This window comes from Mesoplodon bidens (assembly GCF_964165515.1).
Source record: "Mesoplodon bidens genome assembly, chromosome: 3".
NCBI classification, from domain to species: domain Eukaryota; kingdom Metazoa; phylum Chordata; class Mammalia; order Artiodactyla; family Ziphiidae; genus Mesoplodon; species Mesoplodon bidens.
Window position 1 is genome coordinate 59,915,320 of NC_138178.1, and position 60,948 is coordinate 59,976,267.

The window sequence follows — 60,948 nt, forward strand, 5'->3', positions numbered from 1 at the left end:
AAAAGCTCAGACAAGAACAGACAGACACACAGACACACACAAGCACTACCAAACACGTCCCTAGGAGAAATAATAATATACAAGTGGGGAACACAGTCTCTCCAAATTTAGAGGGAGCAGTTTTCTTTAACTCCATAGGGAAGCAGTTGGGTCCCTTATACCCAAGCAGAGTACAAAACAGAACACTTAATACCAGCTTGAAACATCCTGTGATCGGGGCTTCCAGCAGAATGCTGAGTGCCGGTGCTCTTGGCTTTCAGCAGCCCCTCCCAGACTCCACCGTAGGAGACAACCACTTAGAGCCTGTAAAGTGGTGGTTCTTCTAGCTCGGAAGAGTTTCCATGCACTTCCCATTGGTCACCTTGTAATAGAAGGTAAAGGTACTGAGTCTCAAAAAACGTGGAATAACCAAAACATCAAACACCAAAAGCAGGGCTGCGATTCAAACTCGTTCTCTCAACCAGTGGGCATTCGGCCTTCCTGGTGAAGTGCTGACTGGCACACGGTGAGTTGTTGAACATTGAAGATGACCTTGATCTTGGGCGAGCGAGACATGTGAGATGCTCAATCAGTAATGAGATTACACAGGTAGAAACATGTTTCTGCCTCATACTTGGGACTTGGTGTCTAAGTCTTTCAGATTCAGTATGTGGTCAACATTGGGTCTTGCAGCAGCTGGGCCTGGCTCCCTTGACCTTGTATGAGCCAGCCCAAATGAAACAGGCAAGCTTATTCAGGGTTGAGTGCCAACTCCACTGTGATGACCAGCATCAGAGATCCATATTAGCTCTCTCAAGCGTATTTCCCTTGGCTTTATGTTGGAGGGAAATTCAGAACTGAGATCTTGAGTAGAAATGTGATTCCCCCTCACCATCTCAAAAAAAAAATTGTGGGAGAAAAGAGAAGCAATCGTTTTTCATTTCATTTTCTCTGGTTATGGAGAAAGTGGGAGGGGAGGAGTCTGTGGACAAGAAAGGCCGGTTGATTGGCAGGATAGTTTGTTTCATTTCCAGGCTATAAACTCACTGGGGCCCAGATAGGTCAAGTGACTTGTCCAAGGTCACACAATTTGTGGGACCAGAATCCTGCTGCCTGACACTCAATAAATGATTTTTGCCTCCTTTCCACTTCCTGCATCATTATCTTGAAGACCACACATGCACACGCACACGCGCGCACACACACACACACACACACAGCCTCCAAGAACAAATTAAGTAGACTCTGGGGTGACTTGTCATAGCATCAGTCACATCATCACAGGTGGGGTGTTCTTGAAAGGTTGTTAGCAAACTAATGAATTCTGTAATGGCTGCTCAATAATTCCCAGGGTTAAGGTGAGCTCCCGGAACACACATTTTTCGCTTGAAGAAGATTGAATTAAAACCATGTGTGTGGTGCCCTTGACAAGCTGTGAGCACTGCCCTTTTTTCTGAGAACATTTTCATTAGGAAGAACTCATGGAGATGGAAGGCCAAGGTTACCTGGGGAAGCAGACCTGGGAAAAACACCTGAATCAGGTGATTAAAGGGTGAGCGCCATCTCCAATTAGGCACTAAGTCCCCACCATCGCCAGGCCCACCACCGTGGTCCTAGGCAGTCAATAACAAGCTCTGAGTATCCACTGTGTGCAGGGCTCAGTCTTGCATACTGAGAGAGAAAACAAAATTAGAAATATGATGCCTGGACACAAGAAGCTCTTGCTTTGGTTGGGCGACATGGTCCCTGTTTTGGGACACCTCCCGGGGAAGACAACATTCCCTACCTTGGGAAGCTCTCAAATTCATTGAAGACATATGAACTTTTGAAGCTCCCGGTTGGGTGGAGAAGACAAGGACTGTGCTCTTGGGAAAGACCAACCCATGTGTTTGGAATGGAGGAAAGGGAAAAAGACAGCGCTTGCCCTTGGGGACCCTCCAGACTGATGGGAAGGATAGAGTTTCTGCTCTGATCAGGGAGAGGAGTGGCCCTTGGTCTCAGGGGGAGATAACATCACTGGCGTCCCCTTCTCTAATAGGGAGCTGGGTCCCACAAAGTGATGCCCACACGTGTGCATCTGCCTGGTAGCATCTTGCCTGGAATAATCTCTTATATGGATGGCTATTACTATTAACGATTTTCTTCAAAATTCATAACCCAACTCAGAATACCACATTTAGCCTGGTCTCCACCTGTACGTGGCAACTGATTTATCCCAGCCCCATGAAGCCTTCATCCATCAGTCCATGGAGAAGCCAGCCTCTGGAGGGCAGGGTGCTGGGGCCTCATTCTCAGACACGCCACAAACTCTTTCATCCAAGGCAAGTGGCCCTAGTGCCTGGCAAGTCCAGGAGAGGATGGGCCACGATGAATTTTTCAGAGGCAGCAATGGAGATGGTTGTCCAGCCCTAGTCTCAAGAGGCCCAGAGCAGACAGGGGGAGAAGTCAAGGGGACTGTTAAAATTCACTTCTGTATTTTCACACTTTTTCTCTTGTGACTCTTGCTTCCCAGGTCCTATCAGCCTTGGGAACCAGCGGTGATTTGAGTGAGAATCGTAGAGGTTTCTGGATTTGAGCTCCACCCAGTTCCCTTCCTGGGCTCCAGGTCCCAGGTCCTGCCTTCCCCATAGGCCCAGGGGCCTGTTGCCACCGTGACATGACATATTTCTGTTTCTCCAGCTCACAGCTCCTCTGCTACTGCCCTCACAAGTAGATGTGCCTCTTTCCACCAACCTTGACTGGTTGCTTCTACTGACTACAGCTCATTTCCAGGGCCCATGCTCAGCTTCCCAGGCCACTTTCCCTAGGAACTTAGAACAAGGCCCTCAAGGGGACTCAAAGGGCCCTTTGAGAAACACACTCACTGGCCAGTGTCAAACCTGAACTGGGCACCCACCCAGGGTGTCATGGACTTTGATTTTCTCCTATTTCAAGTTCAAGTCCCAGCTTTCAGGGGACCTGGTAACCTCCTCCTGGCCCCCAGGACATAGTGGAAAATTTCCCTTTTGTTTGAAAGTCTCAGTTCCATGTAGACACAGCTGCTCCTGTGTTCCAGCATTTCTGAGAGGAGGTTTGCCAGTTATACCCCGCATCATGATCACACTAGTTTATTTACTTTATTAAGAAATTTACTTTATTAAGAACTACCACCTGGAAAAAAAATCAATAAACAATTCAATAAGTCAGACAATGTAGCCTAACCACTGTGAGTTAAGGTTTATTGGGGGAAGAAAGGCGTTCTGACTTGTTGGATAATCTAAATTCTGGAACAGTTTTAAGTAAATACTGATTGGTAGCTCATGAGCAAATCCCACCCATCTCTGCTAACACGACAACACACCAGGGTCTTCCTGGGCCAGCTTCCACGGAGAGCACACAGTTTCATTTTGCCCTTTTGGACTCAAATGCACAGCGACCACTGATTTGAACTGGACTTTCTGAGTAGTGGGAGCAGGTTAAAGGTCTCTGGGATTTCAGAAAGATGGAAGAGGAAAAAAAGACTGAACTGGGAGTCGGAGGATTTGATGTCAAGCTGTGCATCTCCAAGGAAGTCATTTAATCTCTCGGTTTCTTCATCGATAAAACGAGGGAAATGATAATCATCTTGTGGATTATTCTAAGGTTTATGAAAAGAGACATAAAAGGGTCAAACCAAAAGAGATGTCAGATGGAGCGTAGCCACGTCTTTCTCCTCCTGACAAAGTGTCTGTGATCACTGAAGTGATACATTTGGGGGAAGAAGAAGGAGGAGAAGGAATGGAAGAGGAGATAAAGAGGAGGCAGAGGGGGCTTCCCTGGTGGCGCAGTGGTTGAGAGTCCACCTGCTGATGCAGGGGACACGGGTTCGTGCCCCAGTCCGGGAAGATCCCACATGCCGCGGAGCGGCTGGGCCCGTGAGCCATGGCCGCTGAACCTGCACGTCTGGAGCCTGTGCTCCGCAACGGGAGAGGCCACAACAGTGAGAGGCCCGCGTACTGCAAAAAAAAAAAAAAAAGAGGAGGCAGAGGAGGTCTATCTCTACCAACACTGAAAATATGACGGAAGGAGAGGAGGGAGGGAGAGAAGGAAGGAAGGAGGGAGGGAGGGAGGGAGGGTGGGTGGGGCTGGCAGACCAGAAATGTTGAGGAATTCCTGGAAAAGAGTAAGCAGAAGGGACTAAGTTAACAGAGGAACGAGTGCAGAGAAAAATCACAGTCCAAGAGATGAGGAGTCTCTTAAGAAACAAACAGAGATTCTTACGTGCAAATGTGAAGAGACAGCCAAGAACCACTGAACATCTGAGGAAAACCCACACTATAAAATAGAGGCCCTGAGCTCACAAAGAGGGAATTGCATCTACAGAAGAAACAGAAGACAAATTTAGAATAATAACTAATATGTTCAGAAAGAGTCAAGATGATGACACTCATATACAGAATAAAAAGTTAAAAAAAAAATCCTTCCATTAGGGGCTTCCCTGGTGGCGCAGTGGTTGAGAGTCCGCCTGCCGATGCAGGGGACACGGGTTCGTGCCCCGGTCCGGGAAGATCCCACATGCCGCAGAGCGGCTGGGCCTGTGAGCCATGGCCGCTGAGCCTGTGCGCCCGGAGCCTGTGCTCCGCAACTGGAGAGGCCACAACAGTGAGAGGCCCGTGTACAGGAAAAAAAAAAAAAAAAGTTGCAATGCAAAGCAGCAATTCTTGAACATGAAAAACATGAATATAAAAATTAAAATCAATTAATAATTCCAATTAATAAGTTGGATGGTGGAGTTGGAGAAGTCTCCCAGACACAAAGGGAATGGCCTGAGATGACTGGGGGCAGCGGGGTCCTTGGGGAGGGGTGTTCTGTCAATGCTGGTGGAACCTGAGAGGTGTTGTGGGAGGGGCACCCTGGCATTATGGAAATGATTCTTCCATCATCACACCAACACTACTTGTGAGAAGTCAAGCCCATTTCTGTGTGAATTATGCAAGTGTAGCCTTCAGCCTAGTCCAAGTCAAAAAAATTACATGTTCAGAGTCAATGCGATCTGAGTTAGCCACGTCTGAGTGCACAGAGCTCTCCAAGGACACACACACACACACACACACACACACACACACACACTCGGCCAAACTCCTGAGCTTGCTGAGTGGAAGGCTTTCTTTCTGTGGATCCTAGAGCCCAATGCTCTCTTTGCACAGATGAGGAAACTGAGGCTCAGAGGGGCAGAACTGGCCTCTCCTGGCTCCCTCTCCACCCTCATACCTCAGTCCGTCCTTTCAGAAGGCTCCTTGGAGTCCAAGTTCACAGGGCTGTGCGCGTGCATTTCCCTGGAGTCTGCCCTGCCACCACTTCTCCTTCCCTTTGGGTTGGGGCAAGCCCTGGGACCTCAGGCAGCAGTCTGGCCCAGTCGGCAGCTCTGGAGAGGAGGAGTCCTGAGAGCTGCCTTTACGTTTGGGCAGCAAAGGAAGATGGAGACCAGCTGCTCCTCGTGTCAACTCTTCTCACGGGCCCCAGATAAGGGCTCTGCTTGTCTGTCAGGTGGCATCTGGACCCAGCTGGCTCTTTTCATCCCTGACCCTGACTTCTTCAGTAGGTACACTTGCCCTTCAGATTCTAGTCCCCCTAGAGCATCATCCAAGGCCCACTGTCTGATTGCTCCTCCCTTATTCTGTGGGTTCTTCCAAAGGAAGGAAGGAATCTAACATCTATAAACCCCTCCTATGTGCCAGACCCTCTGCGGGGCATTTGACATACACCTTTTATTTTCTTCTTCTTTTTATTGTGGTAAAATATATATAACAAAAGTTACCATCCTAACCAGTTTTAAGTGCACCACTCATTGGTATTAAATATACTCACATTGTTAGGCAACCATCACCACCATCCATCCCCATGACTCTTCATCTTGTAAAACTGAAACTCTAGACCTATGAAACAGTAACTCCCCATTCTCTACTTCCCTCAGACCCTGGCAACCACCATGACACTTTCCGTCTTTTTTATTTTAGCTGCTTTACATACCTCATGCAACTGGAATCATACGGTATTTGTCTTTTTATGATCTGCTTATTTCACTTAATATAATGTCCTCAAGGTTCATCCATGTTGTAGCATATTGCAGAATTTCCTTCCTTTTTAAGACTGAATAATATTCCATTGCATGGATGTACCACATTTTGTTTATCCATTCATCCATTGTTGGACAATGAGATTGTTTCCACCTTTTGCCTATTGTGGATAATGCTGCTATGAACATGGGTGTACAAATATCTCTGAGACTCTGCTTCCAGTTCCTTTGGGTATATATCTAGAAGTGGAATTGCTGAATCATAGGGTAATTTTATCTTTAATTTTTCGGAGGAAACATCATACTCTTTTCCACAGTGGCTGTACAATTTTACAATCCCATCAACAGTGCACAAGGGTTTCCTTTTCTCTACATCCTCACCAACACTTGTTTTTGATCATACTCAGAGCAACTATGTGATATAAGCATTCTTCCTCATTTTTATACATGAGAGAATGAGTTCAGAGAGGTTAAGTAAGAGATAGAAAGCCACACAGCCAACAGATGGGGAAGCCAGGATTAAAACCATGCCTCTCTGACTCCTTGTTCCTCCTGTCCTCAGGCCAGGGGTCTTCCAGTGAACTTTGAGTCTCATATGACTTTTCTGGGAAAGAGCATTTTAATTGAGGTGACAAGTCACACAAATTTGGGACTTGGATTATCTAACTCCAGGTAGCAGGTAACTAATGGCCAAGTGGGGGCCTTGCCATGAGATTCAAAGCCACTTGATCAGGGAAGCTTCATGGAGAAGGCAGACTCAGCTTATTCCTAAAGGGCAGGCAGGCAGAATTTGGAGAGCCAGAGAGAAGGAAGGAAGACTATTCCAGGCTTCCCAGGCAAGATTTTAAATTGCTTTAAAAAGTAAAAGATGGTATCTCCATCTGCCTTTAAAGAGGGCCAGGGGTGTAGATTAATTTATATCAGGGAAAGATTACATTGTGGCCTGGATCCCTTTACTGATGGAGTCTGGTGGTGGAGCGGGAGCCACATGGAAAAACTGATCACGGTGAAGGGAAACTGACATGTGAGAGCTTCTGCTGGTTCCTGCTCATGCTTTTGATTTACAGAAATGGGTTCCAGCCCAAGTAGAGGGTGGAGGGCCGAACACTGCTCTTCTTAATAGAGGAAAGGAATCCTGAACTTCTGGGGGCAGCCCAAGGGAGAGGAGTGGAAAGGGGAAGAGAACAAAAAGAGGGAGAGATGTGGGGAGGTCCCAAGGGAGTGAGGAGCCGGGAATCCAGGGGCAGATGGAGGGCCTGGGGGAAGGGACGGCGGGGGAGGAGCGGCCTCGGACCTTCAGAGCAGCCATGAGCGACATCCAAGTTGAAGTTCACTGTGCTATGTGGTGACACAAATACACACCCATGATCCACAATGGAACAGGAAACAGCCTAAAGTTGGATTGCTGTAGGGATTCCAGGTAGAAGGGACCACCCCACAGTTCTCCCATTATTCATGAAATGGGGACCTGCAGCAGTGTAATTTAAATAGCAAAAGCAGACCCCATACATGGGGGACTTTGGGGACAGTCAAATGGCTCACATACAGATTACAAAAGCAGAGAGAACAGTGGAGACAAACGGTATGAATGAGGTTGATGGCTTTCATTCACAGGCAGAGCCTTACCCTCATCCAGCCGTGGTGGCTATTTTCATCTAATTTTATTCAGTAGGTCTGCGGCACCATTCCTGTGGCCTGGCAACTGTCACAGTTGCTTTTGAATAGCAGCTGAAGCTTGTACATTGACAGTGCTGTCTGGCAGCACTGTTCTGAGCACTTCAAGTATCAGCTTAATCCTTGCCACCTCCCAATGACATAGCTTACTATGCTTATCCCCATTGTGCAGATGAAGAAACTGAGGCACAGGGAGGTTGAGTTACCTGCCGTGATTATGTAATAAGGGGCATAGTTGAGATTCCACCCTTGATGGTCTGGCTCCAGCAACTCACTCTTAATCACTTCATTATACTGCTTCTCTGCAGCTCTCCAGCTCCAGCCGTTGCTGCCTCTTTCCTTTGCTACTAGATGGAGGGTCTAACTACTTGGAGAGTAACAGTGGAAAACCCACAGACCCTCGTGATCCATAAAGATTTAAATGTGTCATCAATCCAAAGGATAATATCAGGATAAGTGAGTGCAAGAACCAAGGAAAAAGGTTCCAGCTCAGTAGAAGGGTGACCTTGCTAGCATGCTGAGCCATCCAAATGAATGCACAGTCTCAAGAGGTAGTAAGCTCCCTGTCATCAGAGGGATGCAGGTGAGACTTCCCAACAGCTTGATGTGGATGCACACTTAGCTATGGGAGCTGTTCAGTTTCTCTCCAATTTGAGATTCTATGACTCCAGGAAATTTTCCTGATCTAGAAGAAATCACTCAAAAGGGTCAGATGCCAGGGATCACAAGAATCCACAGGCTTTGAGTTACCCAGGGTTTGTTTTATTGTCCATTCCTGAAATCTCCTTCCTCTCTCCTTATCTGCTTGGTTAACTCCTACTCATCCTTTAGGTCCCAACGTGAATGACACCTCCTCCAGGAAGCCTTCCCTCCTCATTCCATTCCTACTAGGCATAGGGGTCACCCAGGCTCTCGCCACTCTCTGCTTCTTCAATTACCACGTCTTTCTGATTATAGGTCAGTCTCCCCCTGTAGACAATGAGCACCCAAAGGCAGAAACCAACCCTATTTATGTCTCTAAATCCACAGCTCTCATCTTGGGGAATGTGGTCAGCAGGACCAAGCCAATTCAGCAAATATGTCTTTACTACCAGTCTATTCTGTTCCATTCTGCTTATCTGTGTTTACAGACAAGCCATCTCCCTAGCACTGCCTCACTTCCCCCTTGAACACCAAGCTCCACTTTCTCTCTCCTGCTATCTGACCTGTGCACATTCTGTAAATGATTCATGGATGGATAATGTCAGGGGCTCCCTCTTGGCTTAGTTCTCCTGGGTCCACACGAGGTGAGAGGTGGCCAGATTCCCAACATTGGAGCTCTTCAGCATCCCACAACCGTGAGGGCCAGGAGCACCTTACTCATCTCATGCCTGTGGTGGATGCTTGGATGCAGATTCCCCCTTAATGAAGGTCTTGCTGGGAGGGCTGTGGCAGGCAGGCTTCGGCAGCCAGAGGACAGCTGCACCAAGGTCACACCTCTTCCCCGGAGGACCATATCTGATGACTGATTTAAGTGGAGAAATGTGCATTAAAGAGTTATCGTAAACACCTCTGGCTGCCCTCCTTCAAAGGCCTGCTGGCAAGGCTGGCCCTGGGCTGGTATCTAGGAACTTGGGTTTTGGAGGGTCCCCACCAATCCCTGATAAGAGTGGCTCCAAAACAATACGCTTCATGCTGAACACCCGTCTTCCTCCTGCGAGTTGGGAATCTGGTACGGGGCAGGCAGAGAGGCCTGTGCGGCCGGCCCTCCCCCCTCCTCCTGACAAAAGCCGTGGGCACTGAGTCTCCAATGAGCCTGCCTGGTTGGCAACACGTCACACGTGTTGTCACAGTTTGCCGCTGGAGGAATTAGTGCATCCTGTGTGACTCCACCAGGAGAGGGCTCTCAGAAGCTTGTGCCCGGTTTCCTCTGTATGCTGTTCCGGGCTGGTTTTGCTTTGCATCCTTTCGCTGTAATAAATCATTGCTGTGAGTACCACTGTATGCTGAGTCCTGGGAGTACTCCCTGTGAGTCATCGAACGTGGGCACCTCCAGCACAGGGTGTAAAAGGCCATTTTGGTTTCAGAGCTCTGTGAGAGTTGGACACACTCTCCCTCTGCTGCTTCTATCCCTCTCCTTCCAAGGATGTTGATCCCCAGGGCACTCCTAATTAATATCCTGACTGCTAAACTCTGTCTCAGAGCTTGCTTCCCTGGGAACCCAATCTTCAACAGATACAAATGCAGCATTTCAGGGCCTACAAGTCACCAGGAATTTTGTTGTGTGTTAATTTCATCATCCCAACAACCCTATCAGGTTTTTCCAGAGGAGGAAATGGGAGCTGAGAGACGTAAGTGACTTGTCCAAGGTCACACAGCCAGTGAGCATTAGAGCTGGGATGGATCCCGGTCAGGATGTTTCTGAAGTCTGTGGCCTCTCCTGAACTAGGCTGCCTTTTACCTGTGGCTCTGAAGGTCCAGGATTCTTCCAGGCTCAAGGACCAGTGAGCAAGCATTCTCCAGTAAGATACTCCAAGAGGCATCTGGGAACCAGATCTGGGCAGTCCTGAGTGGGAGAGAATTCCAGTCCCAGGAAAGGGAGCAGAATGCTTTCTCTCTCCCAGAAGGACTGAGGAAAGGATGAGTAAACAGAACTTCTGAAAGAGGGATAACTGGAATGCTCACACCCACCTGCCCGCACACCTGCACCCTCTGGCCAGGACCTCAGACCTCCTGGGCCTCAGAGCCTAGCCCTGGAGTCTGTGCAGAGGACACGAGTCACACGGGGTCTCATCACCCATCGCAGCAGCCACGGGAACAGCCCAGAGAGTGACAGCGCTGAGAGGAACTTGGCTTCAGGCAGTAGAGGGGCTGCCACTCCGCAGAGGCAGCCAGGCCAGCTGTCGACTCCAGAGAAGATGAGGCTGCAGGGAGACGTGACAGACGGAGTCCCGGGGAGCTCGTGAACCCCATCTGTCCACGGCGGGTGGGGGCGAGCCGCCCCCCCAAGTGAGACATGGGTTACAAAACCAACCCTTCTAAAGCCACACAGGGGCTCTGATGCCCAACTCCATTCCACAGAGGTCGGAGGCCCGAGGAGGCGTTTTGGGGTGCCACCCTCCTCCCTCTTCCCTACACAGAGAGCGGCTCCATCTCTGTGCCTCGTGCTCTGTGTTACCGACAGGCCTGCCGATGGCGGGGACTTCTCAGTCCCCCGGTGGAACAGCACATGGAGCCAGGAGCTGCCCCAGGTCTGAGAAAGCTTTCACCCCCAGGGTCTTCCCTGCACCGGCCTCCTGCTTTCAGGCCTCCGTCCCCATTTCACACTGAGTCAACGGGAACACCACACGTAGCCCCTTTCCCCTGTTCCACAAAATACATAAGTACATAAGCAAACATGCTTGCCCAGTTAGTCTGATGCCCAGTTGAATTTACTGAAGACCCTGGGGGAGTCCCACATCGCAGGCCTTACTGTCAGCAACTTAAAAAGCCCTCCTCCCTTTCCTGTCTCCTGGGATCCTGAAATTCACATGCAAATGTAGGGGACCCAGAAAAGCCAAGACTATCTTAAAAAAGAAGAAACAAAGTGAAGGACTTAACACTTTTTTAGATCTGATTTCAAAACTTATAGGGTGAAGGAAATGGGGAGATATGAGTCAAAGGACAAACTTCCAGTTATAAGATGAACAAGTTCTGGGCATCTAATGTACAGTATAGTTAACAATACTGGATTGTATAATTGAAAGTTGCTGAAAGATTAGATCTCAAATGTTTTCACCACACACACACTCACAAAAAGGTGATGGAGGCGTTAACTAAGCCCTACTGTGGTAATCATTTCAATATATATATATATATATATATACATATATGTATCAAATCATCACGTTGTACACCTTAAACTTACACAAAGTTATATGTTGATTGTGTATCAATAAAGCTGGAAACAATTATTTTAATTTTTAAGAAACTTATTACAAACCCACAGTAATCAGGACAGTTAGGTACCAGCATAAGGATAGACATATAGATCAATGGAACAGAATTGAGAGTCCAAAAATAAACCCATACATCTATGGCCCATTAATTTCAACTAGGAAGCCAAGATGCGTCTATGAAGAAAGAAAAGTCATTTCCACACATGATGCTGGAATACCTGTATACCCACGTGCAAAAGAATGAATTTGGACCTTTACACCATATGCGAAAGTTAACTCAAAGATCTAAATGTAAGAGCTAAAAACTATAAAATTCATGGGTATAATCTTTGTGATCTTGAATTAAGAGACAGTTTCTTAGATGTGATAACTGAAGTACAAACAACAAAAGAAAAAACAGATAAATTGGACTTCCTCAAAATTAAAACCTTTTTTTGTGTCAAAGGACAGTATTAAAAGTGAAAAGACAATCCACAGAGTGGGAAGAAATATTTGCAAATTATATATCTGATAAGGATTTCCTCTCCAGTATATACAAAGAACTCTTATAACTCAACAATAAAAGACAACCCAATTAAAAATGGGCTAAGAATATGAATAGACATTTCTCTAGGGAAGATATACAGACGATCATTAAGCACAGGAAAAGATGCTCAAGATCATTAGTCATAAGAGAAATGCAAACTAAAACCACAATGAGATACCACCTCACAGCCACCAGCATGGCCATTTTCAAAAAGATGGATAGTGCTGATGAGGATGTGGAGAAATTAGAACGCTTACACATTGTTGCTGGGGATCTAAAATGGTACAGCCCCTGTGGAAAAGAGTTTGGCACTTCCTCAAAATGTTAAATATAGAGTTATCACATTTAATATTTCTTCATAAGCAGGAATGTTCTTGGGATCAATACCTGGGGATGTGATTGGGATGAAGCAGAAGTCATAGGAAGAAGTAAAGCTGTGATGCTGGCCAGTGACAGGCCCTGGGCTGACCCTGTGGGAGCTCTGGAGCCGAAAGGACCCATCAGAGTTGTCCTGCGTTGGACCAAAATAACCGATCCTTATACTCCCTCATTGATCAGTCATCAGATGGGGCATCCCCTCCAGAAGGGCATGACTGTGGGCGAGGCAGCCCTCCACAGCTAAGACAGCCCCCAAAGGTGGCCTGCCTACCACCCTCCCAGCAGCCGAGGTAAAGCCTTCGTTGATGGGGGTCTGGGTGGCATGTCTCCCTGACCACCCTGCTGGGGGTGGAGGGATCCGTTGTTGTGGAACAGAAGCACCCAAAGCCCAGTGGAAGGGTGTGGGGTTTGGGAGGTGAGGGGGTCGGTGCGGGGGAAAGGTATAAGCAGTAAGGGAACGAAGACACAGCAATGACAGATGCCTGGAGACCTGCCCTGTGGAGGTGGTGCTGGGACACAGGGATGGAAGGCAAGCTGCTAACCTTGCTCCCACCTCCTCTCTGGGAGGCCTAAAGGGCCTCTGCTGTGAGTGGGTCAGCTGGTGCAGGGTTGGCACCTAAAAAAGGCTGGTGGGAGCTCTGGCTGGTGGGGGCTGGAGCTTCTGTGGTCACAGCATTGTGCACTCAGTGATCCCCAGTGCCGCAGTGAGGCTGCCAGGTGTGCTGCTTGGGAGTGTGTTGGGGGAGAGGGGAGTGGGTCCTGCCTCTTTGGATGGAGTTGGTTAATCCATTCAGGGGTGATCTGAGCTATTTCCTGAGTAAATAACTCTTGGGCACTTACGTACCTAAAAGCAGGCCAAGTACGGGAGCGAACACAGTTTCAGAGGCGCTGTAGCAGCACGTCTCCCAGGGAATGCTGGCAAAGCAAGGAGAAGCCCAGAGCACCGCAGGTGGGAAATGAATGCTTGGGCTGCAGCCCAGGTGGTGCCAGTGATTAACTGTGTGACTTGGGGCAAGTTCCCTGACTTATTTGGTCTTAGTCCTACCCACGGTTTAATGAGAAGGAAAAACCTAGATAGCCTCTCAGGTACATCCAGAGTTAATCCACAGGACTCATCACCCAGGACTCATCACCCAGCAGGAAACCAATCAGGAAGGTTCTAAGGCTTGTGCTCCCCTCCACCCAAAGGCCCCAAAGGGCAATCCAGGGCTGCCCAGGGTGCTCACCATGCCTGGGCCCTCACACACCACTGTGCCCACTCTCTCGGGCTCTAGCTGCAAATTGGTTCACATGAGGAACACGAGCCGCCCAAATCACTCATAGGATGGCTCGAGAAAAAGCAATTAAATGCTTTCTTAATTGCAGGATGGCAAGAGGTTAATGAGTTACTATAAAAACCAGTCCCCGCCATCTGGTGGCTGTCACCAAAGCCCACATGCAGGGAGCGATCCCAATTTGTAAGACAGGACGACGGGATCACTCCAAGTCAGGAGAAGGGGTGGAACCGTGGGTGCCAAGGCTGGGGGCCCTGAGCTGCAGAGCCCAACGCGGCCCAGCCGGCCTCCAGCCGTCCCAGGGCTGCACAGAGCTTCAAAATCATGCTGGAGGGAAATCAGACGGGGAGCCAAAATCACTCATCAGCTCCTGCACTGGTTTTCTCTGGGATTCGGCTCTAGCGAGGGACGGCCGACAGCCACTTGCTCAGCGCTAGCCAGGAGAGGAGAGAAAAGCGACAGCTGAGAGAGAAGCCGGCCAAGGCGGAGGGAGGGACAGACAGAGGCAGGGATGCAGACCCTGCAAAGACAAAGAGATGCAAACCAGCCTGGACAGACGGAGAGACAAAAGAGAAAGGATGAGCGCTGAGTTGCCAGGAGGTGGAAAATGACAGTGACACAGACAGACCGTGAATGTGAGAAGTGGATGAAAGGGCAGGTAATTTTCTAGAATCAGAGATAGGAAAGAACCTTTGAAGGTTTTGCTTTGTTCTGGGCAAACGTGTTCTCTCCAATATTCTGCAGCTCCCAGGAGTCAAGGAGAATGGCCCTTCTCCCTTGGAGGATGTGAGGAGGAGGCATTCAGGGGGACCAGCCTCCACTCTGCCCCTGACTAAAACACACACACACATTTATATATGTGCACGCACGCGCACACACGCACACACACACACACACTGATACACACCATCCCAGGCACAGCCAGTTCTCACTGGTCAGGAGCCACTTCTCCCCGTGTTGAGGAGGCCACGGGTCTCAGGCTGTCTCTCCTCTTAGCTCTGGTCACAGAGGTTCCATTTGCAGCCCCAAGCCTGGCGGAAGCAGGTCTGGTTTTCTGGTACAAAGAAGAAGGAAGCCAGAGAGCCTACGTATCCCAAAGGCTGCAAAGCCTGTGATTTCCACGAGGCTAAGCTCACTGCTGGCCCTCTCTGTCATCTTCTAGAAGTTGGCTGAGAAATAGAGAGATCACCCGTCACCTGTTCTTCTAGGGTCAGACTATTCTTCCAGGATGAGACCTTGAGACACTCACTTCCCAGGATTTTAGAAGTTTCCCCTCCCAGAGCGGGTTCTAACTGGCCACAGTAACAATATAGCAACCTGCTTGCAGTGAGAGGGTGGGACTCCTTTTCTGGATGTCACCCACTCCACCATCACTGCCCCCCGCTTTTGAGGACCACAGGAGCTTGCTCCCGAAGGCCAAGGTCTCAGCTTAAAACAAAGCCCCATAGCCCAAAGCAAAAACAAACAAATGGGGATCTACAGCTGGAAAATTCCAGTATCTCCATTTTTCACAGTATCTTTTGTCCTTGATTTTCCCTTCTCCTCTCTCCCACTCCAGTGCCATTTGGCCGACACATTTTCCAGAAGACTCTGTACCCAATGAACTAGAGACACAAGGAAGGTCTCGCTAATCCATCCATCTTACTAGAGGTTAGAGATTGCCCTAACATCTCTGGGGGAATCTAGGGAAGGGATTGTTGGTGTTCCAGGGTAAAATTAGAGTTTGAAATTCCTTGTCTACACATGGTATCCAACCAGCACAAGGGTTGACCATCATTGTCTCTTTTATTTCCAGCCATAAACCAGAATCCCAAAGCTGTCTCTAGCTGACCCCACCTAGCCAGCTGGTGGGTCCTTTGAGGACTCATGTCACCCCTAAGTCTCCCTGCAGCGGTCTGCCAGGTCTATGAATCAGGTCTCCCGGATTCTGGTCTGGGCAGCAACCTGGGTCCACCAGCTGTACGGCCGCAGTGCCACTGGGTGACACCCAGGAGCCAGCAGGGCATCAGCAGTAGTTCTGGGGAGTGATTTTGCTTGTGGTTCTTCCTTTTGTCCCTGTGCCTTTAGAAGGTCCAAGTGTTCTTCTTCCTCGGGATTCTGTGAGCCACTCAATTGCTTTCCTGTTTCCAAAGGAAAAGAGTGGTCAGGCAGACACACGAGAGAGACAGAGACACAAAGACAGTGACACAGAGACAAAGAGACAGAAAGAAACAAAGAATGAAAATACTCTAATCCTTGGAACTGCCATTAAACCACAGGCACTGGTCTCTGTCCCTCTTCTGCTCCCTCTGGACTGAGCTTTCTGTCCTCAGCCACGCTCCTGGAGGCCCCATAAGTTCAGAGCCCAGTTTTGTCCCGTGGCTTCAAACCTTACCCCTCAGGCTGGAACAAATACCCAGTCCCTGCTCTTTATCAAGCCACCCTCCTTCTATCCGCTGCCCACAGCTCCCCTGACACAGAGAAACGTACACACACGTGTACACACCCCACACCCACCTCACACACAACTACTTTGGCTCGTGTTCCACTCTGCATTTTCCAAAAGGCATTGCTAGAAGGGGACACATTCCATCCTCCAGCTTCTGGGCTGCTCGTGTTCAGCCCCCCTCAGGACTGCAGGGCCTCGGGCAGGGGAGCCAGGAGGGAGCAGAGGTGGTCGGCATCCAGAGTCTGGGCTGTTACATGGAGACAAATCGAATGCAGCTCACGTCTATTCCATGATCTTAAACTATGGAAAATCAGCACCCCAAACATTGGACCCAAAGGTTTTTCTTTAACTTGCTACTCTGGAGGGGTAATTTTCACCCAGGTGTGGCATGTGCACAGCCAGGGAGCACCTGCCAAGTCATCTGATGCCCCTGAATTCCTTTTGAGCCAACACCTAACTTTCTTCTTCTGGGCAAGCTGGGGTTGCTTAGTTAAGAAGGGTAACTCAATGTCACTTTGAATGAATGAATGAATCAGAGGAAAGAGCTCAGGTTAGAGGACTGATGGTGAACATTTCAGGGAATTTTAATAAGCTCAGCCCTGTGAGAAAACAAACAACCAACCACCAGAGGATAACTCTAAAACAAAATACAAGCAAATATAAGGTTGAGGGAACATTCTGTGCACACTCAGAATGTCAAGGAGCTCAGAGGAAAGGACAGACTGCTGTTGGAAGGTGACATCGAGATGTGTGTGTCCCCCAGGGCCGACTGCTATGGTGACTTGCTCTGGGTAGCGGCCACTCCCTCCCTTACAACATCGTCCCAATCAGCCGATCACAACTGCCTGGTCCATCTTAAAGCCTGTCAGCTATCCAGCACTGGCTGCTATTGACATGACTCACTCCCTGAGATTCTCTGGGGTAGCAGTTGAGAACTTGGACCCTGGAGGAAAGAGCCTTGCGGTTTGAATCCTGGCTTCACTGCTTGCTGGCACTACTTGCCTTCTCTGGGATCCAGTTTAAAATGGGAATAACAACAATAAACTCTAACAGTGCTCTTGCGAGGATTAGATAAATTGATCCATATGAAGGTGTATTAGTCCGGCTTCAGCCAAAGAAATAAAACCAGTAGGAGATATACACTAAGCAGTTTGTTGCAAGGAATTGGCTTATGTGATTGTGGGGCTGGCTGGGTGAGTCTGAAATCCACTTGGAGGCCGTCAGGAAGGGCCGGCTGGAACTGAGACACCGGCTGAAGCTGCAGGTCCCAGGCGGAATTCCTTCTCTTTCAGGGAAGTCTCAGCTCTGCTCTTAAGACCTTTGAACTGATTGAATCAGGCCCACCCAGCTTGCCTAGGATCATCCCCTTTACTTAAAGTCGCTGGTTTAGGACTTTAAGGACATCTACCTTCACAGCAACACCTAAGTTAGCATTTGGTTGAATAGCTGGAAACTCAGGCCTAGGCAAAGTGACATATAAAACTGCCCATCACAGGGCTTCCCTGGTGGCGCAGCGGTTGAGAGTCCGCCTGCCGATACAGGGGACACGGGTTCGTGCCCTGGTCCAGGAAGATCCCACATGCCGCAGAGCGGCTGGGCCCGTGAGCCACGGCCGCTGAGCCTGCGCGTGCGGAGGCTGTGCTCCGCAATGGGAGAGGCCACAGCAGTGAGAGGCCCGCGTACCGCAAAAAAAAAAACCTGCCCATCACAGAAGGGTGAGCTCCGTGGCTGGCTCCTGGTAACCCATCACTCAATAACATTCAGCTATTATTTTTTTTAGGATTCAAAAGCATCTACTATGAAGTTGACATAGTGAGTCAAGCTTCCCCCTCCATCTTACCTGACCCATCGCTTTCTCTTCCTCACTTCCAAATCTTCTTCCAAAGAGGGCTGAAGACTCACCCCAAGGAGTCAAAAGGAAGGTGACCCTCTTTCATTCATCCTCTCGGCAAACACTGCCTGGGCACGCTCTGTGCCAGCTCAGGTCCAGGAGCTATACATGCAGATGCAGGTATGAGTTAGTCCCTGCCCTCCTGAAGGCCTGGACGCAGAGACCCACCCTCCGTGGTTCCTCTTGTCTGGTCACGCACGCCCTGCCCGGCCTGTGGACCTCCTCTACAGCTGTCCTCCATCAGCACCTGACTAAAGGGGTAGACATCAAGCCCAAGCTCTGAACTATGCACCCACCCAGAGGGGCACTTTTTCTAAATCACTCAAAGGGCCAAGAAGCTAGTGCATTAAACCACAGACATCAACAGAAGGGAGATGCTCCCCAGGGAGTCACATGCTGTTTAACACAGGACACCCCATTTCCCCGTCACAGGGCACACACGTGATGCAGTGAAGAGCACCTCTCAGCCCCTCAGGGTATTTCCACTCCTATTCGGGTCCGCAGGCCCTTCTAAGCATCCACCTTGGTGGCCTCTGCCCTCTGTTGATCATTTCCAGTTCCCCGCACCCTACCTCCTCCAATTTCCAGAGAGGCCATGCTCTGTCCAGTGGCCACTGTGATCCCACTCCTTCATCCCAGCCTGAAGCTGCCCTGCTCCATGGCATGGTGATGGTGCCCACTAACCCAGGACAAACCTGTCCCAGGGCCGTGGTTCTCCTGCCAGTCTACACTTGTCCAGTTCTCATCCGCCCTTGCAGAACCCATGATGGCCCAGAGAGCTCCCCCCACCCTTTCCAGGAGCTCAACTTTCTAGTTACATGAGCTTGGCAGAGTTAATTAACCTCTCTGAGCTTGAATTCCTCCTCTAAAAAATAGATATGATCGTAAAACCCATTTCAAGGAGTTATCATGAGAAGCAAGTGAAATAACATATGTGAAGTGCCTGACACATGGAACCCTGTCCATCTCCCGAATGCCCAGCCTCCCTCCAAGCTTATATGATGTGGATCGGGTACATGAAGCCCACACTTAGCCCACCTGATGTCACGGCATCCTAGCTCCAGTTCACCCGTCTCCAGGAGACCACAGCATGGGGAGAAAGAATACGTTTGCATTCACATCCGCTGGGGAAGGCCTCCTACCCGTAAGTGGAACCTGCAATAACATGCAGGGTTTGAACTGTCAGAGTTGTGATCAAAGAGAGACTGGGGAGTTTATGACAAGGAACTCGTTTCATGAGAGAATGAGAAGCAGATGTAGCCTTTCCCCTTCCCCCCAACCTGTCCAGGACCCCAACAATATGGGGGGCAGTGCAGAGGACCCCAGTCTGTACTGAACCCCAGCACAGAGGAAGAACTGTGTCACCTGTCACACACTGTATCAATGTTAGTCCATATATTATAGCTCGATTCCTCCCAGCTCCCGGGAAATGCAGCGCCTGGGGTGGACTGGGCTGGTTCTCTCCACCTGGCCTTGGAGAAATCTGCCTCTCCTCTAGAACAGGGGCATATCGGCCAAGAAACTTCCACAGGTGGGACCCTCAGGACCCCATCTCTCCTGCTGCAAGACCGACCAGGGGATCTAATGGCGGGCGGGTTTTGAAATCTCAGCCTTATGGAGATTTGGGGCTGGGTAATTCTTGGTCTGTAGTATGTTCAGCAGCCTTCCTTGCCCACTCTTCCCTGGATGCCAGTAGCAGCCACTCCCCAGTGGTAAGAACTAAAAGTGTCTCCAGACATTGCCAGATGTCCTCAGGAAGCAAAGTCACCCCAGACTGAGAACCACAGAGCCCAAGTGCCTGCTGTGCCCTGGGCACCCTTTCGAGTCAAGCAGCTGGAGGTCTTGTGACCCTGCGACTCTGGCCACCAGAAAATGGACAGGCTCTCCATCTTGGACCAGCCCCTGTGACATCACTTGGTTGGGTCAAGGCTCTTCAATGGCATGGTGACTCCCCACCCCTGACCAGGCTTGCTCTGGGTTTGGGGGATTGGAGTAGGATGTCATGGAAACAGGATGCTGGGAAGAAAACAAAGAGAGAAGTAAATGCAGCGTGGACCACGGAGCAGGAGGTCCCAGCTTCCTGGAACCCACTAGATGACCAGTTCACTCCCTCAGCTCTATAATTCTACCTTTTCTACAATGATGACATACTACCTTTTAAATCATTGTTAAAGCCTTTATTTAAAGTAATTTATCTACTGCTAAATAATAACTATCAAAAGCTGTATTTCCCAAACTGGGATTTTTTATTACTGGTGTGAACAGGATATGTTATTTTTCAAGGATATCTTTTTGTTACCAGACTGGGCCATTTCTATTTCATGCAAGTCAAGTGGGCATGGGTAATAAAATAAAAATAAAAACAGAAGGGAGCTAGTTTTATTTTTTTAATCCCACCATTTTTTCAGAAGAAAATAAATCTGCCTGTTCAATCACTCCCACCAAATTAATCTTTCCATAATTATTGTAATGCAACATACATATAAATAGTACATATTATATATATAGTCACATGTATTTTCACCAAAATGTAGTTATGCTATATTTTTCTGCAACTTGCTTTATCACTTAATACAACTTTTATCAGTGACCCCTCCTTCCTGGTTGATGTCTCAGGAAACTCACTGCCCAGTTCAAATACCAGCTCTGACTTCTCACAGCTGTGTGATCTTGTGGAGGTTAATAAACTCTCTGGGCCTCTTCTGCAACGTGTGGATGATGACCACATCATCTACTTTATGAAGACCTGAGTGAGTTAAAGAAGGTCATGATGGGAAGCACTCAGAACAGCGCCTAGCAAATGCTCAGAAATATGTTACCTCCTGCTACACGGATCTACCTTCTTGTTAAGAGTTGAAGAGGATTCCACTACACAGATATACCATGCTCTGCCGGGGAAATAAATTTGTACAAATGTTTGCTCTTGTAAGCCATGGTACAATGAATGCCCTTGTCCTTACATCTTTACTCATTCATGCCATGGTTTGGGAGGATGAATTCCTAGAGGAGAGATCAGTGGGTTATTCAGTAAGCGCATTTTAAGTTTATATATCTACTGAGATATTACCTTCAGAATGGTTGTGAGGATTTTCATTCCTACCAACAGTGTGTGCGAGCTCGTTTCTTCACTCTCAGCAGTTCTGAAGGCTATCAATCTTTTTAATTGGATAGGCAAAAAGGAAAACAATACCACAATGTTGTTTTCATCCATATTTCTTTAATTATCAGTGAGATCAAGCCATGTTTTTTCTTCCAGTTTTAGATATCAAATAATTAAATTTCTTTTTCTTCTTCAATGGACCATCTGTATAGTGTGTGTGTGTATGTGTGAATCATGCATTTGTCCATTTATGTTGTTTCTGATTGATTTGGAGGAATACTTGCTATAGCATGGATATTTGCAGTTTTCCTGCTAGAATGTATAGCAAATAGTTTCTCCCAGGCTGTCATTTATGTATTTATGTTTTGATTTATTTATGGTGCCTTTCATGGTACAGTTTTGTTTTGCTTTTTAAAAATTTTTAGGTGGTCCAATACGCCAAATTTTTCTTTTTTGACTTCTGGATTTGGTGCCAGACTTAGAAAGGCCTTCCCCACCCCAAGACATAGAGATATAAGGATCGAGATTGAGATATATGACATATGCCTTCTACCTGGACTTATAAGACTATATACGTGAGATTATCTGTAAAACTATATTAGAAAAGGATGACAGCTCAGATTATAGGTAAAACTAAACAATCTTACATATACATAGTCTTATATTGCCTTTTAATTTCTTTGTACTGTATATTTAATGCACAAATCTTTAATCCATCTGGAATTTTTTACTGTAGTATGACGTAGGTACCTAATTTTATCCTCTTGCAAATGACTAGTGATTTGTGCTATGGTTCAAAGTGTCTTTGCCCTCCAAGTGGCTCACCAGAAGGACTAAGGGTCTCTGAACCTGAGTCAGTCTGGCCTGGAAGAAAAGGGGCTGGGAAAGGAGTGGTCTTCCCTCCCCTCTGCCCGTCCTCCCTCTACATATATCACCTCGCTCGGCAACAGCAGGTGTCACTGAGGCTCTTGCACTCAGAGAGCAGGGCCAGGCAGGAGGGCTGCCAAGGGGGCCATGAACACTCCATCACTGAACACGGCATTAAGGGAATAGTCAGAGCCTGAGCTATGGTTACCCCGGGACCCTAGTAACTTATGTGCCCAGAGAAATCATTTTCCTGGATGTTGCATTTTAGGCAGCAAGGAGGCTCCAGTGACCCTTATATCATCTGTTCCCAGGTTTCTGTGAATTTATACAGGCTGGCTCCCCACAGTAGAAAGAAATCTAATTACTGGTGGAATAACTTACAGGTAAGGGGACCTCCAGTGTGTGCCCACCCTGGCTGTAAATCCTCAGAGCTAGATTCCAAGGAAAGTGAACTGGTGCTCAGACCAGGATGCCTCGCAGGGCAGGCATCCGTCCTAACCTGGGTGTGGGCAGGAAAGCAGGTGGGCTTTAGAAGAACGACGGGTTACCAGGGCCCAGCGAATGGAAGGAACACTAAAATGCCTGGGTTCTTCCTTCTACTAACCACCAGGATGACTTCAGCCTCTTGTTTAACGTCTTTCTTCAGTTTCGCTGTCCAAAAACATGGGTTAACATGTATTAAGCCACATCCAAGGGACCGTGCTATGAGTTTTAAATACAAGCCTCCAGTTTTCACAACAAGGCTGAAAAGTGAGAATGAGTGTTCCCATCTTACACATGTTGAAACAAGATCAAAGAGGTTCAGGAAATTTGCCCTTCTGGAGTTCCCTCTCCAGAAGATGGCAGAGCTAAAACTGAAACCCCTCGCCAGGCCCGCAGCTTGAGTGCCTTCCCAGCATCCATGCTCCCAGCTCAGTAGACACCGGAGGGTGTGCATAGCAAAAGCTTTTCCAGGTCTCCCACAGAGGCCATCTGGGGAGGTTCCCGGGGCTCTTCCCTCCCTTGGCTTTGGTGTGACCTTGGTCCTGGGGACACTCACACACTGAGTCAGCTGTGGCCTGGTCCACACAGCTGCTGGGCACTCGCTGCACACCAGAACCCAGGTCCTTCTAGCGCTGTGTGTAAAGAAAGGAGGAAGCAGCCCTGCCCGAACCTGAGGGCTACACGTCACGTGTCTACATGGGCAAAAGTTAAATCACAAGCCAAATGTTACATCAGATATGATGCTCTATGCCCTCTCTACCTCAACAAAAATATCCTCAGCATAACAAGACATAAAAAGTTAATGAAGTTGTGGCTTCTATATGACTGAAAGTCTTCCACCGAAGACAAATGAACTTAATTATCACTGTGTGCATCTGGCTGTTCCATTAATGGGCTGGTGATATTTGGATAAGTATGAAAATAAGGAGAGAATACAAATATTTTAACCAAAGGTACTCAAATAAAGCTGAAACTTTTTAATTTCTTGAGAATTTAGATATTAAATATTTTTATAAAAATAGAACAATTTGCAATTCTATGATTCAGTGTCCAGCTAGTTATCAGTGTAAGGACCTAATGTCATGCTTCACACATACTATGTCTGGAACTGCATATATATACAAATTTAAGAGTCATATGAATTGCTTACTGTAGTAAAATATGCTTCAGTATCCATGTGCAAATGTTGTGAACACTGTGTTAATTCTTATCTACAGAACCAGGAATTGGAACATGAAGAGAAACTAGAAAATGAATGTTTGGCATGCCGAGAAACAATAATTTTTTATACAAGAATCTACTGCATTCAAGCTGAGAGGAAGGATTTGACAAGTTAATTAATTTGCCTTTCTCTTACCCAAGCACTTCTCCTGCTCAGATTCTCCTGCTTTCTGAGGTGGTGCCTGCCTCTGACATTGTTGGAAGTGTATGGCACACCACCTTCATGGGATTTGATGCGTTTTCCAGGACATAAGGCAAGAGATGTGCAGAAGGATTTCCCGTGGGCCTGAATGGTGATAGTTATAAGGGCTGGTCTTTTAGGGTTACAGATTGCTGGGCCAGCCCTGAGCTCCAGATTCCAAGTATCAGAGGTGTGTGTGTATGTGTGTGTGTGTGTGAGAGAGAGAGAGAAAGAGAGATTCAGTGGCCTCCAACGTATAAAGCCAGAGCCAAGGCCCCTCTATTCAGGTTTCAGGGTGGTGCAGGAAAAAAAAAGGTTTGGAGGAGTCTCAGGATCCCAAAGACCTGTCCCAGGAAGACTCACAGGACTCAACACTTAGTCATATTCATGGCTATGATTTATACCTGCAAAAAGATACAATGAAAAATCAGCAAAGACAAAGGTGCATGGGGCAACATCCAGATGCAAAGCAGGCCCAGCTTCCAACAGTCTTCCCCCAGTGAAGTCACACAGGACACACTTCACTCCCCAGCAATGAGCTGTCATGACACATGTGAAATGCTGTTTCCTAGGGAAGCTCATCAGAGACTCAGTGCCCATGATTTTTATTGGGGGAAGGAGGGAGGGAGTGCTGGCCACATAGGCACATCTGTCTGCCATGTACCAAAATTCTGACTCCCGGGAGGAAGGCAGGCGTTCAGCATGAATCATACTGTTTGGACAGTTTAGGCAGAGTGAGCTACTCTTCCCAGGGAATGGTGAGAACCCTTCCCTAACTCAAGTTTCCCATTGCCGGCCAAGGGACAACTTTGCAAGCAGGCCTTCTAAGGACAGCAGCCTCCGGCAGCTCTAACTCTTTTCTCCACAGGAAGTAATTGAGGTGTGAAAGGTGGAGGAAGGGGAATCCTTTTCATTTCACCCACCCTTAAATTCCACTTAACGTGAAAGCTGGGACTGGCCTGAGCAGAGTGAGAGCTGGTGACACTGGCCTGAGCAGAGTGAGAGTTACTTCACAAGGTTAATCCAAGTAGCCACATGCAGTCTGAACGTGCTCATTTTCACTTGAAATAACACCCCCTTGCATACGCACACCATAATTGATTATCCAGTCTCCTAGAAGATACTGACAGTATGACAGCATTTTTAAAAAGCTCATATTCAAGCATATCTAAATAATATAATGTTCAGGAAATTCATAGGTGGTTCAACTATTTTTAAATGTAAAGGAATTCAAGACAATTTTTACCCGAGGAGGGGAGGAGAGGGAGGCAGGGATGGGAATCAGAGAGGAAGGCACACTCATTAGTAATGTTCTTAAGATGGGAGTAGGTTCATTTTATAATTATGGTTCATAATGTCACATGAAATAAGTGACGAATACATATATTCTTTCACAGGTACCAAAAAATACATATGAAAACATTTTAATTTTTCAAATTTACCATCTGGGGACTTTCCTGGTGGCGCAGTGGTTAAGAATCCGCCTGCCAATGCAGGGGACACAGGTTCAAGCCCTGGTCTGGGAAGATCCCACATGATGCGGAGCAACTAAGCCCGTGAGCCACAACTACTGAGACTGCACTCTAGAGCCTGTGGGCCACAAATGCTGCAACTCACGCACCTAGAGCCCGTGCTCCGCAACAAGAGAAGTCACTGCAACAAGAGAAGCCCGCGCACCGCAACGAAGAGTAGCCCCCGCTCGCCACAACTAGAGAAAGTCCGCCTGCAGCAACGAAGATCCAACGCAGCCAAAAATAAATAAAAATTATATCTTTAAAATTTACCATCTAGGCAATGGTAAGGTCTCCTTTCTGACCATGGACGCATGTGAGGTGGAATTTTTAGTGCTGATCACTCTCAAAACTAAAAGACATTGTCATTTAACTGACATAGAAGCACACGGTCATATTAAATCAAATGACGTTACGCTTAATATTCTCTTATTACTGACTGGTCGTAAGCCATTCTGTTTTTCTCACTGAGGATCTTGTTTTTGTGAATCAGCTAGATTTTGAGAATCAATTTGATTTTTATTACTCTGCATTTCCTTGTTTATTTCCATTTTTGGGTAAATAATTGTTTGGTTTTCAGTATATTTATTTTTACAGTTACATTCTATTTATGATACATGATATTGGTTTTCTATTTATGGTAATGATGCAGTGTTTCCTTTTAAAATAAGTTTATACAAGCTAACATTTGAGATGAATTAAATACAAATGTTAATCAAATGACAGAATGAGTGGTATAGGGGTGTAACAAAGGTCATCTAAGAGGTGAGTGAATGACACAGCTTGGAAAGCATGGTACAGTTAATCGACATCCAAGTATCTATCACCCAAGTTCTACTTTGTTAGGTTCTATGGGAGGCCAGAGAGTTACAAGGATGTGTGTGTGTGTGGGGGGGTGTGTGTGTGTGATGATCTTTATTCTTAGATTCTTTTCCACCTGGAAAAGCAACACACACTGCGGTAGCTAAGGAAACAGTTATCGGTGAGGTTTTTTTTTTTTTTTTTTTTGGCGGTACGAGGGCCTCTCACTGCTGCGGCCTATCTCATTGTGGAGCACAGGCTCCGGACGTGCAGGCTCAGCGGCCATGGCTCACAGGCCCAGCGGCTCCGTGGCACGTGGGATCCTCCCGGGCCGGGGCACGAACCCATGTCCCCTGCATCGGCAGGTGGACTCTCAACCACTGCGCCACCAGGGAAGCCCATCGGTGAGGTTTTAATGCCAGTGCCTGCGGGGGCCACAGAGAAAACTGAAATGGGGAAGGCCCAAGGTTTTAAGACAGTAAGTGTGAAGTTATGAGTCACACTGCCTTTTAAAATGCTTTCTAGACATTAGGCTACAACCATGCCCCTTACTTCCAAGGGCTGTGTACAAATCCATGGGCCTCCAGTTGGCACCACTGGTTTATTGCCCTAGATACACTTTTGCTTTCCTAAGGCAGGGAAATAGGGATCAACTTTAAAATCAGAAACCAACAGTACAAGGCAGTACCTAATAGGGTCTGTCCCACTTCTATATTATGTCAGGACTTGTGGAAAAAGGCCCTACCGAGAGGATTTGTCTCACCTGCCAATGGAAGCAGAGAGTACTGTTTTACCAGATCTGAACTGATTGTGCTGTCCTACCGGAGGTAGTAGATGTAGACGGGCCATGCTTGGATGACACCAAGAAGAAACACCCTCAGGAAATGTGACCCACGAGTGATGCAGACCGCAGTCTTCTAACGTTCTCACTTCCCCTATCCCACATCCCCCTCAAAGCCAATGGGCAGTAGAAATGACTGATGGGAAGCATTAAATAAATAATTGTATATAACACTTCTGGGGACCAGGCAAAGAGAATGATAGATGCCCTCAGCAGCTACATCCCATCACCCAGACCCAAGGAGATGACCACCGAGAAGGTCAGACCCTAAACACAGAATTCTGAGGCAGACTGTATTATTGGAGCCATCTTAGTATCCAAGCAAATTAGAAATATATTTAGGAAGAATGAAGGGAAGCAATAAGAGACTTGTTCATTGATTTAACCAACCTTCACCGAGTCCCATCTAGCCCTAAATACCGGTATAAGTAAGTTAGCTTCAACTTAAGGGGCTCATAGAAATGGAAGAGGACAGGTATATAACAGGTACCAGTGTGATACAACGTGATGATCGCGCTATGTAATAATACCACATTCCAGGAGGGAAAAAGCCCAGATAAGGGTAGTTCACCCTGCAGGAGAATGGGTCTGAAAAGGATCATAGTCTTAACGACTCTTGTTGCCTAGAACAGAATCCAGCACATAATAGATGCTCAATAAATATTTGTTGAAGTGCTGACTAGATAAGAAGCCTGTGATAGGCTAGATAATGGTCTCCCAAAATATCCACATCCTAATCCCTGGAACCCGTGAATATCACCTTACTTGGTAAAAGGGATTTTGCAGAGATGATAAAGTTAAGGATTTTGAGATGGGGAGATTATTCTGGATTATCCAGATGTGCCCTAAGTAAATCACAAGTGTCCCTGTAAGGGGGAGATCTGACACACAGACAGACCCGGGGAAGACAATGTGACCACAGAGGCAAAAAGATTGACCACAGAGGCAGAGGAGTGATATGGCCACAGGCTAAGAATGTCAGCAGCCACCAGGAGCTGGAAGAGGCAAGGAAAAGGATTCTCCCCTGGAGTCTCCCAAGGAAGCACAGTCCCACTGACACTTTGATTTAGGCCCATAAGACTCAATTCAGATTTCTGGTCTCCAAAACTGTAAGAGGACAACTTTCTGTGGTTTTAAACCACCAACTTTGTGGTAATTTGTTACAGCAGCCACAGGTAACTAATACAGCCACTGCTCCAAGAAGAAATTAAGGCAGAGGGAGCTGCAAAACTGTCTGGGCAATGCCAAGTACTTTGGAGAGCCTGGGGAATTTGAGCTGAGGCATCCTAAGATGCAAAAGGAGCTGGAGAAAGATGAGTCTGGCTTGGCTGTACAGGATGGATGGAAGACGGAGAGACCAGAGGCAGGGAACTCTGCCAAGAGGTTCTGGAGGCAGCTCAGCGTGCAAAGGAGATGAGAGCCAGGCCTCGGGGATTAGCAGTGGGGACGAGAGAAGGGGCGGGTACAAAAGAAATTTCAAAGGCAAAATTGATGGAGCTTAGTGAAAGACTGAATATAGCAGATGAAGGAGAAATTTCTTCCAGCTGTTAGAGCCAAGACTGGCAGAGAGGAGGAAATTGGAGCATAGGGGAGACATTTCTAAATGTTTCTAACAATAGCCAGTTCATCTCAAAACTATCCCAGTGCCATGATTTGAGCTACTCGTCCAGTCAAAGAAACAGCTAGGGGATCAACGCTCTTCATGGCTGGCCACCAGTGGCTGGAGGAGCATGCTATTGCCAGAGCTGCTTGTTATAAAGTATGGAAGAATTCCTTCCAGCCGACCTCCTGATCTCCCCTCAACCTAATGCCTCCCAACCCTAGATTTTCAGAGTGGGGATGGGCAGGGGAACGGGATGGAAGGGAAGGAGGGAGGAGGAGAGAAGTGGAGGTGGAAGGGAGAAGTAGAGGAGATGACAAGAGCTCAGGTCAAGCACACCACAGACATAATCCAGCTGCTGTCTTGCCAGGGGCACTGACTAGGGTCCAAACAAGCCATCAGAATGAGTTTTAAGCCCTCACAGCTCCATCAACAGGGCCCTGGTTCTCACTTGCTGCTCCTTCCATCCCTGAGGACCCTTGAAGTAAAAAACCTTTTCACCAGAAATACAAGTGGATTCTGACACACTGGGAGGCTGCAGAGTATGGAGAAGCTGGTGGAGGGAGCCGGCCCTGGCTGGAGGAGAACATCTGATAGAGAAGGTCCTCTCAAACCGGAACTACCCAGAGCAGCGAGCGGGGCTCAGAAAAGGCAGTGAACTCAAGAAGCTCATCTCCAGAGATCGTGACTACAGCCAGGGAGGATATGAATAATAGCAGAGCTATTATAATAATGGCAGTGCCCCAAGCACTCAAAACCCACTCCCACCCTGTGATCCCCTGACTCCCACTGGGCAATTCTGCAGGTGCATCAGCTACCTGTCTGGGTCAATTCTCCACGCAAGAAGGCCACGGCTCTCAAGTACCACTTTGTACAGAAGCCGTCAAGGCTCAGTGTTCATCTTGGCTTTGGGGGTGGGGATGGGGGAGGTGGAGAGAGAAAAGAGAGAGAGATTCCTGCATTTACTTCTATCTTAATTATTGAGCATATCCTGTGTGTCAGACACCTGTTAGATGCTTAGAATATTCAGTGAATAAAACAGGCCAAGGCCCTGTCCCCATGATGCTTATAAATATTACCAAAAACCCTTTGAAAATAAGCCTGAGCAGAAACTTGAATCAGAACCAAATCTCCATATTTTCCAAAAGGATTGAACCGGCGAACATGCATATGTTCTCTGGACCAAACCAAGATTTCTTTCCATTTGAGTCTTTCTTCTCTTTGGGGGCTCAAGCAACCTACTGGATCACAGAAACTCACATGGCATGTCTCTTCCGACAAAGTCCCCAGAGGAAGTGCTGCCATTACCGGGAAGCCGATTTAAGCACACCACTCTCCAGCAGTATTACTTTTTCCTTGCCCAAGCCTCTTCACGGGTTCATTCACTCATTCGACAATGATTTATCGAGGGCCCAGCACGTGCCAGGCGTGGACAAAGGGCTGGTAGTCCAGCAGGTGCACACCATCCATTAGCTCTCACTCCCTGCCTTGGCCACTGGGCAGGGCAGGAATGGCAGCCCTGGTCAGACAGACAGAAAGCTGAAGGTCAGCCCACAGTAGGAACTGGCTCCAAAACCCAGGCTTGGCAAGCGGCAGAGCTGGAAAATAGCCTCAGACCCCTGGTTCCTATTCTAACAGTTTCTCCCAGTTCCATCACTGAGAACCTGCCCATCAGGCTTTTTCACTCCCATTTTACAGACGAAAAATGGAGGCATAAGAAATCTCAGGGTTTCCCTGGTGGTGCAGTGGTTGAGAGTACACCTGCCGATGCAGGGGACATGGGTTCGTGCCCCGGTCCGGGAAGATCCCACATGCCGCGGAGCAGCTGGGCCCAAGAAATGTCAGAATTTGTCCCAAGCTACACAGCTTGCCAGATCGAGGCATGCGTCCTGATCTCATGACGTCAACATTTTCTTTTCTCTTAATGTTGAACTGCTTCTCTTTGTTCCTGGTATCTTGTCCCCCGCCTCCAAAAAAATCACACACACACACAGACACACACACACACAACCAAAAAATAATAATAATTAAGTTAAATTAAAAACAGAAATGTCTTTTCTGCTCTCTGGAATCGGGCAGCAGGCAACAGCCAAGCCTCCCGAGAACACTTAGTGATTTCCAGGGGAAATCTGACCATCAATAACATCCAAAGATACTGCAATGTTTTCAATTAGGGGGCTGAGTGCTCTGGCTTCGGGGGCGAGGGAACAATGCAGAGTGCTCCGGGAGAGGAGGACTGACCTCTCTCAGAACCCGCTCTGTTCCCGGCTAATATGTCAATAGCCTCTTAAATGGAACGTTATGTGTCTGGGATTTTACTGTCAGACTCATCCTTTTTGGGTAGGGTTCAGGGTGGTTTTTTTTTTTTTAATCTAAAGTTGATTGCCTCTCTCATTATCAAAGCCACCATCCATCTGTTTCCACTTTCTTAAGGGCTGCAGCAAGGAATTGAGCTGGAAATGTGTTTTTACTTGAGGTTTTAGGATTCCCCTCCTCCCGCCTTGTTGAGGGTTGTTCAAGTTTTAATGTTGTCACTGCAATATGATCTTCCAGTAGTGGGTGGCCCGGCTGCGCCATTTGAAACTAATTTACAGCTTCATCTGGGACTATCGTCACTTTAAATTAATTAACCAAAAAGTACCAAAAAATTATATGATGGGGGGAGGAGGGAAGGAAGGAGATGGGGGAGAGTTGAAAACAGTGAGAAAGGGCTCCTAAGCTTGGCTGGATACTGCCCTTGGGTACAAAGGGCAATCTTTACTTTCCTTCCAGCCCACCTTCTGAAACTAAAACACACACATACACCATAAAAAATCCAGTGTGTTGTCTTTTGAAAGGTTTCTTTGGGAAGATAAGAACTCTGTGTTGGTTTCCACAAAGCCAACGCAAGGCTGTTACGAGGAAGAAAGGTAGGTAGGCCCGCCACCAGCTGATGGAAACTTCTGCAGCACACAAGGAACGCTGGAGATGAAATGATGGTGGGAGTTGTGGACATGGGGTGGGGAGGGGTAGTCTTCAGGGGAGGGGGACAGGGCAGGGAGGGGGCATTCACCTCACCGCTCCCCAGGAGCAGTTCCTTCCCCTTCTGTAGGAGAAGGTCAGTCGTTCCTCTCACATTTGATAAGTCTGTATTAACCCCTTATTATGTGGCAAGCACTGTGGGGAAGGAAGAGACTTCAAAAGGCTTATAGGATTCATTAAAGTGACAGCCAACATCTGTACGGCTCCTAGAAGTCTCACACGTTCTCACTTCATCCTCACCACAGCCCCGTGAAGCACGCAGCATTATCAGTCCCTTTGATAAGGGAAAGAACCAAGGCTCAGAGAGGTCAAGAGGCTCGCCCCTGACCACACAGCTAGGACGTGACAGAGCAAGAATCCAAACCAAGGTCTGTCGCGAACACCTATGGTTGGGGATCATAAACGCAAAACAACGAGGACAGAAGGGACATTACATCTTTGGGTGCCTCCATACGAATAGGATCTGGAGTCAGCGGGCTCCTTATTTTTCTGCAGTCAAGCGTTCTGGCCCCCCTGCCATCTTGAGACTTGAGCTGGTGATGTGTCCAAACAAGGCGGCTCTTTGACCAGCTCTAGGGAGTTCTGTGCCCTCAACACCGCGTGAATCTGTTGATGACAAAACCAAGCACTTCATCTCTGGGCTCCATTTGACTTTCCAAAGCTGCGTTTGAGTGTTCGAGCAGCAACAGATTATAATCTATCTGCCCTTCCAGGGCAACAAGTATCTGAAAGTAATTTGAGAGCCATTAACTGATGCTTGCATCATGCCTGGCTCACACCAAATACCCAAGAAAACACTGGCTAGGATTGCTACTCCCCACATCCTCCCTCTTCCCCACCTCGAATCTCAGAGTTGGACAGACGAGACCTAAGATACAAAGGTTAGTCCTCAATCCCAACAAAAATATGGATAGCCATTACAGAATTAAGTAACCTATAGAAACACTTAGCACTTAAGTGTATAGTAAGGGCTGTTGCAGTACTTTAAGTGAAGGAAGTCTCAACACAGCCCTGTGAGGTTTTTGATTACCCCATTTGATGGACAGGGAATCTGAAGTAAGGATGGGGGAGACATCCTTTTGCCCAAGCAATATCCAAACCCAGGCAGCTTGCCTCCCAGCAAGGCCTCTTAGCCATGATGCTATTTATCCTGCCCAAGTCCTCCCTACCTTCCCGAGCAAGTGGTTATCTAGCCTTTCCTTGAACACCTCTGTGATGGGGTGCTCACTACCTCCAGAGACAGCCTCTTGTTGCCTTTGAGGACAGTTCTGTTGGATAGAAATTACATCCTGATGTTGAGATGAAATTTCACTTCCTCCCATTTCTACCCATTGTTCCTGATTCTGACCAGATCCCCCCCAGAATAACTTTAAACTCTCTCCTCAAACTTCATAGGCACAGGGGACTTATTGAAATGCAGATCTGTGGCTTCCCCGGTGGCGCAGTGGTTGAGAGTCCGCCTGCCAATGCAGGGGACACGGGTTCGTGCCCCGGTCCGGGAGGATCCCACATGCCGTGGCGTGGCTGGGCCCGTGAACCATGGCCGCTGAGCCTGCACGTCCGGAGCCTGGGCTCCACGACGGGAGAGGCCACAACAGTGAGAGGCCTGCGTATCACAAAAAAAAAATAAAGTAAAATAAAAAATAAAATGCAGATCTGTCTCTAGAGATCTGGGGTGGGGCCTGAGGTTCTGTGTTACTCACAAGGTCCCAAGTGATGGTGATACTGCTAGTCCAAGGATCCCACTTTGAGGATAGAGGTCCTAGATGAAGAGCAGGGTCAAAACCAGCCTGCCACCTGTCTCTATAAACAACATTTGACTGCAGTACATCCACGCCCATCTGTTTACATATTGTCTCCAGCTGCCTCTGTGCTACAGCAGAGTTGAGCAATTGCGACAGAAACTGTAAGGCCCACAAAGCCTAAAATAGTTAGCCCTTTACATAAAAAGTGTGCCCGTCCGTGCTCTAGATGACCACCCTGCAAACCTGGAGGAGCACTGCCCTGCCCTCTTCCCAGCTCATCTCAGGCCTCAAGTCCCCTCAGCATCCTGGTGTCTAACTCCCGAGCACACTCAGGTTTGTCGGAAGCCCACTTAAAGGAGAAACATCACCCCAAATACTGATTGGCAGGAGTGGGCCGGGACCATTCACTCCCCGTTCCTGAGGTTCTATTCTCTGTGTGGGAGGGACAGCACTCGAACCTTCTGCCCAGTGCCCACGCCACTGCCATCCCCTCTTCCTCCCCAGCACTGTCTCCCTCCCCCTCCCCTTCCACACTCTCCACTGCTCCACAGACTCTCCTTGGGCTTTCTGCTTAATAATTGATACCAATTGCTGCAGAATGTCGACTCTCCAGTGCATTAGGAATTCTGCACCCGGGCCGATGCAGATGCAGAACAGGCCTCCCCTTCCTGCGGGCAGTGGAGGGTAGCTGTGAGTGGCCAGAGATATCTGGCCATCCAGAGATGCATCTCAGAGCCAGAGGGCAGGGACCCAGGCCTGGGAGGTGACCAGGGGCCTGTTCATTACCCCCAGGACCACTGCTCCCATGACCTCAAGGCCTGTGCTCACTGCAGGGGCATCTCTGGTGACTGGGAATGGCTCAGAGGGGCCTCCTTTCAGCTCAACAAGGAAGCCTTAAAGACATGGCTCTTCTCTTAGCAAGAACCCCTAAACGGGGCTGATTCAGGACTGAAGAAAGTTCCCGCTATACCTCACACCTGCTTTTTAAAAATGCCTTTCCTTCTCTCAGCATTGTCCAAGGGAACTTTCTGTGATGATGGAAATCTGTCCATGCAGGCCAGTATAGTCACCGTTAGCCACGCGTGAAATATGGCTACTATAACTGAGGAACTATATTTTAATTTTAATTAATTTAAATAGCCACACACAGCTAGTGCCTACTGTACTGGACAGTACAGGGTCCAGTTCATGTATCAAATTCCTTAGAATTTTGTCCTTTCAACTCTCTAGGGCCTAGTCAAAAATTTCCCTAGGGAGAAATTACATTTTGGAACCAGTAACTGGTTCCTCTGTATGAATCCGGGCACTGAGAATACTGGTTAATTTGGGGAAGCCGGAGAAAGGGGAGCTGGAGGTCACCAGGACCCAGAGAGGGAAGAGAAAGGGCAAGATCAGGCCAGTTAGAGACCAAAAAATACCCCAACTTTGCCAACTTGGGGCCCAGCTGGGACCTTGAAGGTGACCAAGTTTCTACTGACAAACGTTATACTTGATAAATGGAAGAAAGGAAGGAAAGATGAGAAGGAAAGAAGAAGAGATGGTGGACAGAGAACTGATTCATCGTGTCCTTAGCTGTCCTGGAAGCTAGTTTAAGAAATAAAATCATAGGGACTCCCCTGGTGGCACAGTGGTTAAGAATCCACCTGCCAATGCAGGGGACACGGGTTCAAGCCCTGGTCCGGGAAGATCCCACATGCCGTGGAGCAACTAAGCCTGTGGGTCACAACTACTGAGCCTGCGCTCTAGCGCTCGCGAGCCACAACTACTGAGCCCGTGTGCCTAGAGCCCGTGCTCCACAACAAGAGAAGCCACCGCAATGAGAAGCCTGCGCACCTCAACGAAGAGTAGCCGCCGCTCACTGCAACTAGAGAAAGCCTGCACACAGCAATGAAGACCCGATGCAGCCAAAAATAAATGAATAAATAAAAAAATTTTTAAAAATGGAAAGAAATATAATCATAACAGCTGAGACAACTGGAAAGCAATGAGGTCTTCATTTATGGCCATGCTTTTTTTTTTTTTTTTTTTTTTTTTTTTCCTTTTGTGCCGTGCTGCTTGCGGGATCTTAGTCCCCGGACCACGGATTGAACCCGGGCCATGGCGGTGAAAGTGCCGAGTCCTAAGCACTGAACCACCAGGGAACCCCTCAGTGCTTCTGAATAAAACATAAATTCCAGTGGGGGGCTGAAGAAATCTTGGGAGGAGTGAGAGTCGGCTCAGGCCAGGCAACGGGTAGATTTAGTTTTGACTAAAGGAAAAGAAAAGGCACTCTGGGCAGGAGGATGACTTGAGCAGATGGGCAAAAGCAGGCTTTGAAAGCAGCCTGGTTAAGCGGGCAACAGACCCCAGCCACCTGGGCAGGGTGACGGGCCAGCGGCAGGGAAAGGACTAAGGAGGGATGGCGGCCGTGGAGCCAGACTTGGGGGCCTGGACAGCTCCAAGGCAGGAGTTTGGGCTTCCGTCGTTTTCTTGCTTTCTGAGAAAGGAGGAGGAGTGGTCCAGGGTTCCTGCAGAGGTGTCTGAAAAGGCCACAGAAGCAATGCCAAGGGTCAAGGGTGGGGAGGAGCCAGTAGCTGGGCACAGTAGGTACTGGTACCATTCATGCAGGATGCGGGCTGTAACCGGCAAATGACACCTTCTCAGAGCTGCCCTGCGGTCTGAGACACTTCCTGTCCAATCCCTGTTCCTGCCCTCTCTCCTTTCACAGGTGTCACACCCCTGCCTACTCCTCGTCCCTCATCCTCCACAGGTGTTTCCCCCAGTAAAGTGTTTGCACGTCTAATTCTATCTTGGGGTCTGCTTCTCGTAGGACCTGAAACAACAGAGCAAGAGACAGAGAATCCTATTCTCTCCTAAGAGACTATACTCGCCTTGAAGGTTGAAGCATCCCGCTAACCAAACAGCCCCTGACAATGTGTCCGGGACATAGGAAGTGCTCAGGACACACTTACAGCATGAATATGCACAGGCCGCGGGGAAGGGGTCAGGCTGCCAGAAGCTGGGGCACGGGAGAGCACGTCACAGCGCCCAATGTCCGCCCCATCCCGTTCTCATCCCGCTCCCTTCTGGTAGTGACCCCCAAAGTTATGAGCAGTGTGAACACTCCTACATCAGAGTCCCTGGGGGAAGTGAGCCAAGCATGCTCACATCTGAGACCCAGCCGCTTCACTTTTCTCAAATATGGGCACCAAATGTTTCAAACTTTTGATCCTGGAGCGATAACAGAACTGTGAGGAATGGGGAGAAGGGGAGGGAAACCGCAGAGAGGGGCCGAGTCCCTGGTAATGTTTTCCAGGGTTGGGGAAAGAGTGGGGGAGTAGAAAGGGCATCTGTCACCTCTAGTCCCTCCCCTGCCACAGCCTGCGTTGTTAGGAGTCAAGGCCGGCACAGGAGGCACGTCCACACACGTCATTTACTCCCCGGGTTCACCCATTGCATCACTTAAATCTGGGCTTTTCAGCCTTGGCACTAACAACATTTGGGGCCTGCTCATTTCTTGTTGGGGTTGGTGGGGCTGTCTTGTGCACGGTAGGGTGTTTAGCAGCATCCCTGGTCTCTCCCCACCAGGTGCCAGGACCGCTCCCCACCCCCCAGCTGTGAGAGCCAAAAATGTCCCCAGATATTGTCAAATATCCCTTGAGGATCAAAATTATCCTGGTTGAGAACCACCGATTTAAACCATCAGCAGAAATCCCACTTTAGACAGAATAAAATAAATTCGAGTCCTATGGACTGTTTTTCTCCCGTCAATCTCCCCGCAGCAAGTGCTGTTTTCAGATCTTAGCGGGTCTCTGCTAACCTGAAACTCCCAAAACGGCCCTTTCCCTTTCCCGGTCCAGGAAGTCCCCAGCCTCTACCCCAGACTCCAGGACCGTCTCTGTGTGTCCAGCCCCATCTTATCAAATCCCATTGGCCTGGCAGCCCAGCCGAGCCCAGCAGACAGCCACAGTGGGGCTGCCTGGCTACAGAGTCTTCAGATTGTCTTAGTTACGTACGCCAGTGCTTTCTGGTGTGACTCAATAATGTAGCTGTGCTTCCCCTCACTGCATTTAAAGGGAACTAATCCTAGCAGAGATTATGTTTGCTGCCCATCGCCGAACATCTCTTGATTTATTTATTCATTCAACAAATAGTTATTGAGTTCCTTCTAGATGGCAGGCACTGCGTTAGGAGCTAGGGATATAATCGTGAATCAGACAGATACAGCCCTGCCCTTCCCAGTGCGGGGAGGTGTGGGCTCTGAATTCAGACCTCTGGGGTGTGAGTCCTGGCTCCACCATCTACTAACTGGCCGACTGTGGCACATTTTTGATGTAGGGCTCAATTCCTCCTCCAAGATGGAGATAATGATGGTTCCCACCTCAAAGGGAGGTGAAAATTAGATGGTGGGAGGCACAGAAAATGCTTAGCATGGCGCCTGTGTTAAGGTAAGAAAGAGCTCACTCTGTTGTAGGCGTTGTCATTGTGATTATTCAAGACATTATATTCATGACATTAGAGTCTGGTGGGAGAGACAGACAAATTTAAGCTACAATTACACAGAGTGTGAGAAGCGGCCTGAGAGAAAGATGCAGAGAACTCAGGTGGGAGGGTCAGGTTCAGGGATGCTTCTGCCAGGAAGAAGTGCTGCCTAAGTTAAGACCTCAAGCTTAAGTAGAAATGAGTCAGGGAGAATGAGGAAGCATTGGCTGGAGGAGTGACCGCAGGAATGGGAGGAGGTGGATGGGTTCCAAGTCCACAGAGCAGCACACTTTGTGATTAGTACAGCTCCAAGCACATGGTAGATGACCCATAAATACCTGAAGGACAAGTGAGTGAACAGGGTGCAACAATCAGGTCTTTGGGGGATCATGCTGAGCCCAGAAGGGCCCCCAGAAATTCCTGTAACATACAGCCCAGGGGCAGCTTCAGGAAGCAGATTAGAAACAAAACTGAAAACGCCTTCTTCCCTGCCTAGTCCTCCCCCACTGGCAGCCACGAACTGTGCCGATGAAGAGAGAAGGGGCAGAGACAGAGAGAGAAAGGGAACGATTGTCAGGGCAGCCAGAGAAGAACAACAAAACACGGCCCTGCTACAGGGGCTGCCATCTGTGGAGACGCTGAAGAAATTAGGTCCAGAGTCTGGAAGGGCAGGAGCTGAGAGGAACCAGATCAAAGGCTCCAGAGATCGGGCTGCAGGCACCCAGGGCTGGCTGATGACACATGAGCTCACACAGGTAAAGCGCCTGGTATGCAAGGTGTTCTGCACGTGTTTGGGTTTCCAGGATGGAAAGCCCACAAGCCCGCTCCCCGTGGTGCAAAATGCCAGCTGGGAGCTTAAAACAGGTAGTGTGCAGCCACCACCAGAGAGAGGAAAGTTTTTTAACTGTCAATTTTTTTTTTTTTTTTTTTTTTTTTTTTTTGGTACACGGGCCTCTCACTGCTGTGGCCTCTCCCGTTGCGGACGGACGCGCAGGCTCAGCAGCCATGGCTCACGGGCCCAGCCGCTCCGCGGCATGTGGGATCCCCTCCCGGACCGGGGCACGAACCCGTGTCCCCTGCATCGGCAGGCGGACGCTCAACCACTGAGCCACCAGGGAAGCCCTAAATATCAATTTTTAATTAGACAACTAATTCTCATAAAACTTTAAAACATTACAGATAAGGCCAAAGTCCCTGTGCACCAACCTCCGTTCTACCTCCTCCCTCCCCTCTCCCCAAAGACACCACCCCTCATCTTCCTGAGAATGCATCCTAGCCTCTTTCTATTTATCTACACGTCCACATAATGTGCCCAAAACAAGCTCATAATATTGCTTTGGAGGGAGTTTTATTTCCTTGCTTGCTGTTGTGGCTGTGAGTAGCTGTATCCTCCACGTACAATTTGCTTTTCTCATTCACAACATGTCTGGAGACCTGCCCAGGTGGGTCCCCGGGATCTGCTTCACCCTTCCTAATGGGAGCACTGTATGTATTATATATTATACTTGGTGGATTTGGCCTGTGGACACTTTAAACAAGGGTAGAAAATCCAAAACACCTCATCTTTTAAGGATAGTATGGGCTAAAACCGAGAATATCTGTTTTTTAGGACCTACTGTATAGCACAGAGAACTATAGTCCATATGTTATAATAACCTATAATGGAAAACAATATGAAAAAAATATATATATATACATATAAAACTGAATCACTTTGCTGTATACCTGAAACTAACACAACACTGTAAATTAACTACACTTCAATTTTTTAATTATTAAAAAAAAAGTAGTATTAATAGTGCCTGTGACTAGCACCAATAGAAATCAGATTATTTTCATGTCATGTGATAGTTGTTAGAAATATCTCAAAACATAGTTTATATTCGTATCTAAAATTTACCATAGTTATTAGCCTGTCATGAAAGCTTGTTATTTAATTTAATAAACATACATTTTTATATAAGTTTTTTAAAAGATTAAATCCCAAACAAACTATCTTCAAAAAACTCAGGTCAAGACCCAGAATAGTAGAGTCAGGAGGGGTCTTGAAGCTTAGAAGGAGCTGGGGCAAGTGTCCACCCTCCACAGTGAGAACCACATTTGGGGAACAGTTCAAATGGATGATTGAAAAGAGTTGCCATGGGTGAGAAGCTGGGCAGAGAAATTGCTTCCAGCCTTGTGTATGCTCGGCTTAACTGATACCACACCCAGCTGAGGTCTTAAAAGAAGATTCTCTCAGCCTTTCCTTGGGGTGGAATTCCAACCCTACACTGGGGCCCAACCTGATTTCTGAGGTCAAGCACAGGGACCTCCTTCTAACGCGCTGGCAGTAGGGAAGATGAGGTGACCGGAAGTCAGTGGTTTCTGCAAATGTCTTCATCAGGCCATGCTGACCTGGCTTCTCACCCACAAGCACACATCCCACTCGCTTCTTGGAGAGGGAGGGGTCTTAGATTATTGTGGCTTCTATACTGGGTCCCTTCAGATCACACCTGAGTTTGGAGGACAGCCCAGGCTAGATTCCGTAAGACACGTCAGGTCAGAGGGTAAAACCAATGCAAGGCCATGGATGCTGAGGTGAAGCCGCAGGGCCTCTTGATTGGCCCTACACACAGACAGCGTGGATAGTCAGCGCACTCTCACCTTGATGATGCCTGGCGTTCCACACTACAGTTCCAGGGCTTGCTAGAGGCCCTCTCCTTCATCTTCTTTTTCAAAACTAAACTGTCCTCCAACCCCACTAGCCTGAAATTCAACCACCTGGGTTGAACACCCAACACACCCATGTGGATGAGCTGGGCAGGATGAAGACCCACAGAGAGAGACCCAAGGAGATGCCGGGCCTGGGCTGCCACCTTGGCTTCAGGTCACTGACTTTGATACCTACAGTGGGTTGCCGGCTCACAGGTGCACACTTTTCCCATTACATAAACGGGAGCCCAACAGTGCCCTGCCCACTTCCCAGGGCTACTGCCAGCTCAACATGAGCTCTAGGTGTGCTGTCCAGATGCACATGGGACGGGGGAGCTGGTAACATAACTCTGCACTAAGCCTGCTTTCTTATCCACAAAATGGAATAACAAGAGCCTCTACCTACCTCATAGATGGTTATGAAGACTGACGTAGATGCTGCAGGAAGCACCCAATAAAAGGGAGGTGCTACTAATCATAATTGAAATAATAATGATGTATAATGAAGATTATGAGCATCAGAGTCTGAGGATTTAGCCTCCAAGCAGACAGAAGCTCACTGCCCCTGAAGATGCCAGGTTCTTGACTCAGCTCTTCTGATAAGAGGGAAGCCCCACCCTGCTGCCGGCCCTCCAAGCCTCCACTGTCCCAACTTTATCTCAGTCCTCCCGAAGTCTCCTGCCTGACCTTGTGTGACCTGGGCGCTGCCATGACCAAGCTCAGCTCTAACTCACTGGACATCAGGGTGGGCAAGAAACTGCAGAGTGTGAGTGATAGGATGGCCCCTCCCACCTGGTTAGTGCTCAGCATTTACTACAACAATGGGGTGACTGTCCCAAGGAGGCTCAGGGGCTTGCAGCTGGGGGTCCCCCAGAAACCTCAGGATGGTGGACCAAGCAAGAGGGTAGAGCCTTTACGGCCCCTCCTTCGGTTGTTTTTAATTCTGTTGGTCCCCAGCCAGCACCCACCATGCCATATTCCCCTTTCCTCCTCCCTGAGGTCCCGCACCGCACCAGATGTCTGAATTTTATCTTGTCCCCGCTAAATCCTGACATTGGAGCCTCTCTACCGCCCTTATGCTAAACTGGAATAACTTCCAGAAAAACTCACAAGTGACCCCAATCTCCTGCTGAAACGAGTGGCCTGATCTCAATTGTGTGGCGAAGGTGGGGTTGTGAACAAGTCGCCCCCAGAAGTTCAGAAGGTCGGAGCTCAAAGGCCAAGCCCTAGCCCTTCACTTACCAGATGAGAAAGCTGAGTCCCTAGAGAGCTAGCGAGGGACCACGTGTCTTTTGACCCTCACCCCCGCCCAAGCAAAATAAACTCCATCTGAATACCTGCAGCATGCTTTTCAGCAAAACATGGCTATAAACCCGTTCGCAAGTCTTTCTTAGGTGGTATCCCTTGTGGCTGTGGCCTTTGATGAGAGTCATCTGGGCAGATTCCGCGTGAAACGTGGCCTTGGGGGTTCGGGTCAGCGGGAGGTGGCGCCTGGCAGAGCCCTGCGCTCCCCACCACACACCCGGAAAAGCGGGTGGGGGGGGCGGTGGTCCGGGATGGAGGGGCGGGGGCTCCACGCGCCCACAGACCCCAGCGGCCCCCTCTTCCTGCCGAGGTGCCCAGGTCTGCACTTCCGGCCATGAACGCGCTCGCCGGTCCTCGCTGCTCTGGAAATTCTGGGAGATTCCTTTGAAGTCTGGGAGCCCTTTCATTCCGGCGCCCTCTCCTCTAATTCCTGCCTAAGCGCTGCGGTTGGCCGAGCGGCTCTCCGGCAGAGGAGAGAGTCCCACCCCCAGGCCCCGCAGGCCGCGCTGCGTCTTTGCTCGGGTGCGCAGCGCCACCTGCGGACCGATCGCCGGTCCCTTTCTAGCCGAGGGTCCGGTCGATCAGCGGGCATCAGAGGCCCAACCGGCTTGGTGAGGACTCAAGACAGCAGCTGGTCTCACAAGCACAGGGTTCAAGGGGTTCTGGGTTCGAGGCCAGCTGGACAACTTGAACTTAGGTCACCTGTGAGCGCCACTCCGTGCACAGATGAAGGACTCACCCAACCTCCCGAGCTGCTGGGAGGACCACAAGCAATTGAGGTTAGGTCTTCGGCAGTGCCTCGCTTCCTCTCCCCCAGTCTCGCCACACCCCTCTTCCATGCCCACCACTCCCCTCCCGAGACACCTCTGCTTCCCTGCAACCTCCCTCAGCCCTTACCAGTGCAGCCAAATCTAATTGCTGCTAAGCCTCAAAGCCCCCTCGGCAATCCTGAATGCCATCTCCCCAGGACAAGGACTCCCCGTCCTTCTAAGGTGACAGTCAAGCCAACACGACGGACAGAAAGGCACAGTCCGTGAGCTGAGCGAGCACTGACGTAGGAGTCAGGAAACTGGAGTTCAGTAAACAGTCCTGTGACCTTGGATAATTCACTTACCCCTCTCAGGGCAATTTCCTCAACTTTGAAAAAGGGGAGGTTCTGTTTATATCTAAACATCTTGATTAAAGTTCTCTTTCCAGGGGCTTCCCTGGTGGCACAGTGGGTAAGAATCTCCCTGCCAATGCAGGTGACACGGGTTCAAGCCCTAGTCTGGGAAGATTCCACATGCCGCAGAGCAACTAAGCCCACGTGCCACAACTATTGAGCCCGCGAGCCACAACTACTGAGCCCGCGTGCCACAACTACTGAAGCCCACACGCCTAGAGCCGGTGTTCCGCAACAAGAGAAGCCACCACAATGAGAAGCCCGCACACCGCAACAAAGAGTAGCCCCATCCCACTCCCTGACCCTCCTCCTGGGTTGGATTAGTACAGGGCACCACCACAAACTCATCCCCCGGACAACAGACCTGGGGAGGGGCAGCATGGGCTCTACCCCTACATCTGAGAGTTTTCAGAGACCACCTCTACTCTCCATCCCTCCCACTGCACAGCCCTCCTTTCCCCCTTCATCCTGCCTACTTCTCTGCCTTCTGCTTGAGCAACCTGCCCGCCACAATGTGGCTGCTAGAATGGTCATCCAAAACACAGTTCTGACCAGGTCACTGCCCTGTGCAACACTCCAGTAGCTTCCAAGAGCCTTGAGGATGCGGGCAAAGATCCACACCCTAGCAGAGAAAGCCCTTGACGGTCTGATCCTGCTGCCGTCTCCAATTTCAGTCCCGTCCCTTCCCACCTTAGACTAGAGAGTCCCCTATATGAACCTGCCTGTGACTCCCCCCACCACCAGGACTCCGCATCCCTCCGCTTCACTTACAGGGACCCCTTTGCCAAAGAGGCCCCTTCCCTCACCATAGCCATGTGACTAACTTCTGCTCTGGGCCTTCTCCCCCTCCCCAGCTAAGCTATCTTGTCTCTGTGCTCAGAGCCCCCTGTGCTTACTTCTACCACCTCCCCTAACCATGTGATGTTAAAATGTCATTCAGTGTTCTTGTTGTTCCAGTTAGGTGTCTATCTTCCTCCTCTAAATCGTGAACTCCTCAAAGGCTGTCTTATTCATCTCCAAATAATCCAGGTGGCTCCTGGGATCTCCCAGCCCATTTAGCTCTAGTTTAGATGAGCCTTGTGGGGGACACAGCTAATTGCCTACCCAATAGCCATTTTCTGAGCCCTCCTTAATGACAAAACCCTGATTTTGTTCAGGGAGGCAATAAGCCCCACTGAAATAGTCTCCTTCCCAGACTCTCTTGCAGCTAAGCGTGACCATGTGACACACCCCGGGCAGAAGTCACTGGATGGGGCTTCTAGGACAGCTTTTCAAAAGAGGACAGATTCATGCATCTGACCTTTTTTCCTTCCCTTTTTCCTTTCCTGGAACATGGGCAAGATGTCTGCAGGAGATCAGCTACCACGCAACCATGAGGACCGAAGCCACACAAGTAGAGCAGTAAGATAGAAGGAACCTGGGTCCTCCATGATAACCTTGAGACACTGTACCAACGCCTTGTTCAAACCCCTCTTTGGAGGGTTTTCTCTAACTTGCAGCTGAATGCAATCATGACTGACACAAACAATTTCCTCACCCAAGAGAATGGGCTCACATTCTCATCATCACCACTGAAATTCAGCTCCTACTCATTTTTCTTTTTCATCCTGGAGCCTGAAGTGACAAGCCACAGCCTTCCATTTTCACAATTTCACAGTGGGAATTAGGTTAAGTGAAAATATTTTCAGTAAAGACACAGACATGATACATTGTAGCATCTCACATTTATTCAGACTAAAGAGTAGCAAACCTCATTCTTAGAAATCCTTCAGCCACTCCGCACCCCTAGGGAACATATTCTGATCACATCCATTCGTGTAGTCCCCAGCTTCACACCCTCTTGCCTCCTCTCCCCTCTTTCCCTCTCCTCTGATCTTCTCTCCCCAGCCCTCGAATGAGCAAAACCCGAATTCTCCCACGTTCTCACTCACAGCAACTTAACTGTCACCTCTGTGGCTTGGACTCCTATGAGCACCCTCACCTTCTTTCCCAGTGGCTTACCAAGCTATTATTCCAAAGCTATTATTCCTCTCTAAGCTGAATTCTGTTAGTAGAGGTTAAGAGCACTAACTTTTCACTCTCACTACATTTATTTTTCAATCATGTTTCACACAATGTAGGGGCTCCATAGTGGGTTGAATTGATTGAAGGGAACCCTGAGATACACACGCTGCAATACTCAACCACCTATTTTAAGAGGTGCCATGGCCTCTAACTCAAAGGAATAATTCTCCTGTGAAAAATGTCAGGCCACATAAAAGAAAAGATTGGTGCTAAGATCAGACAGGTAAAAGGCAGATGGCAGAGAGGCCCATCAACTCTCTGTCCCTGTGCAAGTCACACTCAGTCTCTGGGCTCAGGTTTCCCATGAAGAACTTAGAATGAAGTTAGAAGGAACTTTAAATCTCATCTTTAAAAAACTAAGAATGATATGAGACCCCTTTATATATTGGGGATATTTTTCCATTCCTTAGACTGTGCCCTTTTTTCTTGATGGATCTTGACAAATGTTTATTAATCTTTTCAAAACACTTATTTGGGGGATTTTAAAAAATTACCTCCAGTTTAGGTTTCTTTTCTCTTTCTTTGCTTATCTTTATTATCACTTTCCTATACTTTCTGCGTTTATTCTAACTTCTTAAGTTTGATGCTTGGCTCATTAATTTTTAGGCTTTCTTCATTTCTAGTCTAAGTATTTTTAAGGCTATAAACTTCCCTATACATATTGCTTTGGCTGCATCATCATGTTTTGATATGTAATATTTTCATTAGTATTCAATTTTAAGTATTTTCTAATTTATGATTTCTTTAACCCATGAGTTATGGAGAAGGGTTTCTTTTTTCAACTTCCAAAATAATGGGGGGGGGTTGTAGTTTCTTGCCATTATGATTGTTGATTTAATACTTAATTACATTGTGATTAGATAATGTAGTTTGTATGACAATAATCCTTTTGAAATTTATGAGGCTTACTCCATGGCCTTTCTTATAATTAATTTTCACAAATGTTCTATGTGTATTTGAAAAGAATGTGTGCTCTCTTTTTGTGTGCAAAAGTCAGTACTTTTCTATTAGGTCAAAATTTGTGTTGTTCAAATATTCTATATCTTTGTTAATTTTTTATCTACTAGAAAAGTCAGTTAATAATAGAGGGATGTTAAAATCTACTTTGATCATACATTTGTGGATTTATCCTTACAGTTCTGTCAATTTTTGCCTTATATATTTTAAGCCTATTTTTTTGGGTGGGGGGTGGTTCATGTCACTTGGAATTGTTACATCTTTCTGGTGAAGAATGTTCTATCATTATGTGATACTCTGCTTCTGTGAGTTACACTGTTTTCCTTAAATACTATTTTGTCTGACAGTAATATCACCACACCACTTCTTTTCTTTGGTTTAGTATTTTCCATGCTTTTACATCCAGCTTCTGTGTATCCTTATGTTTTAGGTATGTCTCTTGTAGATGGCACATAAACTGAATTTTGCATATTTAAGAAATAACTCTAAAAATCTTTGTCTTTTACCAAGAGATTTTAAGCTACTTTATATTTATTGTGATATTTGACATATTTAAATTCATTTTACCTATCTTATTTTGTACTCTACAAATGTACCACTCTGGTGTGGGATATTGATTGTGGGGGAAGCTATGTGTGTGCTGGGGGTAGGTGTAGAGGATATCTGGGAACTATCTGTACTTTCTGCTCAGTTTTACTGTGACTCCAAAACTTCTCTAAAAATTAAAGTCTATTTTTTAAAAGAAAAGGAAGGGAAAGAAAATGACAGGCCCAGATCAGTTAGCAATCAACTCAAGGTTCACTGTGAGGGTCTCTGTGGAGACCCTCATCTCTTTTACCCACAAGGAAGGACTCCTGGGCTAAAACTCAAGTCCCAGATCTAATGGTAAATGTGGCAATGCTACCAAGAGGACAATTTTCCCATATCAAAGTCAAAGCCTTCATAGCAAGAGTGGGACCCTGAGATATGGAAGAGATGACATTGGGTGAACAAGCCTGAGAATGTTGAACCCCAGATGCCCTAAGTCCTCAGGGCAGAAGAAGCTCCCTTCTCTTTGCTAGAGAAGAGTGGCCTCCCCAGGCCTGAAGACCATGGATAAACCTTACCTGAGACAGACATCTCCCAAAATGATTCTTGGCTTTCTCAAGATCTTCCCGTACCATTACCTGTTGCCTCAGGCCAATAACCAGGGTCAGGATTCAGCACAGCCCAAGAAGAGAAACAGTCCCTCCTCTGGGAGGAAACTGCTTACGCATTGGAGGAATGGCAGCACCTGGCTGCTGAACACATGAAAGAATCATGAGACCATGTGTGGGAGTGGATCTTGAGAGTTTGGGCTCACTGTGGTTAGCTAAAGATAAGGTTGAACATCTTTTCTATTTATTGACATGGGAACATGTCATAACTCAGAGTGAGTGTCTTGGCAAGAGCTTTGGAGCCAGCCCTAAGATACTGCTGAGGCCTTATTCAAGGCTGGACTCATTGATGGCCTATGGCCCAGGAGGTGGAGATGCTGGAATGTTTGGCGTGATATTGAGGAAGGGGTAGAATTCTCAGGAAGGTGGGCATGTTAGAATGGATGTATTATATGAAAGCACAGAGTTCACTTTGTTCCCTCGAAGCAACCAGAACCTCCCCTCATTATAAGGCAATAAAGATGGCACTGGAAAGGGGTTCTCCAGCATCTTTTAGAAGCTCGGTGGTGGTGGGGGCAATTCTCTGCAGGACAGGGTTGAAAGTAGCAGATGCTGCCATGGACCTGAGATCCCTAGAATCCTTGTGGAGATGACAGGATTCCAGACAGGCTGATGCTAAGGAGAGCATTCAATCAGCAGCAGCAAGGTGGATATAATTACTATAATAGGCAGCAAGGCTGGAGTGGCAATCAAGCCACCTTGACCTGTGGGGATCTTGGTGACTGCTAATTGGTCATGCTGTTCTGAGGGGCACGATAGATAGACAGTGAACTAGGGTGTTATTTGACATGTATAACAACAACAGCAAAAAAAAACCCTGAAAAACAAAATACTAAGAGCTAGCAAGCAGAAGCTGCCACACAGGAATGCAGTGGTTCTGCATACAGTTTCCAGATCTAAGTCAGCTCACAGACTTGCGGCCCATGGATTGAAGAGGAGGCCAGATCTCCTTGAGAAAGGACCCAGTACTATGATCCCAAATATATATGATAAACCATTTTCTGATCCCTTCCCAAAGAGTCCTGCAGTCAGTTCCTATGGTAGCTGTGCAGGGAAAAGACTTTTCAAGGAATCTTGGACACAGGATCTGAGCTGACACTGATACCAGGGGAGCTGAAATGCCTCTGTGGTCGCCCAGGTAGAGTGGGGACTTAGGTAAGGCAGGAACCACAGGATGGTAGTAGGGGTGGACCCTCTCAGATCACATCCTTGGTCTCTTCTACAAAGTGGTGATCATGACAGCACCGGCCGTAGAACTGAGAGATCTAAATGACACGCTCACAAGTCCACATAATCATCTTGGACAGTGATAACTGCCCATTTATTTTACAGCTTAATAATAAGAAAACTGGTCCCCAAACCAATCACGGAAAAGCAGAAAAATTAAAATTTAAAAATTTATAAAAAATAAACACAGTCTTCTCACCTGACCAGTCTTGGGTACTCCCCGATACTGCAAGTTCCCCACGGAAAGGAGCCGTGCCTTCTCCTCAACCTTTCCCAGTTTCTCCCAGTATCTCTGCTCTCCAGTTTAAGAGATTATTTTCCCATGGCATCAATGTGGAATGGAGCACACTTGACTAGGAATTAGGAGCCAGGGTCCTAACCCTGGTTCTTCCCCAGCCAGCAATGCAACCTTGGGAAAGTCCCTCACCCCATTCAAGTTCCCAGTGTAAAACAAGCAGGTGAATTGGATGCCCACCAAGGCCTTTTGTTCATCTCCAGGACCCACAGACTTATCAAGACCAAATTCCAATGCATACATCTTTGGGGCCTCAGCAGTTCAAGGAAACTAAATTTAGTTACAATGGTCTCCTCACAGAGACCTTCGAGTGGCTACCTAACACAAATGACCAACTTGTTCCTGCTGGTAGGTACCCTTCCAAGTTCCCAGGTACACTCAGCACAGAGCTAAGGGGCCAATGTGACTTTTGCCTTGTGACAATCCATGAAGAATCTGTTTCCCACTCTCACCCGCACCCTCAGGCATGCCACTCTTCTGCCATCCAGTCTCTGCTTTCTGCTATCTTTGAATTCTTCGTGACCCCGAACCTGCCATTTGTATCCTCTTTGTGATGCTGTTTGCTGCCCAGGCAGGAGAGGAGATGGGAGGGAAGCAGGAAGCAGGATGGAGGCCCCGCGAGTCAGGCTCTCAATCGAGCCCGTGGGCTCCCTTTAATCAGAGACAGGCCAAAGCCTGGTTAGCCCAACAATGCATACCTTAGGCAGATGTCTGCCTGCTGCTTCTAGAAAACTTTTACAGCAGCACTTTCTCCTCTCAGACTTTTGGCAGAGCTCTCACCATTTCTTCATATTAATAATGAAAAAAGAAAAACCCTCAACGAATGTGCAGTGAAATGAATCTGCAATTAATTTTAAATAAGCTTAAAATTCCATTGAAATGCCCTCCCTTAGTATTTTTATGGGAAATGGTTTTTGCTAGATATGCACACCATAAAGACCCTGAAACATACGATAGACAAAATCCTCTTAGGCATGCTAAAGGATAATTTGGTTTTTCTCAAAGCAACATTAAAAAAATAATAAATAAGGGATAGAAATAATCCAGCTTTTAAGGAAATATTAACCACTAAACTATAAACTATCCCAAAAAGCAATCTCTCTACTCAGGAGATTTAGCATATGGTTCTCTCCCAGTTTAACCCTTTTGCTTTTTCACATCTTTATGCATCTCTCACTTAAGCCAAATCACGTAAAATTCCTCATCTCAAGAGGCCTAAGAAGGTCTTTTCTCGTGCATCCAAAATCAGCAACGACCCTAAGGCCAGAGGCTCCATCTTTCGCCAGGCTGGTCTGGCTGCAGGTCAGCCCCACCCCAGCCAGGAGGGACAGCCGCTCCAAGGCTCTGGGAAGCTTTCTTTTCCCCGGCCTCCGGGACATTTTCCAGATCCATTTCCCAGACCCCTCACGCCTATCTGATCCCAGGCCAAAACTTGGCTCCAGTAATAACAAAGAGGCCCAGAAGATGAAAAGCTGAAGTCCTTTTCCCCTCCAGTTGAAACCAGGTGTGATGTTGGCAGGGAGAGGTTCCAAGCTCCACAGAGCCAGATGAAGGCGCGCTAAGGCAATAACCTGAAAACGAGCCCCATGTGGGGCAAGATGCCCAGACCTTTCACTTATTTTGCTATAAATGAGTTTCCTGGGGCAAAATAATTTCTTCCTTCAAAGAAAATCATAGTCAAAGGCCGAAGAAAAGGATGGGGAGAGGGGGGAAAGTGAAAGGGGAGGAGAGAGAGGCAGGAGGGAGGAGCCTCTGGGTGGATGGCCCAGGTCTTCCCAGAGAGCTCAACCAGGCCCCTACGAATTCTCTGGCTTGTAAACTCCCCCCTTGATATTTGCCACGGGAGCCGCTCTAGGAGCTTTGTCCAGCCTTTGGGCTGATTCTGTGTCCCTCAGCAGGGAGACAAGCCATTGTGGTGGTTTGCCAGCCTCCCAGAGGGCTGGACCTCCTGGTGCAGGCTCCCAAGGGAGGTGTCAAAATCCCAGAGTAAGGCCTGGGGGTGTGTGCAGACCGCAGGCTGAATTAGAAGGCTGCTCTCACCTTCTGCCTTAGTGGTCACTCAGATGCAGGGACTGAAGAAGGCAGCCTTCAGGCCTGCCTGCCAGGAAACCTTTGATCTTCTTTTATAATCTCAGGGTCACATATATTTGGAGCTTTTGCACTTGACCACAAAATGAAAGCCAGAGAGCATGCCAAGCTGCTTCCGCCAGATCATTTAGAGTGGACAGCATTACAGGTGGCGCCGGAGCTGGTAGCCATCAGCCCAGGAAGGGATGTCTTGGGCAGTGACCAGAAATGGAGACACGGAGGATGGCAAAGGATCTTTACTGCCTTTGGTAACAGCTCATTCAGGTAGGGAAATATGGTCTGGCTGGAGGCTGCCGCACTTCCCAAGATCTCAGCAGTCTCCTGGATCTTGAACCACCACGTGGAACCCAGCACACTCAATGCCAGACCAACCACCATATCCCTCTGGTCAGTTTTCCCTTTAATTGCAACTTGAAGAAGGCTGAATCCTCACTCCATCACATCTGTCCTACCAAGATGAAGGGAGGGGTTGAGGGATTCATTTGTCAACAGGTATTTATTGAGCACCTACTGTGTACCTAGTATTGTTGCAAGCACTGGGGATATAGCTGAGAAAGAAAAGATTCTTTTCTCCAAGGAGTTGCTGCTTGGGGTACCAGAGTATGAATCCGCAGGCTTCAGAAATCATCCAACCTGACAACTCCCTTTGCCAAGGGGCTCCAAGGCCCAGAGAGTGGCAGGGTCTGCTTAGAGCTACCCAAAGCATGAACCGGGTCTCCTGCTCTCTAGAACAGTGTTCCTTCTGCCACCCCACACTCTTACTCATCAATCTCACAAATCTTTATGGATCGTCTACTGTGAACCCCACCTGAGGACCCAGGAGATCCAAAGATAAGGCAGGAAGTGGGCTTCAGGACTTGACTCTCATATCTGTCATTTAATATGTGACCCTGTGGGAGTCATTTAACTCCCTGGGCCTGGGATTTGACAGCAACGAGCTCGTACTAGTGAAATTGTTAGAAGACTCTTAGGGAGAAGCTTTGTCTACCTCCCATGGCTCAAGAACAGCTATGTAAATGCCAGACGCTATTACTAGGTCGTGGCAACTGCCCTGCCCTCAAGGAATAGAGAGTCTAGATGAAAAGATAGAACATGGGCAACGTGGTTAGAATGCTGACACCCAGACGCGTGCCATGTGTCAAATGACTGGCGCAGAGGAGGGAAAGAGAATCCCATCCTTGACTTCCTGAAGGTGATAGGGCTTGGCCTGAGCACTAATGAATGGGTAAGATTTGGATCATTCTGAGCAGGCTGACTATTTGAGACTGGAAGGGGCCTTCGTGATCATGTCCTCATTCATTTATTCTTTCACTTGTTCATCTGACAAATATTTATTGAGCAAAAATTATGCGCCAGGCCCTGCTCTAAACATTAGACGGATAATGGGAAATAACGTAGGTGATGTCCCTGCCTCCATGAAGTTTATATTCTAGAAGGGGAGACAACGTCAACAAATTAGTAAACATATAAATTAAAAAGAGAATTTAAGGGCTTCCCTGGTGGCGCAGTGGTTGAGAGGCCACCTGCCGATGCAGGGGACACGGCTTCATGTCCCGGTCCAGGAAGATCCCACATGCCGCGGAGCGGCTGGGCCCGTGAGCCGTGGCCACTGAACCTGCGCGTCTGGAGCCTGTGCTCCGCAGCGGGAGAGGCCACAACAGTGAGAGGCCCGCGTACCGCAAAAAAAAAAAAAGAGAGAGAGAATTTAAGGAGTAGGTTGATATAACAGAGAAAAATGGGTAGGGAGGAGGCTTCTTTAGATAGGGAAGCCAGGGAAAGTCTCTGGGATGCAGTGGGGTTTTTTTGGAGGATGCAGTGACATCACTTGCTCAGGATCTACCACGGAGAGGAAAAGAAAACAAGGTATCCAGATGTCTCCTGGGTTTTTGGTTAAAGCAGTAGGATGATGATACTGTGTTTTACTGAGATCCTGGGTTCTGTTTGGAGCATGCTCTGTTTGATATACTTCTTATATATTCAGGTCAAGAAGGACACAGGGCTGGAGACACACAAATGGGACTCATCAAAATGGGAGATTAAAAGTTATGGGGCTGGGGGGCTTCCCTGGTGGCGCAGTAGTTGCGAATCTGCCTGCCAATGCAGGGGACACGGGTTCGAGCCCTGGTCTGGGAAGATCCCACATGCTGCGGAGCAACTAGGCCCGTGAGCCACAACTACTGAGCCTGTGCGTCTGCAGCTCGTGCTCTGCAACAGGAGAGGCCACGAGAGTGAGAGGCCCGCGCACCGCGATGAACAGTGGCCCCCACTCGCCGCAACCAGAGAGAGCCCTCACACAGAGACGAAGACCCAACACAGCCAAAAATAAATAATCAATCAATTATTATTATTTTTTTTTAAACTATGGGGCTTGGAGAGATCACTAGGGAGAGGATAGAGAAAGAGCAGAGGACCCAGAATCAAGCTCTGAAGCCCTTTGATATATAGAGGTCAGTTGAACAGAGAGACTGAGAAATATTGGACTCTGTGGAAGGATGAAAATTAGAAGAAGGTGGTATCAGAGAAGCTGTAGCTCATTCAGTTTCATTCCCACAGAGAAGCTGTGGCTCATTCAGTTTCATTCCCACCTCCTTGCAATGAGCCTTCCTGCCCACGAAGAGGATGGGAAGCCAAAGAATATCATACCCATGGCTCCCCTCCAGCTCGGATCTGCATGTGACCTAGCTTTCTCCAAGCAGGTACACTAACTCACAGTTTGGAATATGGGACATAGCATGTATCTGTTGCACCTCCTGGCAAGCATGGCCATGGGGGCATTTGGGTTTTTGGAACAGTTGTAGCAGAGCGTCCTGGGAGTCCCTAACTTTGTGAGTGTTGAGAGGCAGGTATGGAGCATTCCTTCAGTTGGCATGGACTACAGCAGGGGCAAAATGGACTAGTTGCAGCATCCCAGCCATGGCAGAGGCAGCAGCTCCTGTGACAGGCCAGTTCTTCAGTGTTCTTCTCAGAGATGTTTCTGCTGGATCAGATGTGGAGGGTGACAGTCTCCAGCTGCCTCTCCAACCTTTCCAATGCTTTTATAAGCACTGGACTCTCCCTATTAAATCTCTTTCTGCCTAAGCTAGCTAGGGTGGATTCTGTCATCTGCAGTTGACCCTCAGATGAGTCAGAAGTAAAGGGAAAAAGTATTTAATAAAGAAGGGAGTAGTCCACTATGCCAAACACTGCAGGGAGTTTAAGGTGAGAGTAGGAAAGCTTTTGGATTTGTTGGCATGAAAGTTATTGGTGACCTTGATGTGAACAATTTCAGTAGGAGGCAGAAGAATGAATGGGAAGTGTTGCATTGGAAAAGACTCTTTTGAGAAGTCTGGCTGATAAGAGGAGCAGAGATATGATGCAATCGCTGGAGGGAAATGCAGGCTCAAGGAGGAGTTTTTAAAGACCGGAGACCTTAGAGCATTTCACCTGCTGAAGAGATACTGTAGAGAGAGAGGAGATTAATCACACAGGGAAAAGAAAGGATAGTCCTTGAAGGTAAGGAAATAGGATCCAGAGTGTGTGGAAAGGCTGGCCTTGGAAAAGATGAAAGAATCTTCCTCGATTATAACAACCTCTTGGCATTCAAAAGATGGAGGGCAGACCAACTTGGCCCCAGAGTTTGTGCAGGGATCTGAAAGGGATAAAATAAGAGGAAGCTAAATTGTATAGAGCCTTGAATGCCAACCCTTGAATTTAGACTTCCTCCTGCAGACACTGGGTTTTGGGGCCAAATACTTCCAACCAGAGAAAATATCCGAGGAAGACCCAAATCAAGTCCACTGAAAGGAAAACCATTATCAGCCTAACTAACTGGGTACATTGCCAGTTGTTGGGCTGGCATCAGAACTGGGGTAGTGTTTTGAGCTAAGAGCAGTATGATGGATAGAGCACCGATTTTAGGTTCAGATGGATCTGGGTTAGAATCCTACCCCTTAATAGATGTGACTTTGGGGAAGCTATTCAACTTTTCTGAGCTGCCTCTGTAAAATCGGAAGAATAATCATCCCCCTTGGAATGGATACTGTAAAGATTAGATGCTATTACATACCTTGCCTAGTACCTAGGAAGTGCTTAATGAATAGTAGCTGCTGAATCAGAATTCCTGGAAGAGGGGCCTGGAATCTGCATTTTTAATAAGTTCTGGGAGGTTATTCAAGTGTTGGTCCCTGGGGTCTTCAAAAAAGCTTGTCTTGGGCTTTTCCTATGACCTGGAAGATAGTAGGAGCTCAATAAGTATTTTTTTGAATGATTAGATAGATAGATAGGGGAGAAGGAAAAGAAGGAGAAGAAAGATGATGTCTTAGTCTGTTTAGGCTGCTATAACAAAATACCACTTATAAACAACAGAAATTTATTTCTCACAGTTTTGGAGGCTGCAAAGTCCAAGATCAAGGCACCAACATGGTCTGGTGAGGGCCCTTTCCTGGTTCATAGCTGGTGCCATTTTACTGTTTGAAAGGTGGAAGGAGCTAGGGATGTCTCTGGACCCTCTTTTATGGAGCACTAATCCCATTCATGAGGGCTCCACCCTCAAGACTTAAGCCCCTCCCAAAGGCCCCACCTCCTAATATCATCATCCTTGGAGGTTAGGATTTCAAAATATGAATGTGGTGGTGACACAAACATTTAGACCATGATAGGTAAGTAGTTGAGTAAGTAGATAGATAGATAGATAGATAGACAGACAGACAGATAGGGATGACAGAACAAACATAGATAGGTAAATAGAACTGGCTGCAAAAATTTACCGTCTCAATTTGAAACATTAACATTTAGAACCTTCTGTATGAGATCTTGCCACTCTCCTGTAAATAACGAGGCCACAGTACATGAGTCATTTCCCTCTTTAGAGAAAAATCCCAAGGGAGGACCCCATAATCACACAAAGTCCAACACCAGGCAAAGCCAAATGAGCCACAGACTAACTGCACACAGACTTGTTATCTCCTAATAGGACAGTCGGGGTTTTCAGTGACATCCTTGCAAAGCTGATCTGTTTGAAACAAACATTTCATCTGGAAGCAGAAAAGTTCTGTTGGACCTAATTACATTGAATCCACTTCAGGATGGGATTTTACCTCTCCATCCCCAAATATGCCAGAATGCAGAGCATACTCCCATGACCCGAGAGATTCTCTACCATGATCCCAGACCCCACCAAAGCCAGTGCTGACTCAGGCAGGAAGAATCACTTTAAAATTGGCCCCTTTGCAGGTTTTCACCAATGCCTTATCATTCACCTAATTTATTAGTGTCTGAAAACCAAGGCTTTGGAACTGTCCTAATTTCACTTCTTCCAGCCTGGCTGGCAACTCTCCTGAAGTTTAAATAAGCCAAAATTTAAGTGTGTGTGGGTGGATTGTGGGAGGGGGGCCGGAGATGATGAGGAAAGAAAGTCCAAGAAAAAAAAACTGCCTGTCTGACATTTTCTTTCAGGAGAATCGTTTGTTATTCCATTAAAGCTCCCTCCCTCATCATTCTTGGTGAATGTCAGTTTGAATATTCAGCTTTTCATCAACCTTGATCTCTAGTTGATGCCTCTTCCTCCCTGCAGAGCAGGAATTTTGAAAGGTTAGAGGCAAAGAGCCTCAAAACCGTAGCCTATTAAAGGTTTGGAAGCCAGACTGCATTTCCTCCAGCTTCATTTCTTCAGGCTATTGGTAAGTGTCCCTGGCAGCTGAGCCTCGCTCTGTAAGAGCCCCAGTGGCTACAATGGACTGTTTTGGGGTTTTTTTTCTATTTTTCAGTGAACATGACATTTTGAACCTGAAGCTGCGGTATTAATAAAGTCTGCATATGGAATGGAGATCTGAATGACCTGAAATTTACAGATTCAATTTGGGGCAGTAATTGCTCCTGCAGCTATTTTCTGCTGACTGCGTCAGAATGCCAAAGCATCTTAAGAAGGGTGGGGGACATCTTTAGGACAAGCTCAGACAAACTAGCTGGAGCCCTGTTGAGGCCTGGTATAAAGCTTCAGAATATTTTTCAGTTTTTGTTTGAGCGTGGCAGCCCAGTGTGGTAGGAATTCCACCTGGGGTTGGAATCCTGGCATGCTCATGAAATGCCTGTGTGACCTCGGGCCAGCTGCTTTAATCCCTCTGGACCTCAGTGTTCTTATCTGTAAGCTGGGTGGGAACGATGCCTGCTTCATGAGGGGAAGTGTGAGAAATACAAACCAGACCTCATAGAATGCCTAGCCCAGGGCCCTGACACGTGGTTTCAGCTCAGTCCAAGTTCACTTCTCCCTCTCACCCTGGCCTAGGTCTCAGGGGGACGGGGCCGGGGGGGTGGGGGGGACGGGAACTGGAACCGGTTTTTCTCAGACATGCTCACTGCTCAGAGAGTTCTCTTCCCAAGGTTTTGTCCCGGCATAAATTCAACAAGCAAAGACTCCTTTGATGCTAGACAGAGGATACTCTGCGTCCTCACCCTTGGTTATAGCAAGTTCAATATCAGTCCCTTACTTTACATCAAGAGAGACAAAGGCATTGGAATTTAAATTCCTTTGAGTGCTACAAGATAACAATCAACACCTGCAAAAAGAACTGATACATTAATCTTTTAAAACTTGAGGGCTTTTTTTTTTTTCTACACAGTAAATGAACACTGATCTATTTTTCTTCCCTGAAAAGACCTTCACATACACTGCTAAGACCTTGCTAGCATCCATCTAAACAGTGGGTATTTATTTTTAGGACATCATTATACATTTTGCTTAAGAAAAAGAAGCTCTAGAATTTCTGAAAATCTTTTTTAGGCCATGCATAAAATTTCATGTGTGCTGCACCATGGGTTTCCCACTACCATCATACAAAAATATCCCCCCATTAGACTGTCCTCTGCCTAAAATTCCACCACTATGGATCCAGTCCTTTGGGGTTAAGCATTATCTTTCCATTTGGCTCCTGGGGAGTTAGGGAACCTAACAGCTGCTAATGACAGTATAGCAGGAGTAAAGCTCTACTCATAAACGTAAACATGCAAAAATACAATTACATTTATTTTCCTCAACTCAAACTAATTCCAGACCCCTGAGTCCTGAATCTTCCCACAGGATCCCCTGCCACCTGCCCATTCTCCTGTTTCTGGCCCCTCTCTCCAGGTCTTTCAGAAGTTCTGGCTTCTGATTCTAATAAGGCTTGGGTAGGAAGTGGACCCCGACTAGTAGGTGTCTACCTCATTTGCCTGATCCAATCCCCTGGGGATAGGCCCTAGGTGGCTTCACATCCTCCTTAAGATAAGCAATGCTATGGTGACCATCTCAGTCCCAGTGAGGTTCTCTGGCACTTGAGAGCAGGTGGCTAGATGCTAGGGTACACGTATGCCCAGTGTCGTTCTGCACTGCCAGCTTGCCCTTTAAGACCTCTAGACTATAGAGATCATGGTTTCTGGTTCCCCACGGCCTCCCCAACATTTGGCATAACCTGGCTTTCTTATTTTTGTCAACTTGATGTGTGTAATGTGTATCTCATTTTGGCTTTATTTTTTCCTTTCTGTGATTACCAATGATTCAGACGCTTCAATAAATATTTCAGTGTAAATCTCCTACGAACAAGGACATTCTCCTACATAAGCCATAATAAAATTCCCCCACTCAATAAATTTAACATTTATACACTACTAATGTCTGATTTAGGGTTCATATTCAACATTCCCCATTTGTCCCAATAATTTTTGACATCATAGAAAACACCTCCCAATCTGTCATCTATTTATTAACATCATCTATGAAGATCATTTAACAAAATCTTTAATATTGATATCATCAAATGCGTTAATTGTTCTCCCTAAGAAGAAACGTTTGGAGGGTCCCATTTAAGAAGTTTTCGGCTATCAAGTTGCAAAGATGTGTTTCAACAATTTCTCCTGTTAACTTTATAGCTTCACCTTTCAAATGTAGCTCTTAAATCTAAGTGGGGTTTACCTTCATATAGGACAAGAAATAGGCATTCAACTTTTCTTTTTCATAGAGTGAGTAAGTTTTTCCCATGCCATCTAAAAAACAGTCTTTTCTTCCCCCAGGTGTTTGGGGCACTCTGTTGCACACCAGGCTCCCATGTCCAGGGGTCTGCTCCCAGGGTCCCTCTTCTTTCCATATATATCTATTTGCCCATTCCTGCACAGGAACTACCCATGGCTTTGCCATATGTTATCATATCTTTCTGTCTGATAAATTGTGTTCTCTCTTTTTGCTCTCATTTTTCAAACTTGACAGCTATTTGGGGACTTTTATTCTTCTACATCAATCTTAGGTTATATTTTGTAAGTTCCACAAACATTCTGCCCATAGCCAGCCACTGTAAAAACCTTGATACACAGCTGCCCTGATACTGAGTGGCAAAGTTACAAATGAAGGTTCTATCTCTGAAAAGTCATTTCATGTCATACCACAAAATGCCAACATGTATCTTGAAAGTAGACAAATAAAAGCAAATGTTTGTGAAGTGTTTGTGAATCCCAATTCACAAGCACGAATGTACAAGGAAGGACACTTTTTCTAACATTCTCAAAACTGGCCTGAATTTCTCTTTGGAGCTCTGCTGGGGTAGTATAAACTTAATTTCAGTTAATTAATTTCATCCCACTTTCTCTGGGGTGGTATTTGAGTTCCAAAGGACTTACAGAGAACCAAGGCTTCAAAGAGCGGGGAGATCTATTACATCATCAATATCATTAAGTCAGGGAAGCATCATTAAATGTCTATTGTCCCTCTACTCCTCAGTCAATGGTCTCCAAACGTCCCTCTCTCCTCCTCTCTCGAGCTCCTGGCAGTCATCCTGTGGTTGCACGATCCCACAAATCTATCTGTTAGGGTCTCAGCAAGGTTCATTCTCCTCTCCCTGGGACTGCCAACAGTTGCTTTTGTATTAGGATTCTCCAGAGAAATAGAACCAACAGGATGTGTGTATGTATATAAAGAAAAATTTATTATAAGGAATTGGCTCACATAATTTTGGAGGCTGGCAAGTCCAAAATCTGCAGGCTGGGCTGGCAGGCTGGAGACCCAGGAGGGCAGATATTCTAGTTCAGGTCTGAAGGCTGTCTGCTGTAGAACTGGGAAGAGATTGGCAGATGAAGTCCAAAGGCAGTGTGCTGGAGAATTCTCTCTTGCTTGGGGAAGACTTGTCTTTTTATTCTAAGCAGGCCTTCACCCGACTGGCTGAGCCTACCCACATTTTGGTGGGCAACCTATTTTACTCCAAGTCCACCGATTTAAATGTTAATCTCATCCAAAACACCTCTACAGAATCACTCAGAATAACGCTTGACCACAGATCTGGGTACTGTGGCCCAGCCAAGTTGACACATAAAATTAGACACCACACTCTCCTTGATTAATGCTATATTAATCAGTTTCCAGTTCAGGTAATTCAACATAAAGTATTTATAATATTAATGAGGTATAATTCACATATCATAAAATTCCCCCTTTTAAAGTGTACAATTCAGTGGTTTTTAGTATATTCACAAGGTTGTGCAACCATCACCACTATCTAATTCCAGAAAATTTTCATCCCCCCAAAGAGAAAACCCATACGTATTAGCAGCCAATGAGGGGATTTAATATAGGGAATTGGCTGGACGGCTATCAAAGGACTGAAAAGGCAGAAAAAGAACACTGATGTCATGCAAACATGTAACTGCAGGAAACAGCTACCACTCTTAGGACTGGGAGAACAAAGGGAAGAGATCAGAACCCAGCACCTTGGAAGAGGGGTCTCACAGAGCTGGGACTCAAATCTCTGAGGAGGGGGCGTGAACTAATGCCACTGAACCACAAGAGCCCAGAGGGAAGGTCTAAGTTACCTCTGATGGGGTGTGATGGGTCGATCGTGGGATCATAGAGAAACACTGGCAACTGGACCCAACTCTGCTGCCAGGGTAATGCTGACGGTAACAGCAACACCACAGGAGTATGACCCTTCTCCATCCTCCTGTCTTCCGGTCTCTCTTTAGTGTTCCTTATTAGCAGGACCTGGCAGGGAGCTGTTGGCAACAAGGAAACTGAGTTGCAAAGTTACACCTTCAC

At 47.5% G+C, this 60,948-nt stretch overlaps 1 long non-coding RNA gene across 1 annotated transcript; it reads right to left on the bottom strand.

The window, feature by feature from the left end:
- Positions 1-18,099: 18,099 nt before the first annotated feature.
- On the bottom strand, positions 18,100-59,912 carry LOC308613845. Its single transcript, XR_014015326.1, has 3 exons — positions 59,866-59,912; positions 19,140-19,256; positions 18,100-18,203 (listed from the first exon to the last, which is right to left on the bottom strand). It is a non-coding gene; the product is annotated as an uncharacterized lncRNA (long non-coding RNA).
- Between the last annotated feature and the right edge of the window lie 1,036 nt (positions 59,913-60,948).